The sequence below is a fragment of the Enoplosus armatus genome, chromosome 10, assembly GCF_043641665.1.
Source record: "Enoplosus armatus isolate fEnoArm2 chromosome 10, fEnoArm2.hap1, whole genome shotgun sequence".
Taxonomy (NCBI): domain Eukaryota; kingdom Metazoa; phylum Chordata; class Actinopteri; order Centrarchiformes; family Enoplosidae; genus Enoplosus; species Enoplosus armatus.
The window spans coordinates 14487732-14552364 of record NC_092189.1 but is presented as its reverse complement, the minus strand read 5'-3'; the positions used below and the strand labels follow the sequence as shown (position 1 = coordinate 14552364).

Sequence of the window (64633 nt, the reverse complement as noted above, 5' to 3'; positions counted from 1 at the left end):
AGATGCAAAGAAAAAGAAAGAGAGGGAAAGAGGAGGGAGAGAGATTTGTCCATCCTTACCGTGTAGGTGTCACTTTCTGAAGGTGGCTGTGAAATAGCACTGCGGAGGAGCACAGACACACATATGCACACGCACAAGATTGACACACAAGCACCCTGCATACTAATGCACTGATTTGTGGGAGACGGGACAGGAACACGCGTAAAACATGCACACAAACTCACACACACACACACACACACACACACACACACACACACACACACTCACACACACACACACAAACAGCTATCAGACAGGTGGCGCTGCTTCAAAGATGAGAGAGGCAGCAGACTTTGTGATGCACAGAGCAGCCGAGAGGTGGTATCTATATTTCAGAGAGAGACAGAGGCAAAGACAGGGGGAAAAAGGCAACATTAGCAACTCAGAAAAGCACAAAATGGTTCAATTTAGTCTCAAAACACACTGGTGCTGTGAGCCGTCCCACAGCTGAAATGGATAAATCAACTTGAAGCAAAAGCGCTGGAGCCAATTTTTAAGTAGTCAGTCAGAACACAAACAGTTAGCTTCTTGGACTTGGTTCACTGTTTGTCAACCAAACAGTTCCCCCTCTTGATCGCAGCAGGAATAAATGGAATGAATCTCTCTGCCAGGTAAAAACATAAACATCGTGACGTATCCATCCTTCTGCTGAAAATAACAAAGTCAACATCACAGAAATACTTTCATATTAGCTGCTCACAGAAAGCCCTCTGTGAGAAAACTACAACTCACTGGAATGATCGTCGTGCTGAGCGCTGCCTCCGGAGGTCCGGTTTACTGTGTATCAGAGCAGCGTCGGTGGGAGCGCATAAATCCTGGCTATTACTTGCATATTTTACAAGAGCATCTCCTGCTCAGCTGCTTCACTTTCTGAGATAAACTTCAAGTTAATTTGTCCCTGTGACAAAGAATCTCCTTCTCTGTAGATGCTGTGTTGAGTGTCAGTGAAACTTTGGATACTTCAAGTACACTTTGCTGGTAATACTTGTGTGAATTTTTAATGCAGGACATTTACTTGTAATGGAGTATTTCTACACTGTTGTATATCTACTTTTACTTAAGTAAAGGATCTGAGAACTTCTTCCACCACTGGCCTTTCCTACAATGTTCTGTACAGTGTGGTGTATTTGTTGAGGTAGATTTATAGTGAATTATGTTTGCTGAGTGCTCTGATGGACTGGGCTTTTCTCCCAGCAGAGACACAACCATCCTTCAGTTAATGTTCCCGGAGAGAAGCTATAAGTGTTTAAGCTGACTCTAAACATAAACAAATCACCTATTCCAGCTCCCACAGACCAAAAAAAAGGGCCATTCAAGGAATAAAAAACTTCTAAGCAAGTGCTATTTGCAAAGTCAGTGAGCTCCAGTTAAAATACATGACAGGAAAGTTATAATCACTGCCTGTCTACGTGCACAGACACACGCTCTGATATAAACTCCAGAGGCCACATTTACAGGCATCGTTTATTGTTGTATTTCATATCGAAACAAACAGAAGGCCGCAGGGTGATGTGGACACCCTCAAATACTTGATGGATGACATCACAGGCCATTAGTGACCTTTGCGTGGTGAAAAGAAGCAAAACATGCCCTCACCCTCGAAGCACAGACGGTAACACATACCACCGTGCAATCAGACGGCCGCAGTACGTGACCTCTCTGAATTGGCCCAGCGGCCACTTACAACCAGCAAGTATGTGACCCAAAACCACCCAAAAACAAACTGACCATCAGTCCGGGGTCCAGTCACTCACTGGCTACTGAAAGTGGGCAGTAGAGATGCATGGGTGTTGCCCGGCTGCCGCTGGAGATCAAGTGGCGGTGGACCTCTGGAATGCCCGTGGCAAGGATGTGGGCGCCAGTTCCCAGCTGGGATGCCCTGCCACGGCAGTGGTTCCCAGAGTATCAGGTTCTGGGAAACCCCCCATGGATTCACATCAGAGGATAACTGGTGCCAAACCTCCATCCACTGCTCCCCTAACCCCTCATCTCTCCTCATTGTGTTGGAAGATGTCAGAGAACCCAGGGAGGGAATTCATCATCTGGACAGGTTGACTGTAATACCACATCACTATGTAAGATAATCAGCAACTACATGACATCGATTGGGCTCTGGGAACTTGTGATGATTTCTTTTTTCCTATTTTGACATTTACTAAACAAAACAATTAATAGAGAAAATAATCAATATATTAATCAAATAATAGTGAGTTGTAGCCCCAGTTGAACCCTCAAAATGTTACTGCTCTTGTGTATACTATTAATAATACAAACAATACTCTCATGATAAAATAATTATAATCTAATATAATTACTAGGCAGGGCTTGCCTGGGCTCTGTAACAGCAGGCCGACCCATTTTTTAATTCACACAGTCAGCACAATTTAACAAGCAAATGTCAGGTGGCTTATAAAAGTGTCCACATGGAGACCAGGAAAAACACACAGTTGGACCACACACACACACACACACACACACACACACACACACACACACTGCAGGATGGTCATTTGTTGTAGTGTATACATTGTGAGCTTTGTGTTGTTCTGCTCGGTTGTGCGTGGAGCAGCCTGAGAACATGGTGGCCTGGCGCGCTCCAGCTGTGCTCTGTTACCGTTGTGGCAGTGAACCTGCAAATCCACAACCAGAGGGTCACCATCTCACACGCAGCCTAACTCCTGCTCTGGGAAACAACGATGAATAGTGGCCTGGAGGAGAAATTCACACACTGTAACTGTAACAAGTCCCTCCTGAGCTGTTATAGTCTCCCAGGTGATGCTGCTCCTTGTGTAAAAGGTGTTTAAGGGGCTGTGATAGTGTATGCATATAATGTGGCACAACATGATGTGCTGCTCTCAGGGGAACAGCGCTGCTTCCCATTGACGGTGGAGCTGTCACATGTTAGCTATTAGGAGTATACTGTATAAACAGTGATAAAATACACTATAGTAAGGCAATAGTAAGGCAGCATCCTACACTGTCTGTGAAGTTATCAAGGTTTCAAGAGTGTTTTATGTGTATATACTATAGCTGGCACCTGTTTCTCTTACATAGACTTGGAACTTCACCCACATTGTGCTGCTGTAGTTTCCCCCCCTCGAGTGACCAAACCGAGATTGTGACACTGGCTTTAAACGTTGTACAAGAGAGATGAGGTGGAGGAATTTTGCAACATACTGTACAATAATACATGCCCTGTGACTCACTGCCTCTCTTCCTGTCTACCCCCCTATTACAGTCTCTGAAACGCAGAGCCAAGAAGCAAACTACACAGACTGTGGGCCACGTTATCTTGGCTCTTGTGAGGAGCCAAGTGTAGCTGGGAGAGCAGAGCAGTGGTGTAACTGTGACGTGTATGGCCTGTACCAGAAAAGTGGGTAAGAGGCACACCTCACCTCCGTTACTTCTCCCTAAAACTCTCGCAAACATGACAAGTCATCCGGCAGTTCTCTGTTTGACACAAATATCTTCTGACGTGGGAATCAGATATTGAAGAAGCACAGCAAAACTCACGGATGGATCTTTTGCGGATGGGTCTTCCGTCTCTCTGTCTCCCTCTGACCAGTGTGTCCTTCTGCTGGCTGCGGTCGTCCCGGCTGAGTTGGCGTACAGAAGTGGTCCCTTAAACTCCTGCCTGTATGACCCTGAGAGAGTGAGTGGGGAGACCGACAGCTGGAGCAGCTGAACACATGCAAAGGGAGGGAGGGAGAGAGAGAGAGCAAGAGACGGAGAGGGGAGAGAGAGAGAGAGAGAGAGAGAGAGGGACAGCCCATTCTTACCCCCCCCCCCCCCCCTCCCCCTTGGCCCCCTGCACTGCCACCCTCCACTCTCCAAACCCCCTCTCCCTGACCCCCCAGGATGCAAATTCCTGGTCTGCGGCCCAAATTCCGAAATTCCAAATCCGTCCAAATCGCAGGCGGAACAACAACTCACAGATTCACACACTTGCCCCCCCATCTTCTTACAAAATGCCCCCTCTTACTGGTCCCACAACACACCTGGTTTCATTTAAACTAAACCCCCGCAAAAGCCCCAAGCTCTCCCACCCTTTCCTCCCTCCTTTTTTCCCCATTTACCCCCCATCTATCTATACTTACCTCCCCCATCTTTTCCTTTTTTTTTCTTTCCATAAAGCAACTCGCTCTCGTCCAATCTGACATGCAGGATATTTATAGCGGGGGAGAGAGAAGTTAATGGAATGTGGACAAAAATTAGAGAGAGGAAGACAGACAGAGAGAGAGTGTGGAGACCTATTCGGAAAATGTGTCAGCTTATTTCTCAGAATAAAGTGGTGGCGCTTTCTGGGATGAAATACAGAAAGTAAACTACTATCACTATTCTTGACCAACGAACTAACTTTGCTGCTCTCTGTTTGTACGTGACTAATCCATTACTGCACGTGGAATCATTTCCGGCAGTATTTTTCCTTGCAAGATTTGCAGGCTGTTATGTTGCAAACTGGATAAGATGTTGCTTAACCCACATTGGTCTTTATTAGTTTAAGTCTGACTCAACATAAAGTCAAACTTTAAGGTCACACATCCCACAAAATAAAAGCCTCTTTGAAATTAAATGAGCAGCAGCCACATTACTATAATTGCAAGCTTCAATCCAAGATACTTTAAGAAACACCCTTTACAAAATGATTGCCTGCATTATAGTTCACAACTGAATATTCTTTAATAGATAAACTAATCTTTATATTTTTAGCAATCATGCTATTTTTTTAAATTATTGGAGCGATTACTGTATCTTTCTCCTGTAAGTAAATATCCAGTGTTTTGGTTAAAAAACCTTTTCTCAGCCTCAGTTTGTTTATCTGTTCTGTCTTTCTGGGTGGTGGCAGAAATGCCAGCTGTCATTACGGGGGGTGTTGTTAAAAGTCACACTGACCACCCCCTAGCTGGACCAACTGTGCCCCCCTGGTTGGTCTCTTATTCCCATGACCACACACACAGACAGACGTTTCAATTCACGACGCATGTCATCTGCAGCTTATATTTAAAATCTTGAACACTAATAAAGTTAATACTCCATACTGAGTGCAGACTGCTGAAGCAGGGCCCTTACAAATCTGCCATCTTCACTTTTGCAGCATGATTTATATCTCCTCTCTCTTTGTCTCTAATCTCCATCCAACACTCACGAGATCAGTAAATCTTGTCCCTGGAATGAGTTAATGATAACATCTCTTCCATATAACAGAGCAGATAAAACGATAACATAAAACAGAATGACATTTTGATGTAAATGTGTTTATTTACAAACCAAATTTACAGACACTGCGGGGACACTAGGGTTGCAAACAGGGAGGCCAAAAGCAATAATAAGGCTTGAGAAGCAGAATTCATCACCGCTGACGACAAGAAACAGAGAAAGCATAAACCAAAGGGCTAAGATAACGGCTTCAGCGAGGGGGAACAGACAGAAAACAAACCGGGGGAAGAGCGAGGCAAGGAGAGGGGCAGGCCGCGAAGAAAGCGCTTCAGTCGTGATACATTTTGAAGATACAGCTTTTGATGACGCCCATGTATCTGTCCCACACAGCCTGATGTCTGAGGGGCAGAAAACAGAGACAGAAAGAGAGCAAACTGTAAGTAAACGGAGCAAAGAGGTACTGTAAGTCTCATGACAAACTGTAATTGTGAAATCTGGGTGAAAAGAGTAAATGAGGCAATCTTTGTCCACTCAGTGTAATTGGGGGGGGGTCTACGTTTCTTTTTATGAATATCTCTTTGTTAAGCATGTAGTGGTAGAGGGCTGTGTAAACCCTTAACTACATTCCAGAGTGTTTGCATGAGAAACAAGGTAACTACAGTTTAAAAAATCAGGGGCGAGATAGGGTGACACCCAGTGGAAGAACAGGGGCGTCAATATTAGAGAGGATTTTAACACTCAACTTTGTGCTTTAGCAGCATTTAATGATGGCCAAAGTGTATGCCATTAATCGGTTAATGGTTCCTAAGCTCTCTAATAAATCATGACTGTATTTTTTAGCATGGGTCGCCCCCTTGGGAATTGATAACCTTGGCAGGGTTGGTGTCGGGCTCTACCCGATAAGCTTTACAGAATAAAAGCACATTAACTCACTTGAATGTGTCGAGTATGTGCGCAGAGTTGGTGTAGTGAGTGAGGTAGAGTCTCATGTCTGCAGCTGTCCATCGGTCTGAACGACACGGCTCAATAAACTGGGAGGGGGGGGAAAAAAGGAGGGGAGGAGACGTTACATCACATCGTCTCAAAGGCAGACTTTAAAGCTGGCCTCAGAAACATGGGTTGAATGATCTGTCTATGCTTAAAACACTTTTGTAAAAGCACACACCTTCTCCACAAGGTCGATGAAGAAATCTCTGACATCTTTTGTGTTGGTTAACTTTGCTGCGATGTTGACAAGGCCTCTGGAAAGATTCTACAAGAAGAAATAAAGAATTACATTCCAAAATGTATTATTAGTATTATTTCCTTTCATTTTAGAAGTTACAGACGGATTACATTCAGGATACTACGAAGGTGTGATGTTTCTCACCTTGAAATTAGCCTCCATCTCATTAAAAGCTTTAGTCTTTCCTCTGAGAGCTGTACAGACCAGACTGAACAGAAAGGAGAGAACAGATGAGGAGAAATTGTCAAAAAAAAAGACAAGCCAGTATGTTTTTCAGTCATCAGCAAAAATGTGTAGTTTTTTCTGTGTTTCTGTTACCTTTTGTGTTGATCCAGCAGATCTTTGTCAGCGATTAAAACCTTCAGTTCTTTCAGCTCTTGTAAAAACTCTTTATCAAGATCCACGTCCATGTCTTCCACCATGTTATCTACAAAAAAAACTCTAGTCAGACATGGTCAAATCAGTTTAAAGGATGTTTGTTCTTATTACCATTATCAATGCTTATTCTTTTTCTTGCAATTATTCAATTATTATGTCATTACTCAGACTCTGCCAAACCCAAGTAACATCTTTCACTTTTCTAATTGATAAATGTATCTTCATTCTAATGAGGATCTGCAAAACCTGAAGGACCTCTGGTGGTCAGTGGGCCTCACTGAAGGAGGCATCGGTCTAAATGTTCCTTATTCATAACAACCAACATAGACAGCATACCTCTTGTTCTTATGCAAGACATTTATTTTGAGCCATTTTAATATATCTGTTACATCATTGATTTAAAATGTTATACATGCCTCTTACAGCTCATATAAAAATGACAGCAAACTGCCAAAAGAAACAAGTGAAAATAGCTCACCAACAGCCCCAACAGTCCAGTTGTTGATAAGCTGCCCAGCACAGAAAGCAAAGTCCTGGAAAGTGATATATTGCAGCTTTCTTTTCCCCGTCTCAAAGCGATTGTTGGCAAAGAAAACAATGGCAGCATAATCCCTGAAAGAAGCAGAGGAGACATTATAGGAGCTAACAAAAGACAAACAAGAAAATCAGATAGAACTTTGTTGTTTTTACTAGTTTGTATATCCTGAATACTAGTCTTTTCTGGTGCTATTTTGTTAAAGTTAGCTTATAATACAAACTCATGTAGTAATTCATTATATAAACAAAACAGATATGAAGCAATACCAATTCTTTGGAAAATAAACCTGAGGCAGGAAGGCACTTATTACCTTGCAAGCTTGTCAGAGAGAAGAAAATGCTGTCGTATGTTCTCCACCAGGGGTCCCTTCAGCTCTTCCACAACTTTGAAAACACGTTTGAAGTTGTCAAACTGGAAATGAACACATGCCGCAGGAGTTTTACTAAAATTACAACAACGTGACTTGTGTAAAATCTGCACAAGGGCTTGCTCTGCAGACATTCAGCTGCAGCAGCCTCATCACAACTAATAAACTGTACCCACTGCTGGAAAAACATTTGACAATAAAAGATGTTCATTGTTTGGAAATCAAGGCATCACGTACAATAGCCAGTGTAAAACTGAGATCAGGACCAGGAACAAATCTAGGTGGTTTCACAACAATAATAATATCTTTTAAAACTAATGCAGACTCCCCTGATAAATAGTGGGCACTGACTTTGAAACTAGTAATACCGATGAACACTCATTGTGGTGTTCAGAATGCACTTACCTGCCGTCTGCAGCTCTTCAGTGTCACACCTGTCTTGGCACCGATATCGTCCAAATCTTTCTTGGTCCCTTTGGAGAGTTTCTTTCCCAGGACTTCACGGACAAATGCATCATCAAAGGCATAGTATCTAAATAAGGAAATATAGAGACACAGAGAGGAAACTTGTTATGAATATATTCTTATTTCTACTGTCAGGAAACAAGAATAAAGTAGTGGGGTTTATAAGAAATATATACCATGGTAACATCTGCCTTGAGAGGAGAATAGTTCAAGGAAGAGGCATATTCCAAAGATAGTAAGATATAGAAAAATACATCCTTGATTAAATGTTGATAAGTGTGATATCAGATACTGGAAACACATCAGATAATTGAAGGAGAATGAACGAGAGCATCATTACTGCACCTCTCTATGAGGATGACTTGTCGATGAGGTGGGATCTGAAACAGAAGCTGGTTGGCTAGTTTGGCTGGACTGTGCAACAGACGCTCACACATCTGGAAAGTCCTGTACTGGTCCATGGTGTCACTCAGCAGAACATCTGCACTCGCCTCACACTCCTCCATCACTCCTCCTTCCATTCGTACCTTCACTGCATCATTCACTGTTGGATAAATCAGACAAGGTTGGTGATTCAGCCAAGGATGAAGTTATGTGTGATAACTTAACAAAACTACTGATGTGATGTACAGCTGGACTAAATTGCTACTCCATCATACTTCACATTGGCTACTATGGATGTGCAGGATGTGAATGTAGTATGTGTGCAGCTCATTATAGGTTTTATTATGTGGCTTGGAGAGGTAAAAGTCACTATCCTGAATTTTACAGTAAATATAGCGAACAGTAGAAAAAAGTCAGAAAAAACAAACATAATTTGTGTGGCAGAAATATGTTTTTTTCTTTATTTCCAATCATTTTATTAATCTTGTGACCCCTTGAGTGGTCCTGGCCCCTGGATTGGGAACCACTGCATTTTAATGTTTTTAACTCCAGTAAACCCCACATTGCGTGCATCTTAGAAAAATTGAAAAAAAAAACAGGACTCTGTAAAAGCACCCCTACTCATCACTGTGTCCACAGTCTCCTGGAGTCTATTGTAACCCGGACACCCATATTTCTATGGTGTGACTCATACCTGTGTATCCATCCAACCAGAGCTGGTAAACCTCCTCATCCATTATTGTGGTGTTACCCACGAACACATCCAGCTCAACTGCCATCTGCGTGGAGGCAAGGAAGTAAAACAAGTGGGTCAGGAGATGTTTAACATTTATTTAGTTGTAACCATCAACCATTAGCTGTGAGATTAGCTCAACGCCATTAAAAGTGCCAAACACGGCCACCAGAGTGACATTATACCTTGTTGTGAGCGTTGTCCCAACCAGTTTTAAGCACGATCCTACAATAAAAGCGGACATGCAAAGTACACCGTTAAATGCTATTGGCTGAACTTCTTTCCATGGCGTCCTAATTAGCTAACTTCCTCCATTAAAGGCTAGCCACCTATGCTAGCTACGACGCAAAGCTAGCAGCGTCAGCGGATACTACACAGACAACCAGACAAAAAACGGTAAATTAAGACAAAATCAACATGACGGCACAATCGGGTAATTATCACACGTTATTTAAAACACAAACTTCTACCAAATGGTGGCTTCACTGTATTGCTATGGGTGCGCAGTGTCAACAACAGCAGTCATGCAACACGGACTTCCGGTTTTCTGACGTCACAGGGAAGCCGCTCTACATGCACTGTTATATTGAATGTCTCTTAGCTGTCTTCTCAAAACAGCAATCATCTTTTTTTTTTGTGATTAAAATTATCTCATTTTAATATTTTATCTTACTGAATTACTGTCTGTTCTATTTTTTCATCACACGTGTTTAGCTTTTAGTTGATTCTTATTCGCTACATTGTAACACTCAACGTTCCAACGTTCCATCACCGCGGCACTGTAGCATTAATGATCACGTGTTTCTATTCAGCGTTACAGTCACAGTCGAGCCAAGGCAGACGTCTCTCGTCCATTCTGGGTAGAATGTTGCACAATTCCGAGACTAATAACCTAAATTATGCGTGATAGGCCATTCATTTTTAGTTTGTATCCTTTGAGTTAAAACAATGTGTTCAAATGACTCAAGAGATGGTGACGCAAGAGACGGCGTTTTTCTGATCAGTGAATATAGGCCTACGGGTGCAGGCAAAATTACAGTGTAGATACATTTAATAATTGAACATAAATCTAAGATAAAGCAGTACTGGATAGTGTTTTATAGGTTTCTATCAATGAAATTAAATAGATTTTAATTAGGGATTGTGCACTTATAGTACCGTACTTTGTTATAATACCATTATTATGGAATGTGATGACCAGTTTCTAAGTGTAGGCTATAGGTTTATTTTATTACCCTTTCCTTCATTGTGTCGCCCCACTTCTAAACCCACACCTAGCTGAAAGGAGGGGGCTGCTTACATTCCTAGCAGCATGCTGACATGGGACCGACCCAGGACTGATAACGACCTGCCGTACTGCCAACTCAGAGCCGAATGTGAGCCGTAAAGTCGGCCTGTATTTAATCCTATTGGCAAAACCGGAGTCATACCACAGCAGGTGCCTGATGTTTCCTCCGAGATGGACACCCTGGTGACGGGCGGTGACTTCACAATGCAAGGGGCGGATAGTTAATAAACCAAATAGTCTATCACTCAACACAAACATATCATTCATTTTAAATAAGAAAGCCATCAATGGTCGGACGAAACGCAAATGGCAATGGACGATTATGTGAAGACTCAAATTACTACAACAGTGCATTTGGCGGCCAGGCAATAGCCTATTGTTGATGCCTGATCTTTGATCCTTTCATTTGTGCTCTTCGTTATTTTAAAATGTGTCCGATCAGAGATAGACCTCTGTATGAGCACCGCCCCCTCCAGTGCTTTGCTTGCTGCGTGTACACAATCTGCTCCCTTTTCTCCGGCGATTAATCTGAATAAATCCCTGCAAATCCCTCTCCTCGCCCTCCCTTTCTGTGTATCTGCATGTGTCCTTCAAAATCACAACATAAGGGAAAACGACTCAGTCAACATGTCTTTTTGTCGGATCTCTCTCAGCTCATCAACACTCTCATTTCTAACCTCACATGACACCCTGATTCCATCCCCAGCTCCCCCTTGCACGGTTAACACCCTACATTGTTATGGCCTCAGTGAAACAATGGAGGTGGGACAGAGGGCGGAAGGATGTGGCTGAATGCCTCAGCATAAACCCATGGAAAAAAGCCTGCAGTCACACTTTCCGCCAGTGTTCTTTGAAAAGAGTATAAGCAGGAGTCACTCATGATACAACTACATTGTACTGTAGCCTATATCACATCTTTCTCTGTAGAGAACTCCAAAGACATGTAGGGCCTATTGATGTAGCTCGTGCTTTGCAAAGGTTTCGAGATAGCTGTGATGTGTACATAAGGCATGTGTCTTTAGTTTTTTGGGGATGAGTTCATTCCAAATAAACAGAAAATCCCAGAGGAAGTGGCTTCACTCAGGCCTTTCCTCCGCATTTCCTTAGTAAATTGTGCTTATCCATGTTGTTTTGGTTTCATATCACTGATAAGGATAAAACTATGTTTTTGAATCCAAATGGGGGCGCACAAGTTCCTCTCAGTGAGAGAGCACATGGGGCAGATCTTCATCCTCACATCTTGTTGTTTTTCATAATGTAGCCTAGCTGAGATGGCCTGAGTCAGTTCAGATGGATCACCGAGCTGCTCCATTCTGTTTTTCCATTTACAATCATACCATGAGTAGGCCATGGTATGCGAAGAGCTACTGGAAACCTCAAAGGAAACCACAAATATTTCTGATCACTATTAAACCGACGTGTCAAAGTAGCAGTCATCATAAAAAGTGAAACTTCCGGAAGAATTACTGAAAATAAAACCAATGTTGTAGCGAAACACGGTTGCATTGAAACACGAGTAGCACGCCATCAATCAAACCAAAAACTGTGGTCAGTAAGAAATCAATGTTGTAGTTAAATACACTCCCCAAAACATATTTTGCAATACCTCTTCACTCCTTTCATTAAACCTTCAGAAGCCTGTGCTTTTATTTTGAAGGCTACAAAGGCTGGCTTCCGGTTCTGATCCAGCTTGACGCGCAGCTCGCTGCTTAACGGAGCCACAACTGTGAAAGTGGCGGAGGCGGACATTGTTGTGGTAACAGTCCAGCCCCAGAGGATGAGCAGAGATGATGCATTTATTTTGAGCAGACAGATTGGGTAGTGATTTATTTTGTTTTTTTATCTGAAGAATGGATCGTTTGTGAAAATAATTTTTATAAAGCTGCTGCACCGTGCGGACTCATCCTCCAGCCACCGCGGAACGGAGTTCATTCAGCCGAGGCGAGCGGAGCACAGCCTGATAAGACGATGCCAGCGACGTAAAAATCACAACATCTGCAGGGTGTGCATCCGAGGCTGCTGGATTAAGCCTCCGTGGATCGACCGGGCCTTTGACCACATACAGTACAGAAAAGCCCACGGGGCGACTGTTGCCTTCAAAATACTGCGAGGAGAGGTAAAATAAGGACGGTTGTATTCTTGGAGGCCTTTGGAGAACACAGCCTGCTGTTGAGATGATGACAGATTGACATTAACGGGGGTTTGCGGTGCATTTTCATACACGACCTCATTAAGGCATTATCCACGGAGAGCAATCACTGGGATCAGCACAAAATAGGACTGAAGTCACAGCGCCTTGGAGAAAAGCCATCTGAATAAAGATATCACGTTTCTGCCATGATTTGGCCTCTGGTGCTGTCGTGATTGCTCATATGACATCTGGAATACACTGGATGCAGATGAAGACGAGGATGTGATGCCTCTGTGTTGAGCATTGAAGCACCCAACATCTCAGCGCTTTTAATAGATTCTCAGGTACCCTCTAGGTGTAGGTTTTTTAATAGAAAATGGGTAGCGAAGGTGAGATAATAAATAGAGAACTGTCAAAGATGTCTGACGAGGATTTGCTGGCGTGCTCCAAAGAGGAGCTGGTGAGCCGGCTGCGTAAAGAGGAGTCGGATAAAATATCAGCTCTCATCCAGCGAGGACGGCTGATAAAAGAGGTAAACAAACAGCTGCAGGGACACCTCCTTGAAATCAGGGAACTGAAAGTCATCAATCAGCGCCTGCAGGAGGAAAACGTGGAGCTGCGGGACCTGTGCTGCTTCCTGGACGACGACCGGCTCAAAGTGAAGAAGCTGGCCAGGGAATGGCAGCTGTTCGGGCATCACGCAGCCAAAGTGATGCGGGAGGACCTGGGCGGTTACTTGAAAAAGCTCGCCGACCTGGAGCGCATGCAGGACGGGCTGGTGAAGGAGAATTTGGACCTGAAGGAGCTCTGCCTGGTCCTGGAGGAGGAGTGTGTCAGCAGGAGTGACTCCAGCCCCGGAGGGTCCACCGAGCTCAACCTGCCCTGCATGGTGGCCCGGGACCTGGGGGACGGGAGCTCAAGCACAGGCAGCGTGGGAAGCCCAGACCAGCTTCACTTGGTTTGCTCACCTGATGACTGATGACAGGTTTATGTCAGCAGTCAGGGCTTCTCCGACTCACATAAGGAAGCTGTAGACTAGGAGTGATGTGATTGACAGAATGGAGACACAGAAGCTTTGTCAGACAATACAAATTAAATTGGTGCAAAAGCATTAGGGCCTTCTGAATGCTGCAAAGATGTGTGTGCCACTAGGTCTTGACTTGACGAAGATTCTACCACTATAGACATTTTCAGGACTTTACAAAGACATTTAATAGATGTTTGCCAGAAGATAATGTATCTAAATTTTACAGTGTTTTTTCTAATGACTCTTCTGTTTTTGGGAAATTCTCCTTTTTCAGTGGTCTGTCGTTGGAAAAAAAAAATGGGACCAAAAAAGTGGGTCACATATATAAATTTATCTCATGCACTGGACTAGCCTACACTGGTAGAAGCCTTTTTTCTATTGCACTGGACAGCGTTATCATGGGTCTAAAGATTCATTTCAATCCAGTTTTGAGCCATATTTAGTCCACTGAATTCCAATAGCACTGAAATAGATGAGTTGTGATAAAATAAAATATGAAACTATTTGATATTTGCTTTTGCTAGATGCCCAATAATGTGTAATATTTTATGCACTCTCTTCCTCAGGACAGGATTGGAGTGCCATATGTGCATGATGATTGTCACAATTTGTACAGGCCTGTGATCCAGTCTGACGTGAAGGCCCTTCAGGTTTACTGTGGGTGGGGCTGCTGTGCATAATGTACATATGCTCGAGCCTGGGCAGAGCCAGCACACTTGTCAAAGTTTTGGATCAGACATGATAGATGTCCTCGGACCTCACTCAGAGCTGAACTGAATAGGTTCTGTGACTTTTTTTAATCCAACTGGAAACTCTTTGTAATCAAACTGGAAGGTCTACAAGTTCGAATGATTTCTAATCTATTCTATTCCAACCAAGCTGTTTAAATTCACTTGTATTACCTTTTTTTAAATTACATTGTTGTTGTTGATGTCAATTAGCATACCACAGTTTGTTTAAGTTGGCGACATTCAGCTGCGTCTTCTGTAACTCATGCTTTGTATTTACCCTGTAACATTAGGGATACTCTTAACTTTGACCCTTCTTTTTCTTGATTTATCTGTATTAACTAGCATTACTAACCGATTTCAGTTAAAATCATAGATAATGCACATGGTTTAGAAAAGATTTATTTTGTCGTTAGCTGTTTATTGGTGGACTATGCTCGTAGTGCATTGAAGAGCTTTAAATACAGTGGGTATGACACTTTGTGCTGTTCTGACCTTTCTTTGTGTGTTTGTCTTTGCAGAAACAAGCATTTACATTTACATGACACAGAATGAAGGATTGATTTCTGCACTTGTTGGTTTGACCTTCGTGTCCGCACCAACTGCGCTTGATTGATGCTCCCGTCATGTCATACAGACTGACTTTATGGATGTTCATCAGTTTTATTTTTGGATCCCTATTTGCACAGTCTGGAGAGCTGAAGAGGGCAGTAATGCTTTTACCCACTTAGTGATGCACAGACGTCCTTTGACAGCAGCATACACACAGGGTTTTTTTTCTCCCTCATGCTCTCTAGCTCTCAATCTGACTCTAGTTCCATCTCTATTTCTCTCTCTAACCCCATTTTAGCAGAGCAATCCAATGCCCTCTGAGCCATGTTTGTATTAGCAGGAGATTCACTTCATTTTTGGGAAATGGAGTAACAGAGAACACAGTGTTCACAGTTGAGGGGCATAGAGCGGTCATTATAGTTTGTCGGTCCAGATTGCAGCCATCAAACCATTGCAATGGACCAAGTGTCAGGAAAAGGGCTGCAGTTTATGATTATTTTCATTATCGATTTTTCAGCTGATTATTTTCTCCAATAATCATTTAATCTATAAAATATCTGAAAGAAAATGGAATATGCCCAATATAGTTTCCCAACGTCAAAGGTTAGGTCTTCGAATTGCTTGGGTTTTTTTCCAACCAACAGTCCAAAGAAAAGATATTCAGTTTACAATTAAATAAAACACAGAAACGCAGCAGATGCTTCTATCAATCGACTTATCAATTAATTGAATACTCCAGTTTGGGTTATTCTGGTGTCTCTTTTCCACACTTTAATTCTCAACTGAATCTGTTGTTTTTGAGATGCGTGTCGGCCTAATGATTTCTTCCGGTTGATTGTTTTTTTTTTTCCAATAATATTACAACATCACACTTTCCACACAGTTATGATTGTTCTTTATTGTCTGTGAAGTAGTACAGCTTTGACAAAAGATAAAAGTAAGGCACTGCCCACCAAAACAGTTCACTTGTCTGAGAAAACATTACCAAAAATATATTACACTCTCAAAAATAAATACATGATTATATAATCTATATTAACTCCTATGGCCCAGCCTTAGTGGTCAATCATTTGCATAGACAATATTAGTTTTTTTAAAAGATCCATACAAAAATAAGGACCATTTACTTATAGATACTCTATTTCCTTTGGTGAGGACGTTTATAAAGTGTTACATTACATGAAGTAATAATGTAACAAGTCATTAAGTGCAACATTATACTGAATTCTCACTGTTAATTAATTCATTATATTATATTATTAGGAGTTATCACAGTTATTTCTAGAAAGCTTGTATAATTCTTTAGAGAATATATTGAGCATGCAATGCAATCATTCTACCTGATAGCTTTTAACATTAGAAATATAAAGACTTTATATCAAAACTAAAAAGAGTGTAACATTCATATCCTGATAATGCCACTAATTTGCAGAATCAACTTTCTAAACAGCTGAAATGAAGCAGATGCATGTAGCTCATTTTGAAATGGTTCTCACATCATCATCATTTCTGTCATGTTTCCCAGAGAACCCTTTCTTCACTCACATTATGACTGCTATGAAATGAACATTAGTGTTTTGCCAGGTTGACATGGCCGCCAATCAGAGAGTGAGGATGGTCGGGGAGTGCAGGGAGTGATCTGATTGGTCACCACTGCTGCTGCTGCGGCGATGACTGATCCCACAGGGCTGTGGGGCTTGACAATGTGGGACGTTTCCATGATGTGATGAAGCATGGGGTGTGATCGAGGCGCTGGTGTCTAGCGGGGCAGAGGGATAGGTGAAAACAATCCCAGCTGTGAAGGGCGTAAGAGAGGGAGTGGATGTGAGAACCGGGGTGTGTAGCGACTCTGATTCAGTGGCAACAGCAGAGGCAGCCGGTGTCACACGCTTGGTGGGGATAGTTATCTTCGGTTTGGGCCTCTCCATCTTTTCTGGCAGCTTGGTTGAGGGTCCAGGTCTTCTGGAGTGTTCTGGCTCCATTTTGATGCCTCCTAAAGAAGAACTTGATGGATTTGGATCAGAATCCGAATCAGAGTCCTCAATCTTACAAATGGGACGGTGAGCCTCCAGGACCAGCTCAAGCTTATCTTTCTCCTTTTGTAATTGCTCTATTTCCTTCTGTAAACTGGACTTTTCATCTTCCAGCTGGTCAGTCTCCTACACCAGGATAAGACAGATGTATAAGTTAATTCTCTCATGCCTGATTGAGACCAATACCTTGTATATCGAGCATTAGCGTTATGACATTTTTACAATGCTCACTCACATTTTGCAGCGTGTCTGTCAGCTCCCGGCGGCGATTTCGACATTTTGCTGCAGCCAGTTTATTCCGCTCCCTTCTTATTCTACGTCTCTCCATCTCTTCCTGGGATAACTTTAATGAGAAAGAGAAGGGAAAAGATTAAAATACATGAAATAGATTAACCTGACACAGTGAAGTCAAACTCTAAACCACATTTAATGTGTGAAGTTGGATTGTGAAACCTTCTTGTTTAAGGCAAAAAATGTATATCAAACGTATAGTGTTGGGAGTGCAGCAGAGACAACATGAGACACATGAGAAATACTACCACCATGTGTGTGCACTGAGTCATCACAGTCATGGCGGCTGAATGATCTTGAAATGTCTGAGCTTTTGTGCCGTTGTAACATCCTGACTCTGACTTCATCCAGCGCCCTACTGAATAATTGCCGTTGCTCCAATATTTCCCGCCCTTTCAGGGTGATGAGTCATGCACAGAGCACAGCTGTGACTCAGGTGTGAGTCACAGAAAATGACTTGCCCCTGTGAGTCACATGACAGTCCACTTCCTGTACCATGAACTCCAAGAACAAAACTGTGACGGGGATATGTGCCAACATGTGCCTGATGAAACAAAAAAATTACACAGCGGTGGTGACGAACATGGTGATGGATCTGAAGGTTAAAGTTGAGTTGGATTGGGTCACTTGAACATTTGTGCTATCTTGTTTTGACATGTAACATTGCTCTTACAACAAAAAGCAGATCTTTGCAAACAGTGTGTCACAGGTGATCTTTTCCCTGAGTCAACATCGACTCAAAGTAAACACCATCAAAGAACATAAACAGTGTGTGTTTGTCACTGGAGGGTATTCTTTCCTTTTTTAAATGACCTAATGATTGAAAACGTATTTTTAAAAAGTATTAAATAACAGCTCCCAATAGTCTAATCTTATCCTATTTCCAAATGTATTCATCTGATGTGTAAGTCTAAAGGAAATGACACAGTTGTGTCAGAGAGTATTACAGGATATTACACACTAGTTACACAGAAATGATTGAGCTATTGTCCACACCTCACTATCTGCATTCCCTCTAGGGAAAATATGAATCCCAAGAGAGCTCCTTTTACTTTGTCTTAGTCTCTCACTTTTCAAACAGCATAAATGCAACAAATCCACAATCATCAGTGTCTCTTTCTTTGGCACTATATATCTTCATAATTTAAGGACCACTTACATGTTCATCGTTCTTGCGGCGTGTCGGGGCTGTAGTGTTTGCGGCTGCTCTTATGACCCCTGGTCTGAGAAGATGGGGGTGGGAAGGTGGTGGACCCAGCGGCCGTGCCCCTGAGAGGGTTGGGTAAGGAGGCACTGGAGAACGTGAAGGGCCCGGTGGATGCATGAGGGAGGGCTGGACCAACCACTGGAGGTCCTGGTTGGTTGTGATGGCATTGAGGCTTGGTACAAACTGACTGTTGCCAGCCATTGTAAACTTCTGGGGAAAATAAATCAAAAAGAAAATGTGGATAAAGTTAGTGGATGAGCGAAAAGTACTGTCACAGACCTGATCCTAGATCCAACATGTGATCAGTAACAAAACACATGGGCATAAATGTGAAGTAATTAAAGTAAAATATAACAGATGATGAAGACTATCATTACTACATTACATTAATAAATATTGAGTTTACAAAACTGTTTTATTATTCTTATTTTACTTTCACATTCTAGTTTACATTCTGTTTGACCCCTAACTGCCCTAACTGCCTGGGATAACCTGTAGCCTAGTTTAATGAAAGTACACCTACCTGCTCCTGTTGCGTAGTTGAAGTGCTGGTGCTTCCCAGGGATACAGAGTTTGACCCTGAGACGCTGCCTGTGTACGCCGGGTTGCCTCTTCCGTGACTCCCAAAGTTGCGATACATCCTTTCTGTTTAAATGAAAAGAAAATTGAACCCAGATGGAGCTTAAAGTCCTTCAGGCCTCACTAAATAAGTTTCAGGTTCAGTCTCGTGTGTCAATTCAAACTCTGGGTAAGCCCACCTTATTGCGGTAAATCGGTAGAGTCCAAATAGGTCCGTCTTCAAGGGGGGATAAGGAAGAAAATATCGCCTCGCTTTTTTTCAAATCGCCCAAAAACCTCCGAAAACGACTTTCAGTTCATCCTCTCGTCCTTAGTCATACACCTAGAAGCCAAAGTCTGGGAATGATTGTGCGGTTGTAAACTCTTAAAGCGGCACCATAGGTCCGCCACGCCCCTCCGTAGTTACGGGAAATAGTGTTGTCTGGAATCTCTCACGAATTGAACCACGTGTCGCGACGTCATTGACCATATATGGTGAGAATTTCCTCCTGAGAGTAGAGCCCGGGATCCCTCAGACAGAAACAGACGCTCCACCTCACGGTCTGATCAGCGGAGTCTCTCTGCTCTGTGATTTCTGATGTAGACGATGAAATACTACCACAGTGTCCTACTCCAGTGGAAGGACTGCCACTTACATAATATTTTATTAAAGCGAAGGTTACATTTGAAGAGTAAAAATCTACTTATATAAACTAATAAAAAAATGGTTATTTAAACTGTACTTTACTGTTATTTTAATATTTGCTATACTATTGGATGTGGTCATTACAATTTCAACAAACTAAAATACTGGTTTTAAAAACCTACGTGGAATTCATCAGAGTTCAAAATTGAATTAATGAAATTACAAAATAAAGGCAGATTAGTTTTCTCATTATCGCTGCAAATAAATGCACAGTTTTTCCATTACCAATGCTCGTTTAGAGTTTAAAACATTCGTATTTAGTGATAAATGTCATTTTGACTGTATTTATAAGTATACTACTTAGCAAAACCTTATGTCAAAGTGAAATTACTGACTTTAAATTTACACTGTAAAACATCATACAGGCCTATAATGAAATCACAATCTGTTATCATTATCTTATGTAAATTAATAGGTTGAATTAATGTTAAGTTAAGTCAACTTATAATTAGTAGTTTTCATTTTCAGATCCATTTCAGAACTTAAATAATAATGAAAATAATAAATATCTTGAAATGATGAAACTTGTATTCAGTAATTGATGTAATTTGAACTTCAGTTAAAAGTACACTACCTTACTAATAACTGTGAAATTATGGACTTCAAAACTCAAAATTCCAACATTTCTGACATTTCATCATATAGCTGTCAGGTCTGTGACGAAAAACAGCTGGAAGATGAAAAATGCTATTCTAATACTCTTCTTAAATATGGATTAATTTCAAGGTTGCATATAAACTACAGGATGCCTTATGAAATAGAATATAAAGTGTGGGCAAGGCTGGGTGCATGTGCCTAATTGTGCTGAGGTTTTTGGCAGTCACTCTCACTTTGCAAACCACATCAATGTGCACGCATGCCTGTGGAGATGAGTCAGTCGACGGCCACAAAGCTGCTCGATTATTTCACCATCCGTTTCAACGACTGTTTTTTACTTGCATGCACAATATAGTACCTAGTAAAGATTCAAAAAACGCTTGCTGTAGAGTCGGTAAGCCTAGTCTGACACAACAGCTGCTGACCTTGCAGTCCCAAAGGACACAGTTCCCGGCAAGAGCTGATTTCTCCTAGCTGCTGACTGTTGCACCAATGTCTCACATTACTGCTAATTCTTCTCTTAGGAATAAGGATTGTCAATTCCACTCTGAATTCACTAAAAATTAATTGCAAAGGCAGTTTCTAGTCCACTAAAAGAGGTCTCTTTTTTGGAGGAAAAGGAAAAAATAGTGCAGATGAATGATCCTCATCTATATAGAAATTGAGACATTGAACTGTGGGCTTCGGCCTCTTCATAACTTATGAATGGGAATAGAGACAGTGAACAAAAACTGAAACTGCCAGGAGCATGACATTTAACAAAGCCTTTACCTGTTGCTCATTGGCCCATTTCACTACTGAGTCTCATATTTCAACAATATTACACCCTGTGATAATGAGGACACACATGCAGGATGTTTTCTTTTCCAATGTGGTTGATGGTATCATATGAAGAGAATACAGGGTAAAGGTGAGCGTCAGATGACTAAAGACTCCGGAATGCAATGATGACACACTTGCTATGTCTCTAATTGTGACATGTCACAACATGTTGGACACCCTTTTCTCCGATTGCACCTTCATTCACCCACTGGCTGTTTCTTTTATCTTTTATTTTCCAAGAAAAGATCTGCTGACAGACAGACATGCCCATTTGAATAAAATAAAATAAAGATTTTGAAGTTTATGTATATTCACAAGTGAGAGTGAGAGTAAGTTGTTGTTTTCTGTTCTACTCCACATTTTCTCCACAAAAGTTAACATTTTCTGGGGGGAAGAAGGACGTTTAGATTCCATTTCCATTTACTCACCCTAAAAAACTCCACATGTATTCACATAACTCATCCACACCCACCCATCCACCCACCCATCCACCCACACACACATGCTTCACAGAGCATAACAGCATCCTCATGCCACATACACTTAAATGTATTTGGTTTAGTGGGTGTTGCAAATCACATCTTGTCGATTCATGGTTCAGTACCATGGGTAGATAGCTTACTGTGATTGTACAGTGCAGTTTTGAATATTTCTGTAATAAGACAGTTCTGATTGTCACACTGTATGAATGTCATGTCCAATATCAATAAATGACTACAATTAAATACAAAGTGAATCATATTAAATATTACTATAATGCAAGTGTTCTTACTGTAAATAGTGTGGGAAATATTATATAGCCTAATATAATGTATCATTTCTTATCAGCTTGGCATTCAAAGTTTAGATGTATTAGTACTTAAATGTAGTAAAAGTACTCATTCCAAAACACTGTCCATTTACAGTAGGGGTGGTATCAGTACAGATCTTTAAAAGTATCAAGACAACAATGTAGTAGTGCAAGTAGAAGCCTTGAATTAAAATTTCTATTAGTATTAGCAACCAAATGTTCTTGAGTAGCAAAAGTGAAAGTAGTAGCCCTGCAGTTGGTCCAGATGGAGCTAAATTTAACTGCATTATTAAAGTTTTATGAACTCATCATGTATTTTTTTATATAAAATCTTAATATGGAAAGTATGTAGTAACTTCAACCACATTTTAAATAGATATTAGTAAAAAAGTACAATATTTCCCTAAAATGCACTAGTAGAAGTATAAAGTTGCTCAAAATGAAAATGCTCAAGTAAAATACAAGTACCAGATGTAGAGTACTTTAGTAAATGTACTTGATTACTTTTCAACTGTTACATTTTTGAAACTCTTTCTAAGAATAGAAGGTATGTTGTAAAGTTTGTAAAGCACCATGAGGCAAATTTGTAATGCAAATTGGTGATTTGTAACTATATAAATGTGACTATATAAATAAAACATTAACCTGTAATGAATAGAACAATGATGTAGGTGGTCCAGCAATGCATTATTCTTTAATTTATAATTATATCACGTTTTGAGTTCAAAACGTTATTCTAAAAAGTGAAGCGTATTCTGCTGTCAGAGTAACTGTCTATATATGTTGTTTATCCCTTGGCCACCACACACCCCACATTGTACCGGCATACTTAAATCTATACATTTTATTTCAATATTTCTGATAACATGAGAGAAACTGTGCTGCAGTAAGTCTGGTGTTGTCTTCTGCTCAGAGATGTAATAAGTTTATGGCTCCCTAAAGTTAAAATGTAACCTACCTTGCTATCCCAACAAACAGTTAAGCATTGGTAGGAAATGGGAAGGAAAGTAAGATTTGCACATGGAAGTATTAGCATTAACTGTTACCTGTGTGTATTGGTACATCTGTTTACTTTCATGTTTGTACTTAGATGGTTTTCTGCCACGCAGGCACACTGAAGTCGACCAACCGCAGTGGATGGGTGGGATCAGTCAGAACAGTCTGGTAGCCACGTAGCTAGCTAACAACGTTAGCTGTGTCGGTAAGTGCACTTATGCTCGTTATCTATTTCATGATTATAACATTAACCCTTAGACAAGTTGTATGGAAACTTGAAATGCTACTGTTGAGTATATTGTTATCACCTGTGCTCTTCCACCGAGTATTAATTGAAAATATGATGTCATTACCGTAGCTCGCATGGCTAGGTAGCTAACTGTTAGCCTTAACTGGCAGCAACAGTGGCTAGCGTTAAATAAGTTTATTCGTAGGTTAGCTGGGTAGCTAGCAAGTATTAGCATGAAAGTGTTGCAAGCCAGCCTCTTACTGATATCAAGTAATTGAATGCTATCAATGTTAGCTGTGGCATGGCATCACAATGCTTTATTTATCTTGCTGACCATGATGAATTCGTTTAACAAAGCGATAAATAAGGTGAAATGTAGCTAACGTGTTATTGTTTTTATTTTAAGCTAACGTTAACGTCTGCGAACGTCATAATGGACTTGCCACATCATGGGTACCGAGCAAGTAAGTGGAAATGTGAATCACTATGTTACCGTCAGTTAAAGATTTTGCAAACTATCCATCCATAGTGTCTACTTCCTATTTCTTACTAAAGCAAGACAACTAACTCAACTGGTGCTGTCACATGACTGGTGATATACCCTAAAAGATCCCAGTTTGTGAGGTACACCTAAATAACACTAATGCAGTTTAATGTACCACAATCTTACCTGCACGAGGGCTATAATGCCTTCCCTAATTTATATACGTGGGGTTGACAAAATATTAGAAACACCTGTAAGTATATTGCAGTACAATTCGACAGCACCACAAACTATGGCCTCCAATGACGGTAGCTGAGGGTATCTAATAAACTGGCAACTGAGTGTAAACCTTGACAATCACTCATACTATGACTTTAACAACGGATGTGGGCACATTTTTAAGTAACTGTAGTGAAATTAAATCAAATTCCTACAAAAGCTCAGAACAGCAGCATTAATTAAGGAGCCCCTCATGTTATCTTGGTCATCACATATAATTGTTTCTCACAAAGACTTGATACCATGTTTTCCACAGCTAAACCGAGAGCTCGTGCAGCTCCCCCCACAGCAGATTCTGTCCTGTTTGAAGACACCAGCTCTGCAGCACCGGTAATGAACAGTCAAGGATACTACACTCCTGGGTACAATATGGGAGGACCCTCAAATGACATGCAAGGAGGTGCAGGGGTGGACAACCTGTTTACTGACCCAATGGCCAACGCTGCAGTGATGTACGGCTCCTCATTAGCCAACCAAGGAAAGGATATGGTAAACAAAGAGGTACTCAAAGGGTTTCTTAATATATGATGTACAGTACTCTATGTGTGGGGTACAGTGTTAACCCAGTAACCTATAAATAATGTCATGGCCTAGTTTGGGCAATTGGTACCACTTTACACCATCCTCAAAAATGTGTCTTGGGTGATTGAATCACAATTTGACTGTTTTAAAAACTGGTTTAAATGCACCCCAAACACATTGTGAACAACTTTCACAAGGTTTTAAAGTTTCTCTGTAGCTGTATGACTAAGCAGACATAAGTTAGACACAGCCTGACTCTTAATATATGATAAGATAATAGGTCTAAACAGGAGTCATTCTGCTTTTGCTCCTTTGCCTGATGTTATTCACATCCAGAGCCTTTTCACAATTGAAACTTTGTGTCTAAAGGGTGCCTTTTTTAGTGGACAGATCAAGCAGACCATTTATTAATATAAAATAACAGTTGATGAATTTTCACACCCAGGAAGAACAATTGCCCGTGGATGGCATGTAAATAAAACTGATGTTCTGCTGGATTGGCAACTTGATACACAGGTGGTTCAAAGTACATAGACTGGGTGTCAAGCCAAAGTGATGCACAATCCTGAGGGCAGCCACAGCCTTCTTTAAAAATGACTATGACTCAACTGTATTTATTAACATTGGCAGACTGCAGCTTCTCATCTGTTAAGTTAATGTTTGCACTTCCTTTGCCTTTCAGATCAGCAGATTCATGTCTGTGAACAAGCTGAAATACTTCTTTGCCGTCGACACCAGATATGTATTGAAGAAACTTATGATCCTCATGTTCCCTTATACACATCAGGTAATCAGAGCTATTCATCCCATCAGACTTTGTGCTGCATGAACGTACGAGACGACACAAAACATTCAATAGTCAAAGACTGCATGATAATTTTCTCTGGTATCATATGTTCAACCACTTATCACGTTGAAACCATGTGAACAAGATAATCAGCTACTTAATCACTACCGATTGCCAGTGCGTACATAGAAACACAGGGAGCTCAGTTAATTCCCACACACTTTAACTTATTCAGATTGTAAATTAAGTCACCACTTCAAACATTCTGTGCCCTGATAATATACAAACTACACAGAGTGCAAACTCTCCTTACAAGACCAGGGTCACATTGTATTTACTGTTTGACCCTGAATACTGTGTGTTATTACATAGTATTCACAACTGTCACATGTTGGGTGTAGTGTTTAATCTGCATGGAGTACCTCACAACTGTGGTTTACTAAAAGGAGTAAGTCCGGTGATATTCTATATTTTTCTTATTGTCAACAAAAACTATGAAAAGACCTAAACCAACAATTAACTGATGTGTATTGTCTGTGTAGCAAAAACTTGATATAACTTATTCCTTTGTACAAATAAGGTCCTCTATTCTCATAAACTATTAAAAAAACACATCAATGAGCCACACCGTGTTCCTTCATTGCTATGCACATGGGCGCTGCAGTTTATTTTGAGTCGATCCCACATGCACCATCCTGCTGCTCCCACAGCTGAAAATGGTCCCCAACAACTACTTGCTCCTGTTTAAGTAATGTTTGCTAAAAACTACACTGCTCTGCTTTTTTGGGAAATTATTCAACATTTAAAAAAAAAAATTGAAACAACATTTTTGACCCGTTTTTTAAAGATTTACATCTTCAGTTGGAACAAATGGGCCTCTGGGTATCACAGAGAGGATACAGAAGTCTGAAAGCATTCAGAGATGGACTAACACATTGTTGGTCTTTTCATAGAATTTGTTGACAGTAACAAAAATATCGATCATCCTTTAATGAGGGCAGCAAGCTGTTAAACAAAACAAAGCCAGACACCTGTCTTGTTGTACTTGCCCAAAATGTCTATTTGTCTTTGTTTACTCCATTCTTACTTATAATGGATCATAAACCTTTAATTATATCAAGTCTAAATTAACTTTGATATAGTGATTGTCTAAACCATTTTAGTGTTTTATGTAATCTAAGTTGTTCCATCCAGTAGACCCTTCAGGTAAAAAAAAAAAAAGTGTTTGCTTACAACACTGTTAAACTCTGCAGGATCATTCATACTGTACTTGTGTGTTCTTGGTAGGATTGGGAAGTTCGTTACCATCGGGACACTCCACTGACTCCAAGACAGGATGTGAATGCCCCTGACCTTTACATTCCAAGTAAGTTTTCTATAAATACAGATTATCAATAGCAGAGCGTTTTGGGATGCCTATTTTGCGTGCATGTATTTAGTGCACTTTTTGTCTTTCAGCAATGGCTTTCATTACGTACATTTTACTTGCTGGAATGGCCCTGGGCATTCAGAAAAGGTGAGGTGAATTCTTCCTCCTCTAATTTACTTTATGGCTCACAGTAAATATGTTCGTATCAAATAAGTCAAATAAGGAGTGTGTATTATCTTTGTGTGAAGGTTCAGTCCTGAGGTTCTTGGACTGTGTGCCAGCACCGCCCTCGTGTGGGTCATCATCGAGGTCTTGGTGATGTTGTTGAGTTTGTACCTGCTGACAGTACACAGCGACCTCTCAACCTTTGATCTTATTGCCTACAGCGGATACAAATATGTTGGGTAAATGTCATGTTGTACTCAAGATGCATATGATTATGTTTTATATTAGCAAATCAGTGTGATGGTTAGTTTTAGACTAAAGCTCCAACTTTTTGTTTATTATAACTAAACCGATTAACTGCTAAATCATACATTGATTCTGATTAAAAGGTACCTTTGTAAATAAAGATTTTTTAAATGTGTTAACTGCATTACACATTCATGTTGAGGTACTTTGAAACATTATGAATACATTTTTTATGCCTCTCCTCTAGGATGATCTTCACAATGTTGTGTGGCTTACTGTTCGGCAGTGATGGTTATTTTGTGGCCCTTGCCTGGTCCTCTTGTGCCCTTATGTTCTTTATTGTAAGTATTTTGAGTCCTCATTGACGTCATCCACTATAGTGGAGTTTTCATCATCAAAATACTCAACATACAATCTGACAAAACTATAATATACTTTATTATTTAATACCACACATGCATAATTCTCAGCTCATAATGAGCTAATAAGCTTGTACATTTCTTATCCACAGCAGTATTGTGTTTCATCAGTGTGGGATATTTATAGTTCATAAAAGGTGCTGATTGCCTATGTAATTATAATTAATTATATTCCATAAGTAGGTCAGATATTTACATATTTAGATGTTGTTTTTTCCATTTCAGTTGTCCTTTCTCAGAGAATAATAAAGAAACAAACATACAGAATACACAAAGAAAAGAGAACAGCTAATACACACAAACTGTATGTAAAATATAATAAGGTGTGTAAGCCCTCAGGTTCAGGCAAATACACAGATGTCTAGTGCAACAACAACATATCAGCTTTTAGCATTATCACATTATTCATTATTACACTATATTACATTTAGTTATTAAAACTAACAATGACGAATTGTTTTATATAAGCTACATTACTGTCTATTCTATTTTTGCTCTACTAAAAATGTATAGCATGGATTTTTTCACTTCTTGACAAGAGTTAAATGAATAGATCAATACCCCTCTCATGTCTGTATGTTAAATATGAGGCTGCAGCTAGCAGCTGGTTAAGCTTAGCTTAACAAAGACTGTAAACAAGAAAAAGCAGCTCGCATGAAGTCTTATCGTCAAGGTGATGTTGCCAGGCACTTACTGGTCCTGGCCTAGAAATAGTCCGGCACATAAACCCCCCCGTAAAACCACAACATCAGAATCGGAATCAGAACATGATGTTTTTACTCTTCAGTTTTTGTACAAATTAAATTTAAAAAATAAAATGTGTGAATGAGTGAGCTTTATGAGCTGCTATGTGGATTTTATTAACTTTGGACAGATCAAGGCTAAGCTTTCAGTCTTTGTGCCGAGCTAAGCTAACCAGCTGCTGCTTCCTGTTCAACCATGAGAATGATATCAATCTTCTCATCTAACTATAGCCATCAAAGTGCACAAGTGTATTTCCTAAAATGTTGAACTTTTCCTTTAATCAAGTCAGATTTGTAACTTATATACTCCTATCACTTATGTTAGCCTGAATTGCAGGTTTAAAGATGTTTCTATCTTCGCAGGTTCGATCTCTGAAAATGAAGATCCTTCCCTCTCTCTCTGCGGACTCCATGGGAACTGGATCAAGTGCCAAACCTCAATTACGCCTTTATATCACTGTAGCTACTGCAGTGTTTCAGCCGATCATTATATATTGGTTAACCTCTCACTTGGTCAGGTGACTGTGAGGCATTTAATAACCTGAAGTCCAATAACCTGGACCCAAAAGTATGTGGTTGTTGGGTGCTTGTACAATCGCCTTTATATGCTCTTTTGTCTGTAAACTCAAAACATATGTAGACTGTGTTGAACTGCAGCACGTGTTGAGTTTGTCAGATTGAGATGTTCATAATGAAATGGTTTCATTGATTTAACCACCAAGTGTGACACAGAAAACGTCTCACCAGAAGACTGTGGTTTTCCACCATGAGTGTACAGTAACACAGACAAATGCTTATTTTTGGCCATCTAACTTTGAAAACAAGGGCTTTCATTGTGACATTAGTTTAATCAGAACTCATCCGTTCAAGTTTCCTTTTATATAATGTCTCTGTACATGCTTTCCAGTATTTACACACCACACTTACACACATGATTCGAGTGCCACTTTTCTGGTATGGTAATGTTGCTGTATTATCTCCCCTTCTCTGGTGAATCCTGGATTTTATTTATCTACATTTGACAAAGCATGACAATGTTTGGACTTTTTGTAGAAAAAAATAAATATATTTAGCTTTGTGCATTCAATTTTAACAGTTTCTGAGACTTTTGTGTTCCATGCTAACAGCTAGTTCTGTAGGGAACGTTTTTCTGTATTTGTTGTTTACTGTCAGTTAATAAGATTATAAGTTATTTCTAAAGATTGTACCAGAGCTCAGTGTTTGGCCTACAGTCTATGAATGAGACAGATAAGTGTTGCAAAGTTATACAGTTGTTCTCAAAGGTGGAAAGTAGCTGAAATTAATTTACTTAGAATTACTGTGCTTATGTACAATTTTGAGGTAGTGGCATGTTACATGAGAATTGCCATTTTGTGAGAATTTATGTTTACTCCATTACATTGTGGCATATTTACAGCAACTGTTATATAAAGTCATTATAGCATAAGGTGTTACATGCCAGACATAATAAGCTCATACTGTAAAACATGATGCATTACTAGCTGAAATTAGCCCTCAGAAGGCTATTTGTCATGGTGGAATTTAACTAAGCACTATACCTCAGTATAATTTTGAGTTACTGTACTGTATGGTATGAGTGTCTACATTTTATGCTACTTCAAATTCACTACATTTGTTTGAAATGTATAGTCACTAGTTACTTTGCCGATTCAGATTTTACACACAAATTATGAGCATGTAAAATATGCATTTTTATTTATTAACCACCCAACAGTACTTAAAAATTTAGAATTGGCCCCACCTCGACCTGCCACAACATTAAAATGCTGCTTAGACATTAATGCATCAGTTGTAATAATCCAATAGTAGTATATATAATATTCACACAGTCATTGTACTGCATAATGATTACTTTTAATACTCCATGCAGTATTTTTACACTACATGAATACATTTGACTACTGTTACTACTTGTTTACTTTATACTTCACGAGGTATTTTACACTGGAGTATTGCTATTATTACTGTCCCCCCAGTGTTGGTTGGTGTGAGAGTGAATCGACGCGGGAGCGCGCCTGGGAACGCGCACACTGCAAAGCGTCCTATTCGTTTCCATGGAAACCTCGGACGGCAACAGAACACGGAGCGAGAGGTGTCCGAGTCCGATTCTAGTTTTGAACACCCGAATTTCACCTTTAACTTTTGATCGACGTGTTTTGGGACATTGAAGGAGCTCCGACTTCTGCCAGAATTATCGTTTTGGTGATTTGGTGAGAAACTAGTTGATATTATGCATTTAAAGCTTTAGCTAACATCAGCGAGTGGGTTACCTGTGTGAGGAAAAGGCGGCTGTCTTGACTAAATGAAACTTTATATTGTGCCGCCATTTGCCTACTGAACTGTGTTGTAGAGCCATGTGGCATCACATACAAACGTTCAGAGCGTTATAAATGTGATTTTACTCGCAACAAGTCTAGTATTAGTTTGCTAAAAGCATTTAATCGATACCAGCGCACATTCAGTGTACCTTCATGTATAGCTACAAGCAACAATGACTTTGTAAGAGACCTGCACCTGTCCACTGGCCACGTTTTGCGTGTATTAACACGGGAGATGGGACTGTAAGACTGTACATATAATGGACTTTGAACGTTAAGTGGATGCTCATCAGAGGGGAACAGATAGCTAACATTTAACTGGATAGAGCTGTTTTTTGCTTTTCTCCAGCTTTTTCTCAGAAGCTCTTTTAATCTAACTATTTGGAGTGGAAATGAACTGCATGTTTGAGTTATTGTTTTTGTTTTGAAAGGTAGTTTTTAAAGTTTGGTTTACTGTTCCTTAAAGTAAACAGAAAATAAAAGTATTTCTGTCTACTCTGTTGCTTTTCTGAACAGTCTGGAAGAGGGCTTTTTTGTTTTTTCCTTAAGGTGTTTTATGCTGTTCTGATAACAAAGCCCTTTGAGGCATATTTGTGATTTTGGACTATGTAAACAAAACTGAGGACTGACTTTAGTACTTAGTTGCTCCCTTTTACAGCACTAACTTTGATTGATTTCTGTCATGTTTCAGCAGAGGCACAGCTGAATGACCCTTAACGTTTCCTCCTGGGAGAGACATGGAGAATAGCTCTCACACACTGCCACCCTCATCACCATGTGCTACCACTTTCGGAGGGTCCCTGCCTTTCTCCTCCTCGCAGCAGCAGACCTGCTCAAATGGCCTTGTTTCGCTCCCACTTTCACCTATTTCATTCCCCCCTTCCCCTTCCTCACTGTCTCCAGCAACAGCAGAGTCTATTCACTCTTCCTCCCCTCTTTCACACTGCCCAGCGTCTCAGTGCCTCGAAGGACAAAACATGCCTTGCCTCAGCCCGGCAAACATATCCGACCAAGATGACCTGACATGCCTCAACTGGCTGCATCAGAGGGGCAACCTGCTCCCACTGCAGCCCCTTCCCAAAATGAGTACACTGCCTCAGTTAGAGTCCTCCGCACCTACCCAACCTCTTCCTCCTGCCTTGTCTAAGCCGCCTTACTCCTTCAGTAGTTTGATTTTCATGGCATTAGAAGATTCACCTGAGAAGAGGCTTCCAGTGAAGGACATCTACCAATGGATTGTGAACAATTTCCCCTACTACAGGACAGCCACTGGAGGCTGGAGGAATTCTGTCAGACACAACCTGTCCCTGAGCAAGAGCTTCCGTCGCATTCAGAGGGACAAGAGCCAGGTTGGGACACGACTCACGTTTACCACATTAAGAGCAACTGGGTCATGTAGTGAGTAAAGAGATGGTGTTTAAATTATAGGACAGAGGTTCAAGCATCCATATCTGAAAGCATCCATCCCACTGAAATGTAGTTGAGCAACACACTGAATCCAGATGTGCAGCTCTGTAGTCATAAACATTAGCATTAAACTGCCCTACAGGGAAATTATTATAATGTTGTGTTATGGTTGTTATACGGTCTAATGTAACATCTTTGCATGGGCCGCTGCAGTTTGAATGTTTCAAGTGGTTTTGTATATTTGTTTCAGTCAGTGGGGAAAGGATCGCTGTGGTGTGTGTGTCCAGGGTATCGGCCAGCACTCCTCGAGGTACTGAAGAAGACCCACAGTTATCACAGCACCAACAGCAATCTCATAAACAAGCCTGCACTGTGAGTATAATCACACAGTTTGAGTATGTGCAACAAGGCCGCAACAAACAACAATTTTCATTATGAGTTAATCTTTCTTTTATTAATCTTTAACTCTGTAAATTCAAAGTTTAAAATTGCTCAATAAATAAAAAGGAAGCAGCTCCTCACCCCTGTGAGGCTGGGAGTTGAGACTAGAGAATGTTTGGTTTACTGTATTTACTTAATGACTAAAACAACTGATTACCAAAAGTGGAGCAAATACATTTTCTGTTGACTGATTCTTCAGTCAGATAATAGACAAAACATCAATACTAAGTATTAGTGGTGATACAATTAATCGATTGATCAATTACTTGATTAATTGACAGAAAATAATTCAACAACAATTTAGATGATCAGTTACGTCACTTATCTGAGGAATCATTTAATAGCACCAGCTTCTCAAATGTGAGAATTAGCTGCTGAAGTAAATTTAAATTGAATATCTTTGAATACCATATCTTCTTACAAATTGCAAAGAGGATCTTTCACTATTTTCTGTTTTTTTATAGATTTCCTGTGTTGATTGAGTTGTTTTTCTCTGTTAATACAGTACATATTTCTGGTTTGCTTTCTAACCAGACCAGTAAAATATAATTTGCCTCAGTGGGTGAGGTGTGTCTGAATAATTTTACATTTTAATGACAAAACCTTAACCCTTACTGAGGTGCATTTTAAACAAACAAAACAAACACTATATGTATGTTGTTGTCTAACTATCTTGCCGTGCTGTGTGCAGGTTGGAAGGATCTGAATTTGGGGTGCCTACAGTGTGTGACTCTTTGGAAATCTCAGGTTAGTGACGATGAGGAGACTCACCGCAGGCTCATGTCACTTAATTAGCGCAAGAATTTACATATTTGACCCTTTATGAATTTCTTTTACACTACAACATTTTATCAATGGAGTAACAGCTCTCTGTGACACTTTTATTACCTGCAGCTTTTCTCCCTCTCTGCAGCTTTCTCAGCATGCGACATTGTTCCTATGTTTGTGTTCTGTTGTCACGGCAACAACCTTCTATTACCTTGGCAACCCAGCAATAGCCTAGCTTAGTCCCCTTTATGTCCTCTCGTTTTATATCGGGGCGTATGCACTATATGGGCCTCACATGCTCACTGAAGAATCTGACAAGTGGTTGTTCAACCAGCCTGTACGAAAACAAGTTATTAATATTAATGTCTCATTTTCGGCTTGAACACTATGATCTGTCATTTCCTACTTTTATTGTTTATTTTTACTCATGCAGATCCTCTTTCTCACACCCTCCTCCTCTCCACGCCCTCACCCCAAACCTTCACTAATGATAACCCGACATTCTCTGAAAACCCACCGTGCCCTTTGACCCCGGATCACGAGGAGCTCGTCACCATGGAGTCGGTTGAATACCAGCAGGACGAGGTCAGCGTGGACATGGAGAAGGATCCCCTGTCAGACAGCGGGTACATCGAGTTACACTATTACCAGTCTCACCAGTACCAGTACCTGGTGCTGCCGGGGGACACCGAGTTGGACCTGGAGACTGTGGAGATCCTTCAGCTGGATGCTGAGGCCCAGGAGGCTGCTGGGTCACTGCTGGACCTAGCAGGTGGCGGATATTAACATTATATTTAACAATCACAAATGAGGCAATGCTTCAATCGATTGTAAGCAAATACTCCAACGAACAAGTCTTAAGTGATAAAGGATAGACTGATGATGTTTGGCAAATCGGCTGCTTCTTCCTGAGACGTTGACACTGCCCTAAGGCTTATGCTTGTCTTGTAGTTAGGTGAAAATATAGATCAACATTTTGATGGACCAACAAGACTGTGGATCACAGTACTTTCCATGTATTCAGGCACTTTCAATGCAGAAGCTGAATTTATCACTAGACCACACCATACAACGAGAACCTGGACACAGACTTGAGAGTTTAAAACAGAGGAAAGTATTAATAGAGTATGGTCTTCAATACAATAAGTTTTTAGGTTTTCCACTGTGATTTTTTTTAACACATTGAGTTCATTCTCAGGGGTGGAAGGAGTGCTTCCCAAGTTAAAGTAAGATTTTGTATAGCGTTGAAACATGTACAAGAAAAGTACAAAAATAGCTCTTTTAAGGAATACCCTGACCAGCGCACTGACTCACATCCACAATATTACCATTTGAATATGAATATGTCTTTTCTTTATAAGAAGGTTTTCATAGAGGTTACTTTATGAGGAAAAAAATATTCAAAACAAAAGTTGAATATCTTGTTACTGTAGCCTATTCTGAACATGCTGTCTTTCTAAAAGTAATTGAGTATAATACTTCCATTAAAATATACTTAATTTATAATGTAGTTGTAATTGTAGATTGCACTGAAAAAGTGGGAAAGCACTACTCAATTACAATCATATAAGTCCTTACAATTTTATTTCTAATTCATTTAGTTACACCCATCGTCATTCTTTAGATCACATATGCTGTAGTTAATTTTATGTACATGATGCTATGTTACTGAATGTCTTTTAGTTTTCTGTGAATTTGAAAACCTTATATGATCTTCTAAGCTAAGTTGTCTTCAATCAGGAATAGTTTGATTGGAATTTTGAGTTAAAATGTAAGATGAACTCACTGCCATTTAAACCACTTTACATTTCAGGGCACACTGGATTTCTGTTTGTAAATTGTATGTATTTTCAAAAGCTTTAGATTTTGTTATCTAACAAATAAAATCTGTCATGCTGTTCTTGTGAATTAAAATGGCCTGTTTTTTATGTTCAGTTGCGTTTTGGTTGCATTGCAGTTTGTTACCATATAAATTGTTGTAGGATATGTTTGGGTATTTTCATACAGTCTGCTAGATATCTACATGGTATGTCCTCAAACAAAAGCCTGTTGCTAAGCAACATTGTATTGTTTAAACGCGCAAATCTTTCAGATATGATTTGTGCATACGTAAAACAACCTAACTTCTGTTTTACATTACAGTTCCGTATTCGTAACTTTTACATTAAAAACTACATTTCCCTTAGCTATGAGGCAGCCTTGACACTTTGGGTAACGTAGTTCATAGACAGACTAAAGTACAAAAGGGAAACCAAACAAAGACTACCTTTCCCATAGGGTGTTGCGCGGGCTGAAGGCGGAAGTTTGTGAATTTCGTGGTGGAAAAAAGTTATCATGTTTGTTTTCATGCCAGTGTAAAAAAAAGTCACGTTTCAGTTGTGTCTCGACTCTCATGAGATTTTGTTGAAGCCGTTTGAAGACACCAAAGGTAACATTACGCTGTGAAACATGAGTTAAAGCTAGGCGATACGTTATTTTAAAACTAATTCAGGCATCTTAAATGATTGCTGCATCGTTATTTCTTAACACTTGTTTCCTTTAACAGCTAACAACGGATACGCGTTAGCTTTTTACTGTGTTTGTTTGAGTGCATGCAGACATACAGGCTATTAGCTACAGTCACTAACTGGTAAGATAGGCCGTCAATAGTTATGGGCTTCAGTTAGCTATTGATCTTCTCGAATATATCTTTAGTAGGTTAACGTTAGAGCTCTGTTTAGCTTAGCTAGCTATACTGGTGCCAGCGTAGCTAACATCGCTGTCAGCGTTAAGTGGCAGTCAGCGAACATCAAGCAATGATAATTATAGAGAAGGTACTGTACAATTTAGTTTATCTTATGTCGTACTTGCTCACAACAAAACGCAGACAGATTACAAAATTCGGTTTGGTCTCATAGCTGCAGAAAGTTTTACTTCATTGCATGGCACAACATTAGCACCAGCCACCAGCCAAATGCTGGTAAAATATGCAACTGACTGGTAAATTTGTTTCAATCACCAGCCAAAAAAACAATGGTAATCTGTAGTGGATGGTAAAATGTGAACATTCACTAGCCATTTGGCCGATGGAGTAAAAAGTTAATTTTGCACCTTGTTTCAATGCATGAACTTGGTCCAACACATTCACTGTCCAGATATGCCTGGCATGCTACTGCTGAATGCCACACCCTTGAGGTGTTGAGTGTTTTGGTGAAAGGAGAGAGCTAAGCTCTCGGTATTATAACCACAGATAAGCTGTTATGAAAGCGCCTCCCTGTCTTACTCATCATGGGAGAGGACGTCCTCCTCAGAAAGCAACAACAATTACGTCCATTGAAGCAGCTGAAATGAACTGTGTATTCTCCAATTCACTGTTCATTTTAACTGCTCCGTGCATGTTGAATCCACTAGCTGGAGGCAAAGCAGCATGACACCCATAAGAGCACCCCACTGTCAGCTAAACACAGAGATAAATATTGTGTCTGATGAAAAGATCAGTGCATGTCTGATTTCTCATTAAGCACAGACGAAATGGTATTTACTGAGTGTACAGCTTAGAGTGTGATTTTCATCCAATCTCACATCTTAGTGCAGCTGGAAAGAAAATCAGTTGCATGTCTGAGAGTGATCTTTAAGGAATTTTGTCCTTTAGGCCTACAACTAATGGCTATTATCATTATTGATTCATCTACTGATTATTTTTCCATTAGTTTTCTTGTGACCAATTTATTTTGAATGATTTCTGTTCTGGTGATGGGCAGACAGGGAAACACTTCATGTGCCACAGCTGCTCAGAATAATATTTTTTCCATTAGTTAATTCATTGATAACTCTATTGTGAAATTTTCATTATAGGAGCCTAAAACTAAAAGTGATGAACAAAATTGAATCAAATAATTCTCTGTCGCAGACTAAAAGTGATTTTAGTCAAATAACTGCTGACTCAATCAGTCAAATGGCAGAAAATGAACTATTCAACTATTCAATCGATTAATTATTTAAGTAATTTATCAAGAAAAAATGTCAAAGATTCACCATTCCCAGTTTCTCAAATGTGATGATTTGCTGGTTTCTATGCTTCATGTCATTGTACATTAATATTTGTTTGGGGGTATGAACTGTTAGTTGTCACCTTGAACATTTTTCATCTTTTGTGATAAGGTAAAGACGTTAAAAAATTGGACAGATAAATCAGTTATTTTTTTAAAAAAAGTCACAAGTTGCAGCCCTAAAATTGTTCCTGTGCTAATATCAACCTGATGTTTTTGTCTGTGATATTCAGTGACTAGTACCTCTTAAGGATGGGGAGTGAACCAGGACCAGTTCAGATCGTCACAGTGTGCAAGGAGGATCACTCCTTTGCTTTGGACACAGAGGCTTTGGCTCGGGTTCTGTTGGCTCCTGAAGTGCGAGACAAACATGTGGTGGTGCTTTCAGTGGCCGGAGCCTTCAGGAAGGGCAAGAGCTTCCTGCTTGATTTCATGCTCCGCTACATGTACAGAAAGGTGAGTCGCACTGTAACATGATCTTTCAGTGTCAGACATTATATCTTAACTCCCATATCTGTCTGCAGCACTCAGAGGTCACTCACCTAAAGAGGACTTATTTGATGCTGTCATGTTGGCTAATGGGTGCTTTGTAGCAGGGAGGTCACAGCAAGTGATACTGACTAGTTCGTCCTGTGTTGAGTTGAGCTGTGTTGAAGGTGTGATAACCTGGAAAATCACTTACTGTCTGTGGTTGGAATGAAATCCTTTATGCAGTCATGCCGCATTAATGCCCATCCCTGCTGGAACATGTGAACTAACTAGTTTGATGATAATTGAGAATTCAGTCATTAGCTATACTAAGGAGTGGAGTCTGTACTTGTAAGCTAACCCAATGCTTGGCATTGTATTTGATGTGCTCATTGATAAATCTCATTGATTTTGGTAACTCCATTACCTTTGCTGTAGTGCCACCATCAGGCCAAATGTGGGCTACCATTTCATATTTTTATTGTTTACCCAGTGCAGTCAAAAGAATAGCCAACTGGGGAGATAATGACCTGACTGAGGTCTACACTCCACTTAGTACTTGTAGTAAATTATGCAGAACAGCTGGAGTTTCTATTAACACATCAGGGTAAAATGTCTGCTGTATTTTTCAGTGTCATTGGAAGTACCTGAGATGAGGCATGTTTTCAGTTTTTGAATAAGCCAGAGGTTTAGGATACACAGAGTTTCACATAGAAGCCCCAGCTTGCCCCTGTCTGATCATGAAAGTGTAATTTGTATTTCTGCAGGGTAGTGACAACTGGCTGGGTCAGGATGATGAGCCGCTGACTGGATTTTCTTGGAGAGGGGGTTCAGAACCAGAGACAACAGGTATCCAGCTGTGGAGTGAAGTTTTCCCCGTCCAAAAGAGCGATGGGACAGAGGTACATGCACAATTTATTTGTGTACTGTATGTGTGCCTGTGTGTTGTGGGATGTTTACTGAAAAACTACTGTAAAATCAACTAAGACCAAGTATTTAGAACAAATTTCCATGAAAGGTCTTTTACTTGGGTCATTATCTGATTTTTGTTTACTTCATCTGATATTATCCCCCCATTGACCTTTTCACTCGTCATCTTTGTAACTACACTCTCTCATTAGTTAGTCTGACTTGCATGTTTGTAGTGAAGAAAAGATTAATTGGATAGTCGAACTACAGAAATTGTATAAAGAATAATTTTGATAATCGATTAATCATTTAAGACATTGATCTAGCACAAATGTCAAACATTTTCTGGTCTGTGATTATTTGCTTTTTTTTTCTCTGTTTAAATCATTTTAACTTGTGTTTTCTGGGGGGTGAATTAAAACAGCTTTAAGGTACATTTCTAACACATATTGCAGGCTTTGTTCTTTTAACGACTCTGCTCACAGTGTTCATGTCATGTGCTGTACTTGTCTCTCTACTCCTGTAGGTGGCAGTAGTGTTGATGGACACTCAGGGAGCCTTTGATAACCAGTCTACCGTGAAAGACTGTGCTACCATCTTTGCCCTCAGCACCATGACCAGCTCGATACAGGTGGCCGATCTCCTCTGATTATCACTGATTTAATAATTTCTCAATATTCTTGTAATGTTTGCTTACATCATTTCTCTTTTTGTAGATCTACAATCTGTCACAGAACATACAAGAGGATGATCTGCAGCAGCTACAGGTCTGTTTACATTAATATGACAAGAGTTTATATGTTATACGATTTATTAGTTCTTTTTTAAGCCATAGGACATTTTTGTGCATCTAACAGAAAGGTGTTTCAGTAAGTTTTTCACTGCTTAACATTAGGTGCTCTCCAGATTTTTGCATCTCGGTATTAATTTTGCATCATGGCTGCCTCCTCCTCACAGCTGTTCACAGAGTATGGTCGTCTTGCCATGGATGAGATCTTTCTGAAGCCCTTTCAGGTAAGAAAAACCACAGGATTTGATTAATTATTGATGATGTTGGACGTGTATCTGATTGTTTTTGTTGCTCCGTTTGACATAAAATGTTTTAATTGAACTTTCTTTTCCTCCTACAGTCTTTGATGTTCCTAATCAGGGACTGGAGCTTTCCCTATGAATATACCTACGGGTTTAAAGGAGGCAATGAATTCCTTGATAAACGGTTACAGGTACCAATTCTTCCTTGTTGGTTTGGCCAAATATAATAAATACACTTAGTTGATTTTGAATACTGAGTTTCACTTTACTATTGCGTTGATTTTAAAGGTAAAGGAGGCCCAACATGAGGAGCTGCAAACAGTGAGGGAGCACATCCATTCATGCTTCACCCAAATTTCCTGCTTCTTGTTACCTCACCCTGGGTTGAACGTTGCCACCAGCCCTGCTTTTAAGGGACAACTAAATGGTAAGATCCCATACTATTATACTTTGGTTAAGGTTGGTATTTAGCAGAGTGCTGTCCTGAGTTTTGATATATTTATACTGTCAGATGTGGCCCCGGAGTTCAGAGAGCAGCTGCAGAGTCTGATTCCTAAACTGCTGCACCCGGATCGTCTGGCTGAGAAAGAAATAAATGGAAACAAAGTCACTTGCCGGGGCCTGCTGGAGTACTTCAAGGTAACGTCTTCTTTATCTGAGTTTTTCTGCCAAACCCGAACCAGTTTTTCATATCTAATACTGTAATGTTTGTTTTACCAGGCTTACATCAAGATTTACCAGGGAGAAGACTTGCCACAGCCAAAGACTATGCTCATGGTATGTGCAGGAATAACACATGTTAACTAGGATCATGAATAATTTTGACTTGTTTTTGTTTTTCACTCTTATACATTTAACATATACCTGTTTGTCTCACCAGGCTACAGCAGAGGCCAATAACCTGGCAGCTGTAGCAACAGCCAAAGATCAGTATTACAAGAACATGGAGAAGGTGGGTTCACTTACATGTGAAAGAGGGTGCACCTCTTCACTCACTGTTTGGGGATCATTGTTGGCATTGTGGGACATGGAAACACCATAAGAGTTATATTTTCATATACCACTTTGTACCAGAAGAGTATTTGTATTGTTATCAACAGAGGAAGGATTAATAATCCTGTTATATTAAGAAGAACTGACTGGTGATGTTCATATAATCCTGGCTGCACAAGTCCCTTTTCTCTTTGATTTCCTTTCTAAGGTGTGTGGGGGAGACTTGCCCTATGTGTCTCCCGACTCTCTGGAGGAGAAGCATCACTTTTTATTCCGAGAGGCTCTTCACGTCTTCTCCTCGACCAAGAAGATGGGCGGGCAGGAGTTTTGTGACCGTTACCATGCACAGCTGGAAAAGGAGCTGGAGGAAATGTGGCAGTCCTACACCAAGCACAATGCTGTAAGAGGCTATTCCATAAACATGATATAACCTTTATCTCTGTTTTTAAAGAATGAACGCAAAAGCATTTATCAACATTAGTTATACAAAGCAAAACTGTGCAGCTGCTTTAAATTATTCTGATTGTAGGCTATTGTAGTGTATTTTTTGGCAATGATATGATTTGAAAGGTGTTCTTAATCATCTGTTTTTCTCTTTGCTATAAAAGTCAAAAAATCTCTTCAGCGCCTTCCGGACACCTGCAGTGCTGTTTGTCCTGGTGTGCCTCCTCTACGTGCTGTCAGGCGTGCTCCTCTTTGTTGGCCTGTCTACCTTTGCCTTGGTGTGTGACTGTATTCTGGGTGTGGTCATGATGTCCATGCTGACGTGGGCCTTCATCCGCTACTCTGGACGGTACCATCACGTCGGAGGAGCCATTGACCAGGCTGCAGGTGTCGTCCTGGAGCAGGTGAGAATGACGGGGCTGGTCGAAGTGGTCAGTTATTGATTTATTGTTAACTGATGTCTGTCTATATGGCGTTCTGGGCTTTTAGTCATTGTAGCCTTTTTTTGATGCATGTACCAGTAAAAGTCACTAGAGGGAGCAATTGCAATGGCATCCAGCAATCCAGTAATCTAGCTTTTGACCTGCTAAAAACTGGTAACAAAAACAAATAAACAAGTTCCATTTTAGTTTATTGATTCATGTAATGTGTGACATTCATGACAAACATGCTCGTGCAGTTTGAGAAACACAAGGGAACACAGCAAAGTATACAAACAAGCAAAGGCTATCATGGCTAAGGCATGATAGCCTTTGCTTGTTTGTATACTTTGCTGCAGGCTTAGGTCTGGTCATTTCATACCTTTTTGAGAGTAGCAAAGAATGTGCTGTCACCAGAAAAAGGCCAATAGTCATGTGGCTGCTTGAAATCACAGGTTAACCGCAATCTGAGTCCCTTTAGTGGTGCCTTTGGCCTCAAACAACCTGTTTTAAAGTTTCCTTTCTACTGAATTTGCCTTTTGAAAATGCTTTTAAGCTTCATTAATCAATTATCAGCCACAAGAGGGAAGAAGGACCCAGAAAAAAAGATACTTCAGCCGCTACTGGCATATCACACCCGAATCTCCAACCAAACTGTCAGTGGTCAGGTTGCATCGTGGGTAATGTAGGCGCCAGGTTTTGACAAGGAAGAAGAATGTGTGAAAGAAAAAATGCTATATCATCATCAATCATTTTGTTAACTGTCCATTGTGACTCTGACAACGTTATAGGAGTGCAATGCTAAATTGTTGGCGTTGTCTTTTAAGGCAGGGGTATGCTGGGGGGAAAATGGTTTTGTACTGTTTGTTTTTTTTGCCAGGCAAAAGTGTCTGGAGCCGGACTCGAAGGCTGCCGTCATAGAGAGAGGGGAGACGCAATGATAGTTTAAATATAGGAATAATGCCACACACTTCCAGATACTCTCTCCTGGAAGACATTCATAGTGTTGCACCCAGTTGTTCACACAAAAAGATAGAGGTAGTTGTGTGAAGAATGAAAAAAATAGATCAAAAGAGACAAGTTCAAACCCTGCTTACTGTTTCTCCTCCGTTCACGCAGCGTGAAGTGAGAGGGAACGTGAGATTGTCTGTCTGTTTTGGAAAGTTACAGAAATTGTTGCACACACACCACTAATTAATTGATTGGTAAGGTGTGGAAGGAGTTTCAGACGCTGTTCGACCATCTGACAGGCACTTCTAGTGGAGTACACTAGGTGGCATATTTATCATTGGAGTCAGCCTTCCTGACAGTGTTCACCAGCTATTTGCTAGCTTCGTTTGTCGGCTTTTTGGTGCTAGATAGGTTGCATACAGTTTATTTATCAGAGCTTGTTTGCGGAAAACAGCTTGGCTGTTCTTGAAAGTTCCTTTCCTCTTCTTGTGAAACTTAAAAATGTGGTAGATGACTCATCTTGAACTCAGGGGACATTGCATAAATGTATCAAATGTGATTTAAGATGACTAACAAATCCCACCGATCATATAAAACCACTCTTGACCGTTAGCTAGTATGGTTAGCTAGTAGAGCAATATAGTAGGAGGTGTGCATTTTGAACTTCAGCTTGAAAACCTGGGAAAATAAAAGACTGTTCTTGAAGCTTCAGTGAATTAACCACAACATAAAAAAACGGAAGTGGGCGAATGTTGCAAGAAGCACTTGACAGTATGAAGTCAAATGAAGTCAAGTGTCTTCCTCTTTTCTCTCTGTTTTCAGGCCACCGTGGTGTTGAACAAGTCGAGAGGCACCAGCACTGTTGACCAGAAGAAATCCAGTTAGAGGACCTCTGAACCTTCATAATCTCGATGCAATGCAACCAGCGCACAACACAAGCACACATTCAGCACTTCAAGCCTTATCATGCCACCCATTGGAACAAACATGCAGCTAAACTACGCTGGCACAAGTTTCAAACATGATGCCAATTCACCAGCATCTTTATTATGCAGGTTACTCTGCCTGGTAAAGTCCAGGCTCATATAAAGATGACTGGATTCACTGAGGCAGGGAGTTAAATCCCTCTTATTGAGACATGTCTTAAATTGGCACTGCCATCATTTTACAAGTTTACAATTGGTCTTAATAGACAAGTCGATGTTTACCTTTAAACTTATAAAACACTTAAATTTTCTATTTCAGCTGAATGTTTCTTTCTTGGCTGTATATTGTTCAGACAGTGGTAGTCAGGGTGTTTTTCAACCAAAGCTTCTGCAGTATAACTTTAAAATCTGGCTTTATAGCTTATACATTTATACATATTTCTTTGTGGCTATATTTTTTTACTTTGTGGCCTTAAAAACATTCCATTCTGTTTGTGGATTTGCTTTATATTTGATATAAACTAGCATTTCTAGAAGGGTGAACTGTCACTACTTTGACCGGAGAAGAGGATACGCACTTTCTATATAGCACAGTAGATTTTGGAGGCTGCATGTAACTGGGGTTCAAGTGAATCTCATTCGTTTCAAGTGCTTTGCCATTTTATTCTTTGATGGAAATGTGTTACACTTTCTAGATTTTGATACGATATACTAAAGTCCTCTAGAGAAATTATATATTGAAACTTATATTCAGCAAAAACTTTCCAACTCCAAAGATAAGACATTATTGGAATACTCAAAGGTGTTGAATGCCCAGCATAATAAAACAAGCGACCAGTCAGCCAAAGAGTTAGCTTTAAATATTTGAATTATACTTTGGCCTTGTACTCTTATCACTTCAAACCTCAGTAAATGTAAGATAAGATATAATCTGCAGTGTGAACAGTTTTATTCCTGTGAAAACGTAGAAATGGCAGTGACTGCAATGAACTCGGAGAGAAAATACTGTGTTAAACATATAACAAATAGCAAGCAGGATATTTAAATAGACAGAAAATGCAAGTAATGACCAGTAGAAACATTTAGAAGATGGGACTGAGTTGCAGCACTTGGACAGATTCTGATCAGATTTGGTAGTTGCCAAAAATCCTCAACATGTAGTCGTGTTTGTTTGCACCTCAGAAATTATTTCCTGACATAAAGCAACCATTCGTAGCCCGTGCTATCAGCTCCACTGTGAGAAAACACTGTGAGACATCACTGTGATGCAGTTTGTAGTTCACATTGGTGATCTGGCTGCAGCTACATGGGATATTTAAACTATTTGACAGATTCTCATTAACTATAAAACTTATTTTTGAATTTCCCAAGCTTTGTCTTTTTGGTGAAATAATCCCTATACATGGATATCAATCCAGCTTGAAACTATTGCGTGTTTGGGTCAGAGCTTTGCTTCAGATAACTTCCACGTAACGTTGCGTAACACATAATGAAACCACATTACAGAAAAAGGACAAATAATACATTTGGGCTGACTTATGTTTTTTGGTCCTCACTTACCTGCAACCATTTAACCAATCAGCCGTATTTTCCAAAAATCAGTCATACAAGGAATTAAAAAGGTGGATTTATTAGGCTTTAGTTTTCGTTTGTGGGGCTAAGCAGGGTTTCTCAAGCCAACTCAGAAAGAATCAGGCATTGGATTAAAGGACTCTGATTATTTGCAACCATGCCCTACATCTCAGAATACCATGAAACGCAGGCTCATTCAGAAACATTGGGTTGGAGAAGTGGAATGGGAAGCACGTAGTTTTGTAAATATCACAAGATTGTGTGACCTGAGAGCAAAAGTAAGATCCTGTAGTCTGTGCTGATTTTGCATTGTGCGCTGCAACAACTAACCATATATTTACTGTGCTTAAATACAGAGTGCAGACATAAAAAGCTAATTAACAGTGCTTTAATCTCACAGTTATTCCATGATACTGAAGGTGTTCGTCATAAGAATACAGGGCCAAAAAAAAGAAATGTGGAAATATGGAGGATGTGACTTTCTCAGTCCATGGTTTTTGACCATCACTTTGCACATTCCATGTCTGTACCTTTCCACAAGAGGAGGAAACTTCAAGATGTTTTACAAGCACTTTCTATTGCACTTCCCCTCCTCTTTGGTGCTTTTTACACACAGCTCATTCCAAAAGTGAATAAATGCATGCAATATTGTAGTAACGGCTAATGTAATCATCTCTTGCAGGGCTATGGTGGCCTTGACTTGAGAAATGCTGTTTTATAAAGAATAAACAAAGCTTGAAACTGTTATTGCATCTTTCCAATCTATTCTTTTAACTGTTTTTTTGTCATTTACAAGTTTACAGAAATGTTACTTATGTCAGGCTTTTATTTAATTTCGAGATTTTCATTTCATGTAGTTGTGCAGCCACAAAATGTTTCAGATTGCATATGAAGTACAGAGTAAGTACCAGTAAAACAAAATGCAGCTTAGCATTCAACTAGATGTAAACAGCAGCAAAGTGCATAAAGATATTATATATATACATGAATTATGGTACAATTTAAACAATAAACTGAAATGTAATATATAGGCTACAGTTTGAGTAAATGTAATCTTCACTGTAATATGTACAATATCAACGAACCATTATACAGTGTAATGTCAATGTTCAGTATGAGCAGCAACACCATATAGTATGTTCACTATGAGTGAAGCTACTGTATGTTAGCAGTATAAACAAAAAGCTATTAAACACGATAACATTTTGTCAGCTAAGGTGGAACAATATTTTGTTTAGAAGCTACTGAATGGCAGATTTGAGGATAATATTGGCGACATGTGAGTTAATGTGCTTTTGATGGAAACTACAGTTGTTTTTGTCGGTTGTTTCGCCACATCATGAATGTAGGTCATGTTTGGCATGCTTTGTGTTTACAATCACAGCACCGTTAAGCTATAACACAAACAAAAACGGCACTTCAGCTGTGATAGGATAGCGGCAGCATCATTGAATTCTCCGGAGAAACGTGTCATTATCTTCCACTGCTCGTCTTCCCACCGCCGCTGCCTCTCATCCACACACTGACCCCCTCTGTCTCTCTCTCTCTCTCTCTCTCTCTCTCTCCTCAACGAGATGCCGAGAACAAAAATCTGCTACAGCGAATTTCGTGTCCCTTGTTTCCTTATATGGTGATCAGCGTCGCGGCCCGACCCTCCTCGTGCTGTGAGCGAGGCGCGTGCACTGACCGCCGCCGCTCACCGTTCGCTTCCATATTTGGAAGTGAGTCCAACAAAAACCGCAGGGAGGGGAGGGGAGAGAGGAGGGAGGAGGAGAGAGGAGGGAGGCGGAGAGAGGGGATGGGCGGCGGAGAACTTCCTCGCATCCTGAAAACCGCTCTGCGCCTGTCTGTCTGCTGAATGTCGGTTAAAACAGCAGCACAACACCTTTATTTATTAATCACTCATCACGCCATTGGTGTAATAATTAATAGCACTTATTCACGTGTTTGAAACGGGTACTGATATTACAGCATTCGTCACAATAAACATATATTCATGGTTTGTTTTTTAAACAGGTTACCAAAAAAAGCTAAACTATAAAGGTAGCCTATAGCTGCAGAGCATCAAAAGCTCTGGCAAATGCCTTTTATCACAATCTTCGTGGTAATTTAATTGTATTTACATCAAGAACTAAATTAAATCCTTTTTATAATTTTCACATATTACCAGAGATTTGTGGGTCTATTCAAATTTTACACAAACATATTCCCACAATGCTCTCCGATACCCGTTTGGTAAGTTTGATTTGCTCACGCACGCTGGCCGTCACCGCCAAATGAAATAAAATGAATAGTAGAAGGTGACAATAACACAGGCAAAAGTAGAGGAAAATAAAGAAAATATTTGAAAATTAAGAGGTAAAATATTGTTGCGAATTAGTGTCACGTTTAATAACAGTGGTCAATATGTTAAAAATGTACCTGATAATCATTATTGCCTATTACCTGTTTAATTTGTGTGTATAAGGTATTGAACTGAAGCTAATTAATAATTACATTAGATCTGCGGTCCTCTTTGTGTTATCACAAATGACAAAATACATTCATAGTAAACACCAACCAACAACAGTCATAGTTAACAGACATGCGCTGCGCATGACCACGATGCGCTCCCGCTCGTGCACCTTGCTCGAGCCACGGTCGCGCTTATAGGCGTGTTCACGTTGTGTATCCAGTGTGTGAGCGAGACCGACAATTCATCATCATAGTCCATTCAATTTCTACGCAGACGCTGACCTATTCAGAGCTACAGCAATGGTAGGTCTAACATCGTTTTTAATCACACTTGGTGTATTCTCGCTGCTTTGACAGCCTGTTATAGACTTAATCTCAAGATGTGGGAAGGTTTGAGGTCAATTTTTGTTTATTTTCATCTATTGGTTTTAGCCTCAAACGTAGCAAGCCGGCTCTCTGCCGCAGGAGTCGCTGCTAGCGCCGGTGCTAGGCAGCAAACAGCGCTGCTGTCCGAGAGCCTGGCAGCTAATAATGCTTTCACAGAGCGCGGCGAGGCCGCATTTTACATTTATCACACTCGGCGATTTTTTTGTGGGTAGTTTTCAAAAGATTGTGATAACGACCAGATATCGGAGTGACGGTCCCAAACAACTGGCGCCATTTCGTTCATCTCCCCGTGTTTCGCCGAGAAAACGCAAAGAGGACCGTGCCTGTGTTAACACGATCACCGTTGTCATGACGCTGTTGCAGTGTTTCCACTGCATCATGTTTCCGTTATTTCATCTCTGCTCGTCGACGCTTCCACATAATAACAGCGCTGGCAGGTGCAGCAGAGCCTCGGGGCTAACTAGCTAACGGTATTGTTAGCTGAAGTGGCTACGTTAGCAAAGGCATAAAATGACGCCCATTATGGCTGGCGCTAGCTGTGATTTCCTTGTTCTTTGTCTGAACCCGGCGCCCTCGCTAACAGTATGTTAGGTCCTGGTTGACTACGTGCTCAAAGTCAGATCACTTTTCGCCCACAGTAATACTACATGGACAATTTGTAGGTTTATGGCCGAGTTGCGTTGTGACACTAAATGAATGAATCGTCAAACGAATGATCCGTTTGAGCAGAGCTTTGCCTTATATAGCAAGCTAACGCACACATGTGCGTGTACTGCATTCATGGCCCCACCCTGAATTTGGTGCAAAGACCATTTTGTTTGGTGCCGTATTATAACAAATCTACAGTTAGATTTAATTTACTGCCATTTGCCATGTGATAATTTTGCCATGTATCCATTAGGATGTTACAAATATTTGACGGATTTGTCACCATTATGTAACGCTAGTTTGGCCGTGTTGGATCCGCTAGCTGAAGCTAACGGGCCTCTGTCTTTGGATCTTCATGATCGGTACTGCGCATCTTTTTTTAGTTGCGCATCTAATTTGTACAGCCGTTTATACACGCTGCACGCCCGTCACGCCATTAGACTACTACACAATATCATGAGGGAATAATTAACGGATTCCTCTATTTATTCATACATACACCTAACACTAGAGAAGCATAGCGATGCCGGATACATTGACCGGCATCAATATCGCACAAAACATAGAAATTCATAGTATTATATATTTGTAATATAATAAATTTTGTATCACAGTTTTTATTAACATCCAGCAATGTTGTCCCTTGCCTTTCATTGCTGAGTCTGCACCGCTAACAACCTGACATCATTAAATCTGCCATGTTTTATTTTGAAGAGTTTGAATATAATCCCATTAGGCCTGTGTTTATAAGTGAAATTGTGTGAGGCCTGTAATCTTAACCGTTAATATCTGTAGAGGAATTCAAGACTTAAACTGTGTTGAGTCACTTGAACCTTGACTTCTGTAAAAAAAAAGTATCCATGGTTAAGATTAGATATGGTCAGAGTTAAGCAATCACCATGGTGATATTAGCTTGCTACCACAACAAAAAATAAACAGAATATCAACAGTATTGTGGCAAAATAGGCCAAAGAGAGGCAGTGGGAAGGAAGAAGTGGAAGATATTTTATTGATTTTACAGAAAAATGAGATGTGCAAAGAATATGGCTATAATAACTTCTCGTCTTCACCATGGAGGAAGGATGCAGTGAGGCAAATGTGTCACGTCTTGTATGCAAAGAGTATAGAAATTTGTAAACTTAAGCAAATATTTGGGAACCGACTTTGCTATGTGAGGAACATGGGGAAAAATATTAAGCTCAATTCTTATTTTATAGATGGATGGGATTAAGGAAGTGAGTAAGTTTGTGTGCTAGTTAATTATTACTTTAAAATTATCTCACAAGTCTTTCACGCCCTGAGCAAACATACAGTGCTTGCCTGTGCTGCTTTGCGGTTTGGTTCCTTTTCCGTCTTTCCTGCCCCATTATTTCCTTTTTCATTGTCTTTTTTTTTTTCCATTGACACATTGTTGGTAGATAGTGGTTTTCTTCCATCTTCTCCTGAGATTGCATTTTCCTGTGATGGAGTGCCTTAAACAGAGTCAGAAGACCTTGCTGAGTGAGTTTATGGAGCAGCTGTGACTGTGCAATGTGACTTGTATTTTATTTTTCTACAGAAGCCTCATTGTCTGTGACTGAACTCTGCACTGAAACGCTTAATTCCTGACCACACCCTCACCCACATGGTCATCTTTATGGTAGAGATACATGGCTGTTCCTCTGCTTGCAGAACGAACTTACGTCCTGTCGCAGTCACAGAAACTGAGACCTGCCAGCTGAACTTATTTAGTATTCACATTTGAGGTGGACTTTGGACATGCAGTATGGCCACATTTTATTTCTGTCCTTCAGTATTCTTACAGTCTGACCGTTTATACATAATACATTGAATTAAAAGGCTGTACTGACTGAGTCATCAGTGCTTTCATTTGGACCAACTTTGCTGACAATTAGATAATTTTCAGATTGTATTACACAGCTTAACTCTTCCACCACCATGGCTAACGGCTTGTTACAGCCACACCTTTGCATTTCATTCTCCCTTATCAGTCGTCGTCCCAGAAGCATTCCTGCTGTGTGTGTGTGTGATAGTCACATGCCGCCCTCTCAGGCCTTTTTTCAGTTTCATGGTGTCTGTATTTACTGTGCTGAAGTCGTCACTTCTGGCCTGTTAGACATTGGCAACAGTCAGGCAAAACTATCACTTTGGTTACACAGTATGAGGGTGGGAACTAACAATTACTTTCATTATCAATGAATCTGTCTTTTATTTTCTAGCTTCAGGTCAATGTATCACAATTTACCAAAGCCCAAGTTGAAATATTAAAACTGCTTGTTTTGTCTCAAAACCCAAAGATATTTAGTTTAATATCATAGGACTAAAAAGGTAGAAGCCAGTGGATTTTCTGCTTGATCCTGCGTGAAAAAAGCACATTTCAATTATATTGACTTTTTTATTATGTGAAACCTGCATTAATGAACTGGTAGCTTTGTGTAGCCAGTCAAGTAACTATTATGGGTTGTATGCTATATTAAAGTTTGCTGTGGCTTTGATATCAATTTTTTTAAAAACATGGCCAGTTGCAGTAAAAACGACTTTCGATACATCAGAGTCTTGAATTAACAGATTGTTCTCTCCACAGGCCTCCGGTGTGAAAGTCACAGATGAAGTCATCGCAGTCTTCAACGACATGAAGGTGCGTAAGGCTCAGGCGAACGAGGATGAGAAGAGGAAGAGGAAGAAGGCCATTCTGTTCTGCATGAGCAAGGACCTCAAGAACATTGTTCTGGATGATGGCAAAGAGATCCTGCTGGGTGACTTGGGAACCACCGTCCAGGACCCATACCAGCACTTTGTGAAGATGCTGCCCCCAGACGACTGCCGCTACGCCCTGTATGACGCCACCTATGAGACCAAAGAAACAAAGAAGGAGGACCTGGTCTTCATCTTCTGGTGAGGGGGGCTATTATCATACATTAAAGGTTTTATGACCATCATTAAGATGACTTTTTAGCTTAATAATATTAACCCTAACCCAGCTAATATTTTTCCCCTCACTCGCAGGGCCCCAGAGAGTGCCCCTTTGAAGAGCAAGATGATCTATGCCAGCTCAAAAGATGCTATCAAGAGAAAATTCGAAGGTAAATACAAAAGCAGTGTGCATCTAGTTATATAGTTTTGTTGATGGATAAATGGTTTGAGAATCACAAAGCTGCAGACGCAAACACAGCCCATACCTAAACTTAAAGCTGCGCTAATAAATGTGTTTCTGTTAAGTGTGTGTGTGTGTGTGTGTGTGTGTGTGTGTGTGTGTGTGTGTGTGTGTGTGTGTGTGTGTGTGTGTGTGTGTGTGTGTGTGTGTGTGTGTGTGTGTGTGTGTGTGTGTGTGTGTGTGTGTGTGTGTGTGTGTGTGAGAATAATCATCTGACTCAGCACTTCCCCTCAGTTCTGCAGAGCAGTTTAGCCTCTTCTAGCTAAAGAGCCAGACCTGTCCCTCAGAAACGCAACTTCATATGATTTTTAACATGTGCAATATGTTCTTAGTGGCCACATTGTATTCACGTACTTCCCCATTCTGTCAGAGTGGGACCTACACCCCTTTTCATGGTTTACTTTTGCATCGGTAGCCATCAGCCAGTGCTCATGCTGCTTTTCACCAGGAAGTGTTCAGAATACATAAAAAATGTTTTTGTTGTATTTAGTTAATTTTATCTATACTTTCTCACTTGATTTTTTTTTCAGAAGACTTACTATATTGTGACAATTAAAATTACACATACCTGATAGAGGATTTTATCTATTCATAACATGACCTGCTCCTATTAAACAACAGTTTGGTGAAGCTTACTTGATGAATGTCTATTGACCTAAACTTTGTTTAATAAAAGTGAGGATGCAGTGAGATTTATTTCTTTGTCTGAAACCTTGTACAACTTATTTTAATGCTGACATATTTTTTTTAATTTTAGGTATTAAGCATGAGTGGCAGGTGAACGGTTTGGAAGACCTGAAAGACCGGCACACCCTGGCAGAAAAGCTCGGTGGCTCGTCAGTAGTCAGCCTGGAAGGATCCCCTATATAAATATTGCCCCCCCCCCTCTCTCTCTCTGGCTTCAATCGAGGCCTTTCAGACACATCTGTTGGGTTTAGCTGTTCATTCCAGTGTGGTTTGGAGAAGGGCAAAAGCAGAACCAGCTCCATTTGCGGGACTCTCGGGGAGGGATATTGTGGGTGGGTTTGGGGTCAAGTGACAGACAAAAGAGAAAAAAATTCCACAAATGCAGACTGTCATTCCAGTTCACGCAACATAAAAAAATATGAACAAAACACACACTAAGGAAAACATTAAGATACAACTGAAGAAGGATGATGATAAACTGAAATACACATATTGTTCATGTTTAAGGAGAGGGTTTTGTTCTTTCTGGGTTCCATTCGACTGATTGCAGAGAAAAAGACGGACAAAAAAAACTTTAGTTTTCCAATCATTAAATTCTGACAAATTATTGTTCCAACTACATTTTTTTTTTGCCAAACTTCTAGTTAAGTTTTGTAAGTGTGTGTAGTTGAGACTAGGTGTAGTATGAACTAATTCACTCTTGATTGCACAAGATGTAACAAAACCTTCTCTGGGGGGAACACGGTTAAATATATATATTTTTCTTTTTTTGTTTTGTTATTCCATTGTTTTTTCTCTCTTTTTCAACATGCAAATTCCAAAACTTGAGTGATTCCTTTTTATTTCCAGTTCTGGGTCAGAAAACCATGGCATTTGATGTAGTAAACAGACAACATTCCTTGTACTTGTTAAAACCAGGATCCTCTTGATTTAAAAACTTTGGTGTTATGAAGGTCTGATGGGGAGCGATGTGTATATGAAAGACCAGCGGTCAGAGTTAAGACTGAATATTGAATGGTGGATGTTTTGTATCGTCTCCTTATCTCTAATAAAAAGCACTAAACTACTGACTTGTTCTGCTCTTTTTCCACTTTATTTTACTTGTGTTTTGTCAGAACAAACTTCATCTGTCGGCCTACTTTCTCAAATTTGTGGTGTTTCAGATTTTGGTAATCTGTCACATAACATTGGTTTCTATAATTGCATCATGGTTATGGTGAATGGCACCCTTTGTAAAGTCTTACATTTCAAGGATCAAATGATTAAGTAATAAAGAATCTGCTCATTCAATTCCAACTATTTTCATTATCCACTAATTATTTGGTCTATTAAATCAGAACATTTGTTGAAAAAACTGAACATCACAATGTCCTAAATCCCAACTTGCTTTGTCTGAAACCCAAATATATTAATTTCACAATCACAGAAAGGGGGGGAAAATAGTAAATATTTACATCTGAGGAGCTGCAATGAGTGAAGTTTTGGCATTTTTGCTTAAAAAAATGACAACTTGTTGGATGAATTTCCCTGGTGTTAATTGATGCTGCAGTACCTGTTGTGACCACAGGAGGGTGCCCCAACACCACTCTTGAAACTAAGACTATTGACACAAACACTGTTATAAATCTCTGTTTATTAAAATATATCAAGCATTTTTCAAAAAAATAAAATTAACACTCTGTCTCTACAGTCCACACTGGGAAGAGCATACTGTCTGCTGCTGAAACGTTAGCTCGAAAAGCATCAGTGGTGTCCAAAAACTGAAAAAGCTGAATGATCCTGGAAGAGTTATAAAAATACTAAACCAATTTCCCAAAGTGAGCAAAAAGCGGGACAGATGTGGAGACAAAAAGTCAGTAGATTGCCGACATCCACAGTAGGAAACTAATCTGGTGCTACTGACACACTGCACACGCGAGGAAACGTGTTTTTTCCCTCTTGTAAAAAGTGGCTTATGTTAAAACTGTGGAAACACTGAGTGTGTTATTAATCTGACTGCGGGCAAAAACATATTAAAAGATGCCGTGCTGATGATCTCACAGGCAGCTTTGTTTAATAGGCCCAGAGGTTACAGGGAGAAAATTAAACACAGGAGAGAAATAACTCAATGAAAGGGAACTGGATCCAAAAGGAGCTGATCTGCTCTACTGGTGTCTCACTGATGTTAATTTTGTATGGATTTAATCCTGTTTCACTCCTCTTTCTTTAGGGGAAATAAGATATTTCACCCTGTATTTTGTTTTCAGTCTTTGTGCTTTCTTGTGTTTTTCATGCTATACTTTCAAAACCTCCTCCTTGTCCTTTTGTCCTAATTTTGTCCCTCTTAGTCCTGGACACAGTCTAATCTGTTACCATGCACCCAGTAACAGATCTGAGCAAACTTCAGAGGAGTGATGCGCACTGCCACATTGTAATCCCGGTTCTCGCCGTCTATCTCCAGCCACTGGTGTCCAGAGAAAATGCCGATGACCTTCCTTTCCCAGCGCTCTAAACTGTTGTCCCACACTCTTCCATACACTCCAGAGCCGCTGGCTCCAGGTCGGGCATCACAGTGCTGGTATATCAGGTCGCTGGACTCTTCCTCCACGGGACAAAATCTGTACACCAGCTCCCCGGACCTGTCGCTGTCAAAACCAGAGAAGTGGATGCGGTTCCCTGCCAGGTCATCAGAGGAGGGAGCCACGGAGAGGCGCATGAAGGGACGTCTGTGAGGCCATCGCAGCTCCAGCAGGGCGTAATCAAAGTCCATGCTGACCTCCTGAGGGCCCTGGATCCAGCCCTTTGGCACACGGGTACGTTTCACCCTCACCCAGCGGACCAGAGGCTTCTTGGCAGACGTGAGGCCGGCTTTGGTGCCGTTGATGGATGGAGGGATCAGGAAGCCCACCCTGAGTTTCCGCGCCCCCTTGACATAATCCTTGCCATCGTGCACACAGTGGGCAGCTGTGAGGACGTGCTGCTGGGACACAAGAACGCCAGTGCAGCCGGTGGAGATCCGCACGGCTGTAGAGAAAGGGTAATCCAACAGGAAGTTGTCGCCTTGGATGTTAAAGCGTCCGTCTGCTCCATAGATCTGCCGCCTCACACGTTTGTGCCTGGGCTTCACTCTTGGTCCTCTCCTCGGCGAAGGGTGAGCAATGTGACCCGTGTCCCCTTCAAACTCCTCATCACCCTCCACGTCTACAGTGGTGAGAGTGCGGGAGCCGTCGGAGTACAGCGTCTCAAAAGCCAGTTTCTCTGTGAGCTGCTCCCTCTGGGCCTCCTGCTCTCCTCTGTGGAAGCAGCTGGAGTTGCAGTGAGTGGTGAAGTCCAGCTGAGTCTGAGCGCTGAAGCGGGAGCGGATGAGAGGTGTCGGCGCGTGAGGGACCAGCGTGGGGACGTGGACAGACGGGTAGTGAGGAGGGTGCAGGGAGGACAGGGTGAGAGGGAGGAGGAGCTGGAGGAGCAGGAGCAGGTGAGTCAGGAGCTCACTTGGCGTCATCATGGTGACAGAAAACACTGCAATGACACCAGAAATAATCACATAAATGAGAAAATCAGCTTATACTTGAGAAATTGCATGAATTCCTACATGTTTATCAAGGAAACAACTGTGGAAAACATTCTCAAACAAGCTGTCTCACAAACATGCAAACTCTAATCTCCCATAAATCTTTCACAGTTGATTGTTGATTGTAAATCACAGCGACTATGCAAGGGCGGTCAGCTTGCAAAATCTAATGTTGCGAGGCAACAATGGACCTCTTGTTCCTACAATATAGATTACCAGGAAAGTAGGATTTCAGCCTGGTGGAAATAAACAAGCATGTTAATGTCTGTTTGGTACAAATGTCACAGACGAATTCCAAAGAAAGAGAAGAGGAAGCAAAGCGTCCACAAACACAGCTGAGAAACCAGAACAAAGCTGAGTGGTCAATGCTCTAAAGGGAAAAGATATACAGGCTGTGATCATGTTAAAAAACATGTTCCTAGACATGATCTACAAGACAGATATTCTGCATTAAGGCAGACTGAAGAGGTGAACAAAAGGTTTGGAGGTTACAGTAAAAAACTCCAATCAAATATTTGTCAAAGCTCAGAGGTAAGAAGTTGTTTTCCATCAAACATTAACTACTTTGCAGTGTACGTGGGGCATTCAGGGCAGATTAGCAGGGACAAGGAGATACTTGATCCCCTCTAAAGGCTGTGGACCCAGAGGCACTCATGGCACGAAGAGAGCAGGTGTGTAAAAAAGTAAAAAGAAACAAGTCGAGGCACGGCGGCAAATCAGAGCATTATTCCTAACAAAGGGCAGGGTGGGGCCTGTCCACACACCTATGTGCTGCTCCATACGACACTACAAAGAAGGAGGCAGAGTTACAAAAAGGAGCTCATGTAAGCTGGGAAAGTACAAACTTCCTTCCACGTTGACGTGTCAGATACATGACAGATGTGGCAGACGGTTACAGAAGATCTTAAGTGGTAAATTGGCTGGAGAAGGTAACCAGGCTGTCAGTGAAACAGATGTAATCTATGTGATTTTAGGGATGTAAAGCCATGAAACAACTGTGTTTTCAGAGCCTGTTTCAGTGTTTAGTCTCTTTTCAAGCTTTGAACCAAAAAACCGCAGCTCTTCCAGAGGTTTTAGAGGTTTGTTCTGACGGAAACCACAAGGAAATGATCCAGAAGACATCCCTCTGCAAAAGTGACAACATATAACTGGAGGCAAGACAGTGGGAGAGCGTTGGTTTTCGGGCTGTCTTAGATATTATGGTGCATCTTTAAAGAGCAGACAAATCTTATAAATAAATAATTTTTTTCACACTTATTGTATTGCAAGAGGGAAAATACAAAAAGTACACTCTTTCAGTACATAAATTACAAAAACAGGTATCTGAAACTCCAGTTTGCCGGTCTGACGCCTATAGAAGACTCCCTGTTCAGCATTTAATGTGATCTAATCTTGTCTGACATGTACACAGCAGAGTCAAATGAAGTTCATCTCCCTTTAACATCAGTCATACAACAAAGTAGCACTCCAACAAAGTTCCCACTCAGGTTTAACTGGGGAGATGACTGAAGGGATGTTTGGGACCAAAGACCAAACAGAAAAAGAAACACCTGAGACCTGCAGACATTCCTTATTTAATCTTTGGTATATTTCACCCTAACATTTGGCCTGAATAATCACTTAACGTCTGGCTACACAAGACTGTAGAAATCCTTACCTTTATTTATGCAAAGGTCTATAACCTGCTACAGTGCTGGTTTGTCCCAAACTGGAGATTTTAGGCATCCCAGTAGAGACAGGGCAGGGGGAAGGGGACCATATAACAATTCCCAATCAAACCACTAAAACTAATACATTACCTCCTGATTAGAGATCGATGGTCAGTGTTTACATCCCAGTCACGTTTTCCTCCCCATCAGACGAGTCCTTCAGGATCATTTCCCAGGTTTTGCTCATCATCTCCGGTGACAGGCAGGTAGTTTCTCTCCGTGCTTGTCCTTCAGATGGACAATCTTCCTCACTCTTTTACAGCGTGTACAAATAAAAGCACCAGCTGCTGAGTCTCTCTGGATGTCCGGGACCGTCAGTCCTGCTTCTGAAACCCGCCCAACTCAGACTGAGCGCCACAAATAAAAGTCTCCTGTCTGAAAAGAAGTGTTTACTCTCTCTGCAGCGTCCTGCCTCACGGTCCCGACGCCCCGCCCCCGCCTGCCTGCCTGCTGAGAGGGGACAGTTAGCTAACTGGTGTCTGTCTACCGGTTTGATATAAACCTTCAGTTACAGCTTATTAATACACTTTATATGATTATTGAACATTCATAACATGTAAAATCAGTTTTAAGTCTTTACAGCAAGAACAGACAGAGAGATATTTATGAAAATCATGTTTGTGCATAACTAAGCTAAGCTATAAGCTAGGCTAAATTGCCTACAGCCTCTGTGAGGCTTTACTTAGACTGAGTTGATTTAAGCTAAATGCTAATGTCAACATGCTAACATACTCATACTGACAATTTAGATTAGCAGGTGTGATGTTTAACATGTTCACCATGTTAGTTTATTGTGTTAGCATGCTAACATTTTTGCAGCTAAACAAATACCAGAAAAAGTTATTACATTTCATCCTGAGGGGAACATGAATGTCTACCAAATTTCATGGCTATCCATCCAATAGTTGTTAAGACATTTCACTTAGAACCACTTCAACCTCATGGTGGCACTAGACAAAATGTCAGGAGATCACCACATTTTGTGCCAATCGCTTATGTAGATGTTGAGATATTTCATAGGGTAAGTTAAAATTTTGACCTGCTGGTGGAACTAGAAGAAAAGTCAGTGGATCACCAAAGTCCTTAAGATTCATCCTCTGGGGAACATGAATGTCTGCACAAAATTTCATAGCAATCCATCCAACAGTTGGCATTTCTAAAAACTAAATGACTAAACTAAAAAAATAACATTGTCAGTCAGCAAACGGAATAATTGCCGTTTCAGCACAAGTCAGCTTGACTAGACATTTGCTGACTGAGTGAGTTTTATTAAACAACTCATTCAGCTTTAACCGAACTCTTCAGTCAACTTCAAGGCTCCAGGAAAACTAATGTTTTTATAGAAAAGTATGATACTGACGCATGATTTAAGACATTATACTGTCAAATTGTTCAGATAAGTCTTGACCCACTGCAACATTTTCAGTTTAGCTCTGTTATGGCTAAGATTTAACATGTAATGTAGTGAATCAACATGACTGATGATTGTTTTTCCTTTTATGACTCAGTTACAGATCATAAATGTTTATACTGTTCATCATATCAGGCATTTGGCACTTTAATTGGTAGCCTACAGCTACACCCAAGCAAGAAAAGTCTTGTTTCTGGCATTACTTTATTGCAATTATCATCTGTGCCAAGAGCCATGATAGACCAACTCCTGTACGCTCAGAGATCGCAGCTGGCAGGCAGAGGACTGTTGGAGCACGTTGGCAGCGGCGTTCACCTCGTCCTCTGCTGCCTGACCTTGATCTCCAAGAGGTCTTTCATCTCTCATTCAGGGTCTCTGAGAACCTGTGGAATTTGGGAAGCCTCACATCTACGCTCCCATGGGGTTTGTAGAAGCTCCAGGGGTGCCGAAACAGAGCTCCCAGTCACAGCGACAGCGCTTTCAGGAATGCTGAGGAATCTCCCAACAAGGACACAAGTCAGGCTGTCGGCACAATGTGGCCGCTGTTGTCCTCGGAGCAAATGTCACCCGGGAGGAAACACCTACCGAACCTGCTCCTCATCCCTGTAATAAAATCTTCAGCTGGTGCTGTTCCTGCACAGTGAATGGTGTAGCGTTGACAGATTAAGTGTAAAGTATATTCCCTCAGAAACACAGAGGGAAATTATTGAGGATGGGAAGGAAGGGAGCAGGCAAAAGGCCAGAGAGGTGTAAATGTGTAACTCTGTAAGCATGCTGTGTGTGATGATGGTATCACTGCCCGTCTCTCTGCTACACAACAGATTTCCTTTGTGTGTGTGTGTTTGGCATTGAGCAGCTTGGCATCTGATTCTCTGTGGATTCCTCTCTTTCCGTCTTCTTCTTTTCACTCATATTCTTCTTCAGCACTGTAAAATTAAACAGGACAGAAGATACAGACACAGTTATTTAAAGAATAGTTTTACATTTTGGTAAATACTTATTTGCTTTCATGTCAGTGGGGTACATATGTGGCTAGATACAGCCGCTGGTTAGCTTAGCTTAGCATAAAGACTGGTAATAAAGTACCTCTGAGAGTCATTAATTAGCACATTATATCTTGTTTATTTAATCTGTGCCAAACTTGAGTGTAAAAACGCCAATTTGTAGTTTTACAATGGTTTGAGCTGGACAAAAGTGATGGCACCTGGCCAAGAAGTAGTCTGGCACATAACTCTCTGCAAAACCACAAATTGTCTTTTTTTACACTTTTTTACACAGTTTTTGTACAACTTAAACAAACCAGATATAATGTGTTAACTAGTGAACTTTAGAGGTGCTGGTATGCAGGGTAGCTGTTTCTTTATGCTAAGCTTAGCTAACCATCCGCTGGCTGTAGCTTCTTATTCAGCATTAATGTTGATTTGGTATTGATCTAATGATCTAAGTCTCAGCAATAAAGCGAATGAGATTATTTCCCAACATGTTAAACTATTCCTTTAATTTAGTATATGGATTAAATACATTATTAATGCAATAAAAACTGGTTAAACAGTTACTGTCCTTTGGCAATTCTGTTTTTCCTTTTCTTCCAAGTTCAATATTGTAGCATATATAAAGTCTAACTCTCTTAAGAAAACAAGTAAGCATATTTTCCAAAAGGTCAAACTATCCCTTTAAAGCCTGTATTTTGGAAAACTATATCAAAGCTTCCTCCTGTACATTTTTCTCAATTTGTCAACCTGTGTAAATTGCTTTGTACGGTAAGAAGTCTTGTCAGAATCAGAATCAGAATCAGAAATACTTTATTGATCCCCGGGGGGAAATTGTACAGCACCGGTGCTCCCATTCCAGAATAGGAAAATAGCATAATTTAGAACTAAAGGTATGTACAAAATATAAAAATAAGAAATAGAAAATAAAAAATATACACATTTACAGTATTTAAGTGAAGTGAGGTAAAAAAATATATATATATACAGTAACAATGTATATATATCATATATATATTGTCATGATAAAAACAACCTTTCAGGGTCCAGTGTCTCACCTGTCTCCTGTCTGTTGGACGGTAGATTGGCAGTTCCTTGTCTAACACGTGTTTCAAGGTTCATTCATGGTTCAGTTTTCAGAAGAGACCCCTGCAATATATTTGACAGTTTAAAGGAAAAATTAGCCTTAAAACTGCTAAAAACAGCTGCTGGTAGTATATCTTTCATTTCCGAAACACTTTTTTGTTTGACAGTGTTCATTCAATTGTTCAGGCTTTACCTGCTTATTCCTGTCAAGGGTCAGAAGGGGCTGGAGCCTTGAAACAAGCTCCCAGCATGCTCTGGGTGGTGGAAAACTGTAAATAAACACAGAGGTTTCTAGTCTGTCACAGGACTAATACACTAATACACTCATCGTACGCATTTTAGACTATACATTTTCCAGACTTGCATGTCTTTGGCATTATGAAAGGACACGCAATTGAACCCAGGGAGAACTCCGGATGAAAGAAAATTCCTGAACTCAGAATCGACCCCGTGACACTGAGACACTGCTGCCTCTGTTTGATGGTGTATTTTTTTTCCCACTGCGCTGCAGACCATGAGCTCCACGTCACAGATTGTGCTCATTCATACATGGGCACCAGGTGGGATTGTCATTTTATTGGTCACCCTTTGGCTATGTAGCATGAGGTCTGTCATTGGCTTTGACTGAGCAGGCCGTCTGGTCAGTGAACAGACCAGATGTAAACATAAGAGCAGTGATTTATTACACATAATTATGTTTATTTTTTACAGTTTTTCTCAAATTTTGTATCTTTTTCTTGTGAAATACCAGAAAGCTCTGGAAATACACTGAACACTACAAATCTAAGATATTTAACAGAGTAAGTGGTGTATTTTTCCTCGTCTTCGTGTCTCTTTAACTCTGAGGTCTTGAAGGTCAGTGACCCTCCTCCTCAACCCCCGACCCCCCCCCCCACCCCCACCCCCCCCCACCCCAATGCTCAACACTCTGTCACTTTCCAAGATGATTCATTTAAGAAAACAAAAATGCCACCTTTTTCCCCCTCTGGAGAAACGGCTGTCACGTTCACTAACATCTGACCACTTTTCAGGGAAGTGCGTTATTAGTCTGTCACTGTGTGAACGGGGGAGAGAGGAAAACAAATGAAATGAAAGCCACCAGGTTACCAGCCATCTGTGTCACTTGTGTTTGACTTTCTTCATAATCATTCAGTGTTTGTGCAGGATTCCCCTAATATATATCATTACTGGTAGCTGTAGGTTGGGGCTGAGCTTGTTCAGCCTGGGGGAAAGCAGCGTGGAGGATTCCAGATGAGTGAGTTCACGCTGGGTATGTGTGAGCAGGCATACCTTAAATTTCCATGGATATGGTGCTCCGGTGCTGAGCACAAGTCAAAGCCTGTAATAGTCCCATATTGTACAGAGTTCATCCCTTATATACGTTTCCTCGTGTGCAAGTTAGTCTGCATCAAATAAATGTGTACATTAAGGTGGTGAACAAAGATGTGGACCATTATAAAGCCAACACGGTGGGCCGGGGATCAAGACTTGTGTGACCGTTCAGCTTACATGCTGTGAGGCCCCCACGACAGTTTCTGTAAGCAAATGGGGATTTATTAACTGGATCACAGGGTTTTCTCTGGACTCTTTAATCTGATAATTGGCTTCAGATTCAAACAAGCCATCTGAGCCTTAAAACACGAGAGTGAACCTTTTATTACAACCCTGTAGTTCTTGACCCGCTCTCGGCCAGACCCTCTCGTCACTTAGGAACCACAGAAACTGGAGCCTTTTTAGAGAGCAGCTCTGTGAACACAAAGAATGTCCCCTTTCTCCTCTCCAGCCTGTGCCTCAGTGTTTTATGTCGCCTTTTTTTCCATCCGGATATATTTATTGCTTCTTCACCCAGTCCCTTTTCATCACAGCCCTCCCATCCCATCTGTCTGTCCTCTATCTCTCCTCATCATCAGGTCAAAACAGAGTGGACATTTTTTCCACATTTCAGTCCTCGTGTTGTTGCAGCACTTGACAAAGAGCCTCATCTGTGCCAGGAATTACCTTTTCAGGCGTGATATTTTCCTCCCTGATAAATATCTCATCCCCCTGTTGAACAGATACCCCTCCCGCCGTTGGTCCCTGGTTCTCCTGCAGGGCCTTGTGGGTAGGCTACGTATTCAGCCCGACTTCCCCTCGGCATGATGTCATTTCAGTTTGGCTGCATGAGCTGTAAGAGCAAAAGAAAAAAAAAAGAAAAACACAGTTAGCAAAAACAGAACTAAAGGAATGCAAACTTACTGCGATGAAATCCATCAGGAGAGAGGTGGAGAGTGTGCCTCCTCATATCTTAACCAGTCTGGGCAGATTGAAGGGTGTAGGAGGGAGTCTGCTGCCGAGACTGGAAGTCGTCCCAAACGGTATTCTTCTCCCATAACAACTTTAAAACATCTCTTTGGCCTGGATATATGGAAAGGGGACAGGCATCTGTTGGCTTAATCAAGTCATATAATGGTTACAACAGGAATTATGGTCCCAAAGGGCAAAATAAATCAAAATATCAGTCACTTCACAGATTGTTTAGAATTAGTAAAAATGACAGTTTTCTGTAGAAGGACGTTGGCCACAGATATGTTGTGTTAATGGGATAACATTTGCAAATATTGTTCCTCAGTAAAATGATGTTAAAGAAAAATCGTATTATTTTAAACCAGATACAACTGAGAACCAAACCCTGTGATCCTTGACTCAGTTTTTATCACTAATATTATTCTTGTTTTTTCAATCATGACCCTGAATAAATCTTGACCCTGAAAACAATGCTGTCCAATTGGGAAATTAACAAAGGCAAATTTTATGTCTTCAATTCTTCACGTAAAACATCTTCCCACACAACCTCCCAGTGTGATGAGAAGATCAGTGCCAAAATATTGGCTAGGAGCTCAGGAACAACAGGCATAACCCAAGTGTGGGTTGAATATTTGGGTAATTCTAACTGTTACCAGAGGGGAGAAATTATTCTGGGAATGCTGGAAATCTTGTGAGATGGGAGTTGTTTGGTGAGACCAGAGATAATACAGAAGTGTCTCTCCATCTGAGATCAACAGCAGCAGTTGAATTGAAAGGGTCTGGAGTCACAGACGGCCACGCAGCTGTTGTACATTGTGGAAACGCAAACGTGTTAGCCTCAAATAGAATGACAGGCCGACTCATAGCAAAGCCTCCATCGTTCATCACACCAATATGGTTTCAATACTGAGATATCATCAAAAGAGGCTGTGATAGAAACACATCGCGGGCGACTGCATCTGACCGTATGAGATGGATCCAACATCCTGAAGCTGTTTCCGTGGAGGAGACAGAGGCTAAAAGCATTCGGGTCATTTGAGTGGAGGAACAAATCGGCTGTAAAGGACTCGGTAAACAGACCCAAATATTTACAGCCTCAGAGCGAACATTCCCGCTGACACTCTTCTGTATGAGTCTGTCCTTCGTGCACAGAGACAGTCAACCTGCACTAAAGAGTTGGTTTGGAACCAGAGAACTCCAAACTTATTTCACCTATTATTAACCAGCTTTGGTTATGCATTTCTTTAAAAACTGTAATCAATTATGTACCCCCAAACCCAGTTGACTTTCATAATAATGCATCATATTTGAAGTATAAGA

General features: G+C 40.6%; 9 protein-coding genes across 10 annotated transcripts in view; 5 read left to right on the top strand and 4 right to left on the bottom strand.

Moving 5' to 3' along the window:
• Positions 1-161, bottom strand: part of efemp2a (EGF containing fibulin extracellular matrix protein 2a) — a 5449-nt gene extending 5288 nt beyond the window's left edge. Inside the window, exon 1 of the mRNA XM_070913239.1 lies at positions 60-161. Coding sequence (XP_070769340.1) covers positions 60-161 — 102 coding nt within the window. The remainder of the gene's footprint in view (positions 1-59) is intronic.
• A 5239-nt stretch (positions 162-5400) lies between these two features.
• fibpa (fibroblast growth factor (acidic) intracellular binding protein a) lies at positions 5401-9818 on the bottom strand. Its single transcript, XM_070913415.1, has 11 exons — positions 9475-9818; positions 9251-9335; positions 8518-8716; positions 8113-8239; positions 7651-7751; positions 7281-7414; positions 6743-6851; positions 6569-6632; positions 6365-6451; positions 6133-6230; positions 5401-5597 (listed from the first exon to the last, which is right to left on the bottom strand). Exons 2-11 carry the CDS (start codon positions 9333-9335, stop codon positions 5528-5530), a joined length of 1074 nt encoding a protein of 357 aa, XP_070769516.1. The 5' UTR covers positions 9475-9818; the 3' UTR covers positions 5401-5527.
• A 3266-nt stretch (positions 9819-13084) lies between these two features.
• Positions 13085-13687, top strand: ccdc85b (coiled-coil domain containing 85B). Its single transcript, XM_070913962.1, has one exon. The coding sequence runs from the start codon at positions 13085-13087 to the stop codon at positions 13685-13687; it is 603 nt and encodes a 200-aa protein (XP_070770063.1).
• Positions 13688-15893: 2206 nt separating this feature from the next.
• Positions 15894-19444, bottom strand: fosl1a (FOS like 1, AP-1 transcription factor subunit a). 2 transcript variants are annotated; one of them, XM_070913265.1, is made up of 5 exons: positions 19305-19444; positions 19070-19191; positions 18499-18756; positions 17284-17391; positions 15894-17174 (listed from the first exon to the last, which is right to left on the bottom strand). In XM_070913265.1, exons 2-5 carry the CDS (start codon positions 19184-19186, stop codon positions 16617-16619), a joined length of 1041 nt encoding a protein of 346 aa, XP_070769366.1. In that variant the 5' UTR covers positions 19187-19191; positions 19305-19444; the 3' UTR covers positions 15894-16616. The 2 variants fall into 2 exon arrangements, with proteins under 2 accessions (XP_070769366.1, XP_070769367.1); XM_070913266.1 differs by having other exon boundaries at positions 19070-19187; positions 19305-19433.
• Positions 19445-23169: 3725 nt separating this feature from the next.
• yif1a (Yip1 interacting factor homolog A (S. cerevisiae)) lies at positions 23170-29345 on the top strand. Its single transcript, XM_070913215.1, has 9 exons — positions 23170-23220; positions 23651-23708; positions 24264-24508; positions 25212-25316; positions 26604-26682; positions 26775-26832; positions 26934-27089; positions 27344-27437; positions 28622-29345. The coding sequence occupies exons 2-9, from the start codon at positions 23678-23680 to the stop codon at positions 28778-28780; spliced, it is 927 nt and encodes a 308-aa protein (XP_070769316.1). The 5' UTR covers positions 23170-23220; positions 23651-23677; the 3' UTR covers positions 28781-29345.
• A 1989-nt stretch (positions 29346-31334) lies between these two features.
• LOC139291823 (forkhead box protein N2) lies at positions 31335-33999 on the top strand. Its single transcript, XM_070913929.1, has 4 exons — positions 31335-31946; positions 32255-32376; positions 33137-33192; positions 33647-33999. The coding sequence occupies exons 1-4, from the start codon at positions 31335-31337 to the stop codon at positions 33997-33999; spliced, it is 1143 nt and encodes a 380-aa protein (XP_070770030.1).
• Positions 34000-35570: 1571 nt separating this feature from the next.
• Positions 35571-45702, top strand: atl3 (atlastin 3). The gene is made up of 14 exons (XM_070913008.1): positions 35571-35641; positions 37475-37697; positions 38477-38611; positions 39145-39249; positions 39335-39385; positions 39576-39632; positions 39749-39841; positions 39939-40077; positions 40162-40289; positions 40371-40427; positions 40531-40602; positions 40852-41043; positions 41252-41491; positions 43280-45702. Exons 2-14 carry the CDS (start codon positions 37494-37496, stop codon positions 43340-43342), a joined length of 1536 nt encoding a protein of 511 aa, XP_070769109.1. The 5' UTR covers positions 35571-35641; positions 37475-37493; the 3' UTR covers positions 43343-45702.
• A 1910-nt stretch (positions 45703-47612) lies between these two features.
• On the top strand, positions 47613-53352 carry cfl1 (cofilin 1). Its single transcript, XM_070913470.1, has 4 exons — positions 47613-47712; positions 51029-51339; positions 51451-51527; positions 52356-53352. Exons 1-4 carry the CDS (start codon positions 47710-47712, stop codon positions 52466-52468), a joined length of 504 nt encoding a protein of 167 aa, XP_070769571.1. The 5' UTR covers positions 47613-47709; the 3' UTR covers positions 52469-53352.
• Positions 53353-53901: 549 nt separating this feature from the next.
• prss23 (serine protease 23) lies at positions 53902-57708 on the bottom strand. Its single transcript, XM_070913387.1, has 2 exons — positions 57635-57708; positions 53902-55783 (listed from the first exon to the last, which is right to left on the bottom strand). The coding sequence occupies exon 2, from the start codon at positions 55767-55769 to the stop codon at positions 54609-54611; it is 1161 nt and encodes a 386-aa protein (XP_070769488.1). The 5' UTR covers positions 55770-55783; positions 57635-57708; the 3' UTR covers positions 53902-54608.
• Between the last annotated feature and the right edge of the window lie 6925 nt (positions 57709-64633).

Bases quoted from the DNA above. Each gene is read 5' to 3' on its own strand.
- LOC139291823 (XM_070913929.1), top strand. From the start codon at position 31,335: ATGGAGAATAGCTCTCACACACTGCCACCCTCATCACCATGTGCTACC. The intron at 31,947-32,254 runs GTTGGGACACGA...TATTTGTTTCAG, and splicing joins TTCAGAGGGACAAGAGCCAG to TCAGTGGGGAAAGGATCGCT. The intron at 32,377-33,136 runs GTGAGTATAATC...TGCTGTGTGCAG, and splicing joins CTCATAAACAAGCCTGCACT to GTTGGAAGGATCTGAATTTG.
- fosl1a (XM_070913265.1), bottom strand. From the start codon at position 19,186: ATGTATCGCAACTTTGGGAGTCACGGAAGAGGCAACCCGGCGTACACA. The intron at 18,757-19,069 runs GTAGGTGTACTT...TATTTTCCCCAG, and splicing joins CAACTACGCAACAGGAGCAG to AAGTTTACAATGGCTGGCAA. The intron at 17,175-17,283 runs GTGAGTGAGCAT...ATCCTGGTGTAG, and splicing joins TGACAGACACGCTGCAAAAT to GAGACTGACCAGCTGGAAGA.
- fibpa (XM_070913415.1), bottom strand. From the start codon at position 9,335: ATGGCAGTTGAGCTGGATGTGTTCGTGGGTAACACCACAATAATGGAT. The intron at 8,240-8,517 runs GTGCAGTAATGA...TTCCTTATTTAG, and splicing joins CAAGTCATCCTCATAGAGAG to ATACTATGCCTTTGATGATG. The intron at 7,415-7,650 runs GTAATAAGTGCC...TGCTTCTTTCAG, and splicing joins CTCTCTGACAAGCTTGCAAG to GGATTATGCTGCCATTGTTT.
- atl3 (XM_070913008.1), top strand. From the start codon at position 37,494: ATGGGGAGTGAACCAGGACCAGTTCAGATCGTCACAGTGTGCAAGGAG. The intron at 40,290-40,370 runs GTAACGTCTTCT...TTGTTTTACCAG, and splicing joins GCCTGCTGGAGTACTTCAAG to GCTTACATCAAGATTTACCA. The intron at 41,044-41,251 runs GTAAGAGGCTAT...TTGCTATAAAAG, and splicing joins CCTACACCAAGCACAATGCT to TCAAAAAATCTCTTCAGCGC.
- cfl1 (XM_070913470.1), top strand. The intron at 51,340-51,450 runs GTGAGGGGGGCT...CCTCACTCGCAG, and splicing joins GACCTGGTCTTCATCTTCTG to GGCCCCAGAGAGTGCCCCTT. The intron at 51,528-52,355 runs GTAAATACAAAA...TTTTAATTTTAG, and splicing joins TATCAAGAGAAAATTCGAAG to GTATTAAGCATGAGTGGCAG.
- yif1a (XM_070913215.1), top strand. From the start codon at position 23,678: ATGGACTTGCCACATCATGGGTACCGAGCAA. The intron at 23,709-24,263 runs GTAAGTGGAAAT...TGTTTTCCACAG, and splicing joins ACATCATGGGTACCGAGCAA to CTAAACCGAGAGCTCGTGCA. The intron at 26,683-26,774 runs GTAAGTTTTCTA...TTTGTCTTTCAG, and splicing joins CCCTGACCTTTACATTCCAA to CAATGGCTTTCATTACGTAC.
- prss23 (XM_070913387.1), bottom strand. From the start codon at position 55,769: ATGATGACGCCAAGTGAGCTCCTGACTCACCTGCTCCTGCTCCTCCAG.
- ccdc85b (XM_070913962.1), top strand. From the start codon at position 13,085: ATGGGTAGCGAAGGTGAGATAATAAATAGAGAACTGTCAAAGATGTCT.